The 72,089-nt window shown below is 41.3% G+C and overlaps 1 protein-coding gene and 1 non-coding gene across 7 annotated transcripts; both read left to right on the top strand.

Annotated features, from left to right (window-relative positions):
- The first annotated feature begins 26,046 nt into the window (after positions 1 to 26,046).
- SPTSSB (serine palmitoyltransferase small subunit B) lies at positions 26,047 to 58,510 on the top strand. 6 transcript variants are annotated; one of them, XM_053599731.1, is made up of 4 exons: positions 26,047 to 26,526; positions 27,601 to 27,768; positions 37,271 to 37,353; positions 56,996 to 57,033. In XM_053599731.1, the coding sequence occupies exons 1-4, from the start codon at positions 26,349 to 26,351 to the stop codon at positions 57,014 to 57,016; spliced, it is 450 nt and encodes a 149-aa protein (XP_053455706.1). In that variant the 5' UTR covers positions 26,047 to 26,348; the 3' UTR covers positions 57,017 to 57,033. The 6 variants fall into 6 exon arrangements, with proteins under 6 accessions (XP_053455706.1, XP_053455705.1, XP_053455703.1 ...); XM_053599730.1 differs by lacking the exon at positions 56,996 to 57,033 and adding an exon at positions 54,661 to 54,855; XM_053599728.1 differs by lacking the exon at positions 56,996 to 57,033 and adding an exon at positions 53,402 to 54,063.
- Positions 58,511 to 71,797: 13,287 nt separating this feature from the next.
- On the top strand, positions 71,798 to 71,934 carry LOC128592994 (U8 small nucleolar RNA). Its single transcript, XR_008382187.1, has one exon. It is a non-coding gene; the product is annotated as a U8 small nucleolar RNA (small nucleolar RNA).
- The last annotated feature ends 155 nt before the right edge of the window (positions 71,935 to 72,089 follow it).

Here is a 72,089-nt window from a genome sequence, read left to right as displayed (position 1 = left end):
AAGGAGGGGAGGTGGGGATAGAGATGAAACAAGATTGGCTGTGAGTTGGTCCCTGGTGGAGCTGGAACATGGGACGTTGGAGCTAATGACACTATTCTCTCTGGTTTTATATACACAGTGGAACCACCACCACCCTACACTGACCACCTCCTTAAGTTGACCCAATTTTCATAGACCAGGCAAACACTACCTGTACATATCAGTACGCTAGGCCTAGTTCCTTATGTTAACCACCTCCATCTGTTGACCAGTTCGTTTCGTCCCTTGGATGGTCAACTTACAGGGGATCTGCTGCATTTGGAAATTTCCACAATTAAAATTTTAAAAATAAATATTGACTGGGCACTTAGTATGTGCCAGGAATGGTCAAAAGATACTGTTTCTGTCCTCATGGGAATTTAGAGTGTCTGATAGATAATAGTCTGACAGAAATGCTCACTTTCAATTGTCCTTTCTTTAAGGGAGTAGTCCTGAGGTCTGAGTGTGCTCACAGGGCCACCCATCGGCCATGAGCCATTCGTGGGCACTGAGGGAAGGCCGGCGAAGCACAGGGACGAATCCGTTTCCCGCTCCATCTTTTCTAGCTGTGAAATGTTGGGCTGGTTAACCCAACAGTTCTAGGGTTCAGTTTCCTCCTTTGAAACTTGACAGTAAAATAGCATCTATCTTGTGAGTTGGCAGTGAGGATTCAATGAGGCAATATATATAAGGTGCTTAGCCCAGACGTAGTAATTGTTCAGTAAATATTAACTGCCATCCTCGTATTAGGGCAGGAAGAAAGGTCAAGTTTCCAAGAGGACTTCTCTGAGGAAATGGCTTTTCAACTAGGACATTTTTTTTAAAAGGGCAATTAGCTAAGCAAAGGTACAGAGAAGGGGGACAGAGGGCACGTGAGGAGAAAGCAGAACCTTTCCAGAAAGTGGGAAAAGCCCTTGTGAGAGTCGCTGAGTGGGCAGAGGGTCAGGAGGTGGGGGAGAGGCTGTTCCCCTCCACTCCAGGCCTTTCAAGGCCACAGCAATTACTCAAGATGCCACTGTATTTCCTCAATTCTGAGACACTGGGCGTCCCCCTCCCCTTTTCATCTTGAAAATCAGGATACATGCTGCAACCCAGGGTGTCCTGGCAGCATTTTATTTCCTAGTGGTCCATAAAATAATGTGTGTCTTTCCAAAGATAGAATGCTCAGTGCTATGCTCAGAACAATGGAAAGATAATGGTTGTAAGGGACAGAAAAGCAAATTTATGCTCCCAAAAGGTTGCTCTGGTTTTATTGTAAATGACAGATTGGAGGGGCTATGTCTTACTTGAATGCAATGTCAGGGGACAGTGGGTTACTCACGGAATTATTAGAAGAGTTGGAAAAGCAGTTTCAAGGCTGAAATTACAGGAAAAATACCCAAAACTATGCCACAGAACTAGTGATGAGGAAACTGCTGCCACCACCTGTCAAAGCTCCTTCCACACCAGGAGCCTGACTTTGCACCGACTGCCACCCCTGAGAACAGGGAGCCTCAGTCATGATCCTGGACGGCAAAGTGCCTTCTGAATCTAGCTGTCACGTGAGCAAGTATAAAGGAAACGGCAGAAAGTTTTCTGCATTCTGCCCTTGGGATGTGGAACACACAGCCTGGGAAGTTTCCAAATGCAGCAGGAAATGTGGTGACCTCCGGCAGTTGACAGGTGACAGGTTGGAGAAGGAAGCCATGGCGGGAGAGTTCTGCAGGGACTGACTGTGACCAGCCTTTTACAACCAAAGAAGCAGGATGGGAAGCATCCAGACCCCAAAGTAAAGAAGGAGAAGTGAGTTCAGCAGCTCTGTCCTGTTCTCAGTTAAGAGAACCCAGGAACAGGCACATTTTAACTACATCATTTCAACAACCAAAGATCCCACACATATTAAGAAACCACAAAGACAAAATTGCTTAAAAATCAAGTCAGAATCCAATAGAGAATGCACGGTAACCCCTCACATACATGACACTGAGTGAAAAGACGTTCCAATAATCACTAATCTGCTAACCTTATAAATCAGATAAACAACATTATCTCAGCCTCCCTCCCTCTTTTCCTTTCACCCTCCTTCCTTCTAGCCACGTTGGCACACTAGACTGGGGGAAAAAAGCAGAATCTGCTCATACAAACAAATGCAATGTCTATAGATACTGGAGCAACTTAATTTTTTGAGCCAAAAGTTTTTCACATGTTAAGTAGGGATGTTATTTACATCCAAATAGGTGTATATTAAGACAGTGTCTGAAGAAAAGCAACTCTGAATCCAGAATGAGCTTTAATTTAAACCTCCTCTTACCAGCTAGATGACCTTGAGCAAATCATTAACCCTTAGGGAACATCAGTCAAACTGTAATAAAGCCACGTTGGTTGGTTGGTTGGTTGGTTGGTTGTGAAGATCAGCAGGAACTTTTGAAAAGTGCCAGGAATGTGATGGGTTCTCAGTATGCAGAAGTTACAACAATTCATTATGGATACTAGTATTATTATTATTTCTATAAAGATTTAAATTTTTTGAACAAAAATAGATGATATAGTTCTTGATTTTTAAATTTTCACATTTTACCATTTTATTAAAGATTTTGTTGCATTAATATTTATGGCAAATTCCTTCTTTTGATCTCAGCAGCCATAGAAATAGCACACAGTTTAACATTCTGGTCTGATCATAACATTGCCTTTGACTATTAAATTTTACCTCATTCTGGGTGGCGCCTGTGGCTCAGTGAATAGGGCGCCAGCCCCATATACCGAGGGTGGCGGGTTCAAACCCAGCCCCGCCCAAACTGCAACAAAAAATAGCCGGGCGTTGTGGCAGGCGCCTGTAGTCCCAGCTGCTCGGGAGGCTGAGGCAGGAGAATCACAGAAGCCCAAGAGGTAGAGGTTGCTGTGAGTCCTATGACATCATGGCACTCTACTGAAGGCGGTAAAATGAGACTCTGTCTCTACAAAAAATAAATAAATAAATAAATTTTACCTCATTCTTCCACTTGCTTCTGAGTGAACATTTTCTATGTACATGCATATTTATTTACCTAGAAGAATAAACTTGTATCAGTTGTCATATACAAAGTTCGTCAGCTCTTGAGAATATAATAATATGAATGTAAGGAAGGGATATTTATCCTCCGCTCCACACATCCTGTCTTCTCTCCTGGGCAGATGGAAGAAGTGTTCCTGCTCCAGGGGGGCCTTCCCGCCCTCCCTGCAGGCTCTGCTCCCCTCCCCTCTTTGCCTCCTAAAGAACGACATTCCTGTGGCTCAAAGGAGTAGGGCACCGGCCCCATATGCCAGAGGTGGTGGGTTCAAACCCAGTCCCGGCTAAAAAAAAAACTGCAAAAAAATAAAAATAAAAAATAAATAAACAATGACATTCCAACCATTCCCCCCTCCCTCCTGTATCTTCAGTTCTTCCCTCCCAACTACATTATTCCCCCGAGCATAAAACATGTCTTAATATTGTCTATTTAAAAAACAAAACATAACCCTCCCTTGACCCTAGATCCCCCTTCAGCTTCTGCCCCTTCCGCAGCTCCCTTTTATGGTGAAACTCTAAAGCATTGACCAATACTCCCTTCCATTCTGTCTCCAACCCACCTTACCTCTCTCTCATCCCAACAGAGCTCATGAATCAACTTATCAAGTTTATTGCAGCCCAATTTACAATAGCCAAGTTCTGGAGGCAGCCTAAATGTCCATCGACCCATGAATGGATAAACAAATTGTGGTATATTTATACCACAGAATACTATGCAGCCATAAAAGGGGAGACTTTACGTCATTTATGTTTACCTGGATGGAACTGGAACATATTCTCCTTAGTAAAGTTTCTCAAGAATGGAAAAAAGTATCCAGTGTACTCAATACTATTATGAAATCACTATATAAACATTTACACATTCATACGAATGTTAAAACACAAAGGCAGTCCAGAAAGAAAGAGAGTAGAGGAGAGAGAGGCGGGATGGGGGGAGGGCAAGGAGAGGAAGGGCATTTGGCGGGATCTTACCCAATGTGCACAACGCGAGGATACATTACAAAACAGCTAAGAGTATATTACAAATGTCTTGCCACAAAAATAAGTAAGTGAGGCGATGGTTATGGTAATTAGTTTGATTTAAGCATTCTACGATGTATTTCAAATCATCATATTGTACCCCATAAATGTAATTATGATTTCATATGAATAAGTAAAAAAAAAGGGAGGGACCCCAGTGGCGCCTGCCCCCCGGCCCCAGCTTGGTCTCCATGTATGACCTCTCATTCCCGTCTTGACCCCATTGCTCACACTTCTCTCCCCAAATCCTTTCTGTTCTCTGAGCACTGTGACTCCTCACTGCTACTTGTCCATTTCCCTGCCCAGCTGCTAACTAGGGAAGCCCAGGACTACGTCTCCAGCCCTCTCAGCCTGCAGCCCGCCGCAGTGCTCACCTAGACCAGGATTGTCAATGTTAGCTATTCACTGATGACAGACATATTTTTATCTCCAGCCCTGATTCTCCCTGAGCTCTGGCCTCATAAATACAGATACTGAACCAGCACTCACATTTGGGTGTCAAAGTTAACACGTCCATAAAGGGGCTCCAAATTTCCCCTTAATAATCTCCTCTTGCTGATGTGCACAGGGAGGTGGGAAGGATCTAAGTGCAATAGTTTGGCCAAAGTCCCTTTGAAATGTTTAAGTTCTGTAGATCATCCAAAAGACGGTATGTTACAGACACCAAAGTGAGTGCTGGAGCCGTAGGAGACGTAACCTCCACCATCAGGAGGCTCCATAGAGAGCAAAGCTCTGACACCAGCTACTTACCAGTATCTCAAGTTGGCGACTTCTCGCCTTCAGTTTCCCTGTCTGCAACACAGGGTTGATAATAAAAATAATAATCTTACTTTTTTTATTTGTTTGTTATGAGAATCAAATAAAGATATATGATTCTGTATGATTTATGTATTAATCCCTGATGATTTCAGTACTTAGCACATAAACTACACGTTAACTTTTCAGTGTCTAAAACTGTCTGCTCTATTGTCATTTCTTTGTGTCTGGAAGGAGAGACAGACAGACAGTGTAAATAAATATAAAATCATGCAATACGCTTATGAGTATAAAATAAGTTATGGAAAAAAATGTTTAATTAACTGTACAAATCAAGCAATTGCCACGTAAATGCCAACTTCATAAGACAGCCTTTCCGTGACTCGGCCTTCACTTCTTTTAGCTCATTTCATCTCGGCCTGTTGTCATTTCTTTCCTCTGTAAAGTTCTTCATGAAGGGGGACCCCACATGTTCATTCTTCCTTCCTCAACGCACGAAGGATATTTTACATTAAAAAACTGAGCCAGCAGAGTTTAAACACCAATATAACCAAAAATGAAACACAGCATTTAGTTTCTTGCAAAAATACTTCTCAAACACTCTCATTTTCAGACTATTGGGGTTTTTTTTTTCCTCCAAGCATAACCATTGAGTCTTTAGAAGTACGTTCTTTTCTTGGGAAACATTAAAAGCAAGGGATACGAAGCAAGGCTGTTTTGTAAAGCAGCAAATTCTCCTTGAATCACTGGATAACAGTTTTTCTCAATCTTGGTTGGAAAAGCTCAGTGATGTGGGGAACTCTTTGAAATTTCCTTTAGAACAGCAGTTCTCAACCTGTGGGTTGTGAACCCTTTGTAACACTGAAAATACATCCTGCATATCAGATATTTACATTACAATTCATAACAGTAGCAAAATTACAGTTATGAAGTAGCAACGAAAATAATTTTATAGTTGGGGGTCACCACAACATGTATTAAAGGGTCTCGGCATTAGGAGGCATTAAGAAAGTTGAGAACCACTGCTTTAGAAGCTCTTACTAACCAAGCTAATCATATCCAACTCCAGCTTCTTCTAAGATTCCTCCTAGTTTTGCTATGTATAAATTACATAGTATACACATAAATACTATTTTAAAAAAAAACACACAAAATCTTTGCAACTGCATAAATTACTGGGAAAATGATCTCACCAAATTTTACATCAAATCTTGAGGTTTGTGACAAAGGATGCTGTAATATTTAGGGGTTACAGATGGAGAGATGAAGACCTGAAAACATTCCCAAATTCATAATAGGGCAGCAACGGGATGGTTGAAGCCTGGCTGTAAGACCTTATGTCCTTTTGCTTTTCCTACAGGCCTTATTCAACCAGACAGCCTGACCAGCAACCCAAGCGAGGCAGAGCCTCCTGAATATGTTGGCATCTGTCTTGAGAAGGAAAAGAGTGTCTTCAATGGACGTATTTGCCTGTATTCACTTTCCCAGCTGTTTTAAAGAAAATGAATCCCACTGTTCCCCTCCCTTGCTTTATTTTTATGAGAGCTTTACTGAAAAATTAGCATTTCTGTTTTTATTTCGATTCTATAAATAATGATATATTATCCTCAGAAATTAAAGGGGGGATTAGTACTTCTATGCCAGGGCAATCCCCTAGCAAGGTCAACATCCCATTGTAAAGTTCCCCTGAGCTCAACCTTGACAGAGCAGGGAAAAGGCAGCTTCTGTGTCAGGAACCTGCTCACCAAGCCCTGGGAGGGAAGCGTTTCACCACCTTCTATACAGATGGAGAAGCCCAGACTGCTCCCGTGTGGCAAAGTGGGAGCTGGCGCAGGCTCGTCCCATTCCACATCCATCCTGCTTCCCCTTTGTCACTAGGAAAGAAAAAGCTTCTCTCCTAGAGCCTCATCAGACATTCTGTGATCTAATCCAATGTCACCCAGACCCTCTGCTTGTTCACCCTTTGGGCCTTAGAAATCCACCCACCCCACCTGAGAAACCATGGGGTAGGCAGGGGTTACCCAGGGGAGGGCTGAATTCCTTTTGATGTTATGTTCTTTCCCCATCACAGAAGAGCCAGGCTCAGATCAAATTCTGATGTCAGACAGGCCAGAACTCCTGGCTGAGGCCAAAAGCAAACTGGCCTTGGAAAATGAGATGTAAGAAAAACAGAAGATGTGGACCCAGAAGACCAGATTCCCCTCTCAAGTTCCTCATTTACCAGCAGCGCGGCCTTAAGTTGTGTCACTTCTCTAAGCCCCAGGTTCCTAACCTGGAAAATGGAAATAGTAGAATCTTCTGAATATCCAACAACATTGCAATAACCATCAAAAGAAGTCGCAGAGATAGCCAAGATGTCTCTCAACAACGGAATATTACTCAGCAGCTACAAGTTACTGACACATACGACAGCCCAGGTGAATCTAAAGTGTTATGCCAGACGTAAGAGACTACAGGATTCCGACTATATGAATTTCTAAGGCAAGAAACATTACCCAGTGGTGACAGCGATAGAGAGGGGGGTTGTATGGGAAGGGGAAGGAATTGGCTGAGAAGAGACACAAGGACCCTCAGTGGGATGAGGGAAATAGCCTGTATCTTGATAGACGCATATGCATTTGTCAAGACTGATGGAAGACATGATTAACATCTACACATTTCACCACAGGAAACGGTACCTCAATAAAAAGATAATAAAAGTTTAAAGCTTTTGTAGGTAAAGAGCTCTGTACCCCTGTCAAAATCACAGTTGCTCACTGAGGTAATATTAGGCCTCTTTACATCATGGCTTGGTCAGATAACCTCCAACAAGTGACTTGTGGTGACTCCCCGAAAAACACTTACTAGGAGTTGCTTCCTGTTGTTGTCCACAGTTTACAGTCGGATCTGCCTATAGGGGGTTCTGAGAGAAGCAAAGAGCATACAAATAAAGCGATTCTAAGTTTAGAAACAATGACTCAGATTCTAATAGGAAAGTGGCATATGGGCCGCTCCACAGCATACACACACTTCCTCCAAATCAGACTCCCGAGATTTCCATAAAAAAAGGGAAGTTTCTATTTAAAAATTAAAGAAAAGCAAGTAGCAATAAAAAGAATAATAGCCATCTCTTATTTATTTATTTTTTTGTGAGACAGAGTCTCACTTTGTCACCCTCGGGAGAGTGCCCTGGCATCACAGCTCACAGCAACCTCAGACTCTTGGGCTTAAGCAATTCTCTTGCCTCAGCCTCCCCAGTAGCTGGACTACAGGCGCCCACCACAGTGCCTGGCTATTTTTTGTTGCAGTTGTCATTGCTGTTTTTTTTTTTAGCTGGGTTCAAACCCGCCACCCTTAAATGGGGCCGGCGCCCTACCCACTGAGCCACAGGCGCCGCCAATATAATAGCCATTTCTATGGACATGGCAGCCTCACCCAAATGTTCTCCCCTCCTCTTGCAGCAGCCCTTTTGAGACAGCCATCTCCCCATTTCAAAGATAAGAAAATGGAGGCTCAGGAACTGAGCTGAGTTATTTGTCACAAGATGCATGCCAAGAATTAAAACCTGTGTATGTCTGATTCCATAGTTTCTTTATTCCAGCTCAACGGAATTATATTTGATATGAAAACATATAGTACACAATAAAAGTGTGTTTTCCAATCTCACTGGTTTTGTCACAGTTACAGCAATGACACAACAGTCATTAATAGTGACATCTAACTCTCCAGGGTCAGACATTTAACATGTGTTAACTCACTAAATGCTTAAAACAAACCAAGAGGTAGTCACCGTCAGTAGCCCGACTTTACAAGTGAAGAAACTGAGAGAAGTAGAGGACCTTCCCCAAGGCGACACACGCAGTGCAGCAGGGACGGGATCTGTGCCGAGGCAGCCTGGACTCAACCCGTGACCGTTACAGCTGCTGCACCGCCTATTCTCAATGCCAGCAAATGGGTGGCTTGCCTCTGAGAAGCCCAGAATGTAAAGCTTTATACAACAGGACTACAAGCTTCATTTCAGGAAAGAGTAAAAAATTGCCAAATTTCCTAGGAAAGGCCCACAGCCAGACGCGAGCTCTAGATGGCACAGCAGAGCACACCTGCTCTTCGACAAACTCCCACGAGCAGCCAGCACTATACGTTTACCTCTAACAGATGTAAAGCCAACAGAGACACACAGACCTTTACTAACAAGGATTCTAGAAAGATCTGAAGGTCAGGACATGACTCCATTGAGGATGTACTGTCTCTTACAAATGTCACTCGTCTTACCCAGTGGTTCCCCCCAATGCCCTCAAAGGATGCGTCAGATTCCCAGAGTAACGGCTCACCACGCAGCAATGGGAGTGTGAGGAGGCCTGGAGAGGAGGGAAGGAAGGCTGGGTTTGAGAAAGGAGGAAAGCCCGGTGTTTCTGAAACCGCCCCCACCCATCCTGTCCTCCTTCCCGAGAATGAATGGTGGAAGGCAAGTACTCCCATCGCAGGGGTCTCAGACTCGACCTCAGGATCACCTTAGCAGGAGAATTTCTATCAAATTCCCAGGTGAGGCTCCTGCTTCTGACCTGGCATGTTGAAAACCACCGCCCTGTCATGGTAATCCCAACCCAACTCCTGCTTAATACCTCCAACCACCAGGGACACGGAAGCGAGGGAGTGAAATTAACAGTGCCCACTCAACAAAACAGGAAAGGACTATTTCATTTGCTGACAAGGAAGGAATGCTTCCAACTGTAAAATTAAAAAAAACACTTTTCGATAGTAAATTCTATACACATTTGTATCTGAAATAAAAGCAAAAGTAACACATTTCACTAAAAAATAAAAAGGTAGGCTCTATTTTTTTTTTTTTTTTTTTTTTTGTAGAGACAGGGTCTCAGTGTACCACCCTCGGGTAGAGAGCCGTGGCATCACACAGCTCACAGCAACCTCTAACTCTTGGGCTTACGCCATCCTCTTGCCTCAGCCTCCTGAGCAGCTGGGACTACAGGCGCCCGCCACAACGCCCGGCTATTTTTTTGTTGCAGTTTGGCCGGGGCTGGGTTTGAACCCGCCACCCTCGGCATATGGGGCCGGCGCCCTACTCACTGAGCCACAGGCGCTGCCCTCTATTTTTTTTTTTTAATAACCACCAGAAAGCCCAGTTCAAACCTGTCCGTGTACAATGTTTATGCCTCATGGGAAGAAAACCCCTGCAGACCCGAGAGCTTACGTGCAGGTTCTGCAAGGACGTTGACAGCCTTAGTGTCAGCTGAGCTCATTTAGCTTAACAAGTCTCTCGCTCCAGTTCACAGTCAGAGGGGAGGTCAATAAAAGCTCCGTAATGTTTTTCCATTGGTCTCCAGACTTTCTCTGCACAAACTGATAAAGGTTGAGCAAGGGTCCACAATGTGGTAGACCCTACCCACCCTGCCTGTTTATTAGAGCTCACTGCAGTTCCCAAGTCAGGCAGCACTTTTTAGGGGAGTTTCTGTGTTTGTCTGGGGTTGTTAAGAAGAGATTTCCCTTCTTGGTTTGTTGCCAATGCACTAAATCTTAGATGTGCAAGAGGCCTTTGAAATCTCTTGGTTTAACTTGCATCAGCCTACATTGTGAGTTACCCAAAGATTATGGTCAGATCTCAGCACGGGGAGTTTTCCTGCAGTGTTCTTGGGAAATGTAAATATGACCGTCTTCAAGACAGAGGTGCAGAAGGAGATTGCCCTGACTTCTCACTGTCAGAGGAACTTTACTTGGGTCTCTGGCCTATTCCTCTCGTGACTTGACTGTTATTTCTAATAAATTCTTCAAAATGATAGAATCTAAACAGTTTTGGGACAGAGTCAAAGACTGATTAACTAATTCATTACCACCACAAAAATAAAGGCTCCATGAAGGGAGGGAAGAAGTTTGTGTTTGTCACCTCCGTGTGCCAGAGCCGACACAGCTGGACCAAATGCTGTGAATGCCCCTGGGTAAATGAACCAGCGAATGAGACGACCACACACATTTGTAGCTGCCAGAGCATTTCTGTAACTTTCCAGAATTGCCCTATATGACGTGTTCTATCACTGAGCAGCCCACGAGACTGCAAAGACACAAGTTTTGACTTCAGACCATAAGGAACTGTGTTTCGTACTGAAAATACTTGCTGGTGATATCAAAGGAACATTTCAAAATCGTCAGAGGAAGCAAAGTATGTTAAGCCATAGATTCAAATATTAAATAAAACATTATTAATGGGGTGAAATTCTTTGAATTCTAATTTTATTTCGATCTTAGCAAAGCTCTCTGTCTAGATGAACACGAAATCCACTCCAATAAGGAACACTTTCCAATAAGGAAAATTGGAGCCTTCGTTAACTCATTTAATACTAGATAGTAATTTTACCACTTAAGAAAAAAAGCCTTTCATTATCGACTTCACTACTAAGGAAGTTCAAACTAATAACCCCCAACAGGTGCTCCATAGAAGGCAACAGGGAAGATTCTTTTACAAACATCCTTTCAGTCATCGCATTCAACAGATGTCACATCAAGGTCATCTAGATATCAGCAGTCAGCCAATTCGGCAACCTTTGAGTTAAATTTAAATTACATGATGCAACAGCTGTAAAGTAAAAGTAAAATTCTAAAACCTAGTACAAGCCTTTCTACATGTGCTAAACAGCTGGAACTGGAGGGAATAAACACTGACTTTAGTACTTAATGGTAGGAAATATATTTCCTAGGCTAGTCAGGAAGACTGTTTGACATAACTGGAGAAAAGGGATATTTATTTCAAGGGACATTGACTATTTCCTCACAGACAGAAAACAAACAAACAAAAGAAAACAACCATAAGATCTGCAAGTGACTTTTTAGAAGTTTCCAAGGAGAGTAAGGATGGTCATTCCATCCTTGACAGATGTCAGGTCTAAGAGCTCCCTGAGGTATAGAAGGGCTCGAATCAAAGTGCAATGTTTACAAGAATGGCTGAAAAGCAGACTGTCACCTGAGCACATTTGCCACTAAAGCCTCCCTGTCCCCTCCCCCTCTATCTCCTGTCCCCTCTCCTGTCCCTTTCATTCTGGAGGGGAAGGTCTGTTTCTGTGTCTCCCAGGCTTTTACTCACTTCTCTTTATACTCCCTCCATCCCTCTCTCTCCTCTGGGGACCATAACATACAATTGAAGTCCCCAATTTTATAGTCCTTGATTGGAAAATTTTATAGTCCTCCCTTAAGAATGCTTGGGTTTTTCTATATGTTTCCATCTTATTTTAAAATACTTTAGAGTTTCCTAATAAATAAAATTGTCTTGAAATAGACAAGATCCAGTCAGTCTTATTCTAGGCCTCCATGAATATCATGGTAAGAAGGACCACAAGCGTGATTTTCACAGACCTAGTGAAGGAATACACAATATAAAAGGCTAGGAATGCTTGGCTATTTAGAAACCCAGTCATGGAATTTTCTTTTTTAAAGACATTATAAAAGAAAAAAAATCCATGGCAGGCTCCTGTAGTCCCAGCTACTGGGGAGGCTGAGGCAAGAGAATCACCTAAGTCCAAGAGCTGGAGGTTTCTGTAAGCTGTGACGCCACAGCACTCTACTGAGGGTGACAAAGTGAGACTCTGTCATTAAAAAAAATAAAAAGAAAAGAAAAAAATCCAATGTAGAAAATATGGGGCAAATAAAGTGAACTGTCATGGAGATATAAAGTGACTCATTCCCAGGACTATTATTACATTGTTCCCATATATAGAATGAAAACCTGAAGCAGAAAAAGCATTTTAAAGGAAAAAAAAAAAAAAACATTTGTCTTAATATAGGACATTTTTCGAAGATAAAGAGAAATTCCATCTCAAGCTCTCATTTGGTTTCAACTATTGATTACCACTTAATTGCTCCTTCCTCTGTTGCTATTGATTTCAAAATCAAAAGGAGGGCTTACCATTTGTTTATCCCTCAAATGCCTGGGGGGAGGAGGGGCTTGGGAGAAGGGGAAAGGGTAGTATTTTCTTGCCTCTGCACCTTCTAGACACCACTTAGACATCCTCAGTGCCAAGTGCCTTAAAGGGGGGTGGGGGGGACACCAGTGTTGATATATGACTGAAACTACTTGCCCTGTTAAAAAAAAAAAAATCCGAGAACAGATGCTATGCTCTGAGCCTCCTTCAGGGCCACTGTCAAGTCCCACCATGGGTCAAAATGCACAATTTTGTTTTTTGATCCTCGGAATCATGTCCTTTAATGCTAAGTCCCATGAGGCTCCCCTGGCTCTGTTCTCCTGAAACTTGAATTCTTAGTCCTCAGAGGCCTTAACTTTGGTCTTCACTCTTACTGCCCTCAAAGACCTGGCAAAGAGACTTCCGAGTACGCCCTCTACTAAAGTTAATGCAGAAAATCACTCACACCCTTGAACACTGAAAGTTAGAACCTGGAATTGATCAGGTTCTTTCACCGACAGTTTGAGGAAAATACCGAGGTAAACTATTCCTCAAAATGGTATCTCAGCTTTCCTACACAACAACAGTCAACTGATCCTTTTCTTTTTAAGAAGCAATGACCCTCCTTGAAACTAAGATAAAAAATTAAACCCTTCCAATTTTATCTAATTTTCTCTTGAATTAAATTCGGATACCTATAACGTGAATGCAACCTTGTGACAAAGTCCTTCCCTGCTACACTTTGCCACCTCTAAGAAACTTCTAGATAGAAATGAGAATCCGCTCCATCTCCTCCAAATAAACTCAGTTACCAATGTTAACAGGAGGCAGAAGAAAGTAAAATAAAACTCAAGTAATTCATGTATTTTACTGTAAATGCTCATGCTACCCCCAAGTTAATCTTATCCGAATTTCTGGCAAATTAAAAACAAAAACAAAACAAATGAAAAGATTACCTCTTACCTTGTAGCTAGGCGACTTCCTAACTAAACAACTTGCTCATTCCAACCTCAAACTCAGAATTGAAGTTTGTCTCAGCAAAATAACAAATTTAATGGGTCTGTAGAAAGCTTCGAATATAGTGGAACCACCAGTGTTACATCCACGCATGCCAAAGATTTGAAGGCCTTTACCATTTAATGATGGAATCATTGGTTTGACTCTCCAACAATTAAGAAGATAGTAAGTCTGTGGCTAACAGCAGCTCAACTCACACCTTCATCTGCAGGTTCTTTTGTTTCACTCCCATTTTAGAAGTCACCTGTCCCTTCACCCAACACTTTTCTACAGGGAAGAAATTGCCACCGTGGTTAACCTGGCTTCCTTGGGAAATACTTCCTATGGTTTGAATTATTTCTCTTTTAAACATTTATAATCGAAAGTTTCTGTTTCTTGGGTCCAGGCAGCCATCATCATTCACCCGGTTCAGTCCTGAAAGGAATCAGCCAACCAGTGTTTCCCTCTCAGCCTCCGATACCCTTCCTAACAAGCATCTATCTTGTTACACTTTCTGTTTTCATCAAGGAATTCTCAGTAGGCTTTCTTTCCCCTCATAAATGAGAGTTGTGTAATCAGTTACATCTAGTCATTATAGTGCTCACCTCCTAAGCCTGAAGCAAAGAAAACATCCTAGGAGACGTTAACTAGTTAGCCATAAAAACACAGTAAAGCAGAGAGTCTAGAAAACTGTGCTACGGTCTTTAGCTTTCTCTCAAGGAGTTGGACCTTAACCTTCACTAAGTCATCAAGTGGAAAGTAAAGAGTGAAAGGTTTTGTTTTGTTTATAAAGACAGAGTCTCACTCCGTCGTTCTGTTGCTCAGGCTAGAGTGCAGCGGTGTGATCGTAGTTCACTGTATCTCCGAACTCCTGAGCTCAAGAAATCCTCCCACCTCAGCCTCCCGAAGTGCTGGGATTACAGGTGTGAGTGCCACAGTGCCGCGTAAGTGGAGTTTCTTGTTTCTTTACATCAATGTCATTGAAATGTGGCATAGAAATAACTCTCTACATCTCCTTTCCAACCACTTTGCTAATTTAGAAATTCCAGAAAGAAATAGCTCTCCTGAGTGAAACCCTTTTTTAGCCCTAAAGTAGCTAGATCATGTGACAATTTACATTTTCTATGTAATTCAATAAAAATCACTTAGTGCTAACCCCTTTTTCTCTTGATCTTTTCCGTGTCCTTGGGCTTAAAAGCTTTTAGGAGGAATATATCACTAAGGGAAAATGTTGAATTTTGCTCTAATTCTGTATTTTACATTGACCAAGAGTTGTTCGCTATATCAGTTAAATTTCTGGGTCTTAATATAGTATACAAAAGTTAACTTTCTTATCCAAAAGTAATGGTGTTAATACATGTCCTGTTTTCTTAATGAGATGCTAATAAAAAGGAAATAATACTGTGAACTTTCTATGGCTATGAAAGCTATTATATTTTTTCATTTCAATTTGACGAGCACAGAGATGGCCAACCACCATTCAAGACACTAACCCAGGAAAGAGAGGTGTAGAGTTGACCAAGACATAGTTCCTGGAATTTCTAAGCGTCATTTACATTTGGGGGTTTAAAAGAGCCTTTAAAATCAGAGACGTGCAAGTCTTGTACATGGAAAACTACAAAATACTATTAAAAAATAGTAAAGAATATGTAAATAAATGGAAAGGCCTTCCATGTTCATGGAACAGAACATCTAATATCAAGATGGCATACTCCCCAAATTATTCTATAGTTTTAATCTGTATTAAGGATAGCAATACCTGTCAAAATTCCAGCTGCCTTTTTCACAGAAATTGACAAGCTGATTCTAAAATTTATATGAAAATACAAGAAATCCAGAATAGGTAAAACAAAACCAGGCATGGGGAACATGCCCACCGTTCCAGCTACTTGGGAAGCTGAGGTGGGAGGATCACTTAAACCTAGGTGTTTGAATCCATCCAGGGTAGCTTAGAGAGACTTCTTATCTATAATAAATAAATAAATAAGAATAGCCAAAACATTTTTAGAAAAACAAAACTGGAAGACTGATACTTCCCAATTTCAAAACTTACTACAATAAAGGTATAGCAATCAAAATAGTGTGGTACTAGCAGATATGTCGATGGAATAGATTTGATTGTCCAGAAATAATCCCTTACATTTATAGCCAATTGATTTTGGGGGAAGGAACTAAGACAATTCAATGGGGAAAGACATCTTTTTAACAGATGGTGCTTGGACAATTTGATACCCATATGCAAAAGAATGAATTTGGATACCTACCTCACACCGTGCACAAAAATTAATGTGAAATAGATGATACCCCTAAATGTAAGAGCTAAGCTCTAAAATTGCCAGAAGGAAACATAGGGGTAAACCTTGTTGACTTTGGGTTAAGCAATGGCTCCTCACACATGACAACATCTAATTCACAAGAAACCAAAGTTATATGTTTAAGTTGGAAACCAACTTACATGTTTCAAAGGTCACCATAAAGAAAGTGAAATGATAGCCCACAAGATGGGAGAAAATCTTTGCAAATCCTATGTCTGACAAAGAGCTTGTATCCAGAATACAGACCAATGCCAGAGCCTCGTCCATCCTTCAAAGCAATTTTGGAATTCTTTCTCTGGAATGGCCATGATAGCTGTCATTGAATTACCCTTGATGTCCTGAATGTCCTTTCAATATTTCCTTTTCCTTCAGGTAAAGAAAAAAGTCACCAGGCCCATATCAGGTGAGTAGGAAGGGTGTTCCAATACAGGTATTTGTTTACTAGCTGAAAGTTCAATCACAGACAGTGCCACGTGAGCTGGTGCAGTGTCATGAGGCAAGAGCCATGAGTTGTTGGCCTAGATTTTCAGTTAAGATTTTCCAAACTGTTTCTCTATTGATGTTTACATGGTCTGCTATGCTTCTCACAGTCAGCCATCAATTTTGACACACAATTTGATAAATTTTCACTGTATTTTTGTCAGTTATGCTCATTCCTGGCTATCCTGATCTTTCTTTATCAAGAACACTTTCTTCCTTTTCAGAAAAATGTTTAATCTGTTTGTACACTCCTTTTTCTTCACAGCTTTATACCAACATACTTGGACTAAGACATCTCTGATTTCACTCCCACTCTTGCCAAGTTTAACAAGAAATTTAATGTTTGTTCACTGCTCTAATTCAAGCTCTGACATTCTCCCAATGGCACACAAAAACATGCAACAATACCGAATGCCATTCACCAAGATGGTGCCTCACATGGACATGAACACAAGGTTACAAAACCTCACCAAGTTGTTTGCGCAGTGCTGCTAACGTAAGTACACTATGACAAGTTCTCAGACTTAATTGTCAGATCTCATATAAAGAACTCTTATGCTCAACATAAAAAGACAAGTGACTCAATTTTAAAATAGGCAAACAATTTGAGTAGACATTGCCTGAAATGTATACAAATGACCAATAAACACATGAAAAAATATCATTATTCATTAGAGCAATGCAAATCAAAACCACAATGAGACACAGTTTCACACCCACCGGAATGGTTAAAATCACAAAGACAACAATAATAAGTGTTGACCAGGATGTGAAAACAATTAGAACCCTCATACATTACTGGTAGAAATGAAAAATGGTGCCACCATCTCGGAAAACAGTTTGGGAGCACCTCAAAAAGGTAAACAAAGTTATCATAGGACCCAGCCATTCCACTACCATTTGGTGTATACCTAGGAGAAATGGAAAAATTTGTCCACACACAAACGTAAACACAAATGTTCACGGCAGCATCAGTCATAATAGCCCCAACGTGAAAATAACCTAAATGCCTACCAACTGATGAAATAGATATATAAAATATAGTATAGCCACAAGATAGAATATTATTTAGAAATAAAAAGGAATGAAGAGCTGATACTGTAACATAAAGAAACTTTGAAAATGTTACGGTAAGTTTTTGAAAAGTCACAAAAGGCCATGTTACATGATCCCCTTTATATGAAATGTCCAGAAAAGATGAACCTATAGAGAGAGAAATAGGTTAATGGCTGCCTAGGATTGGCAGTGGGAGGTGGAGGGAGAAATGCTAAGGAGTGTGGGTTTTCTTTTTGGCGTCATGAAAACATTCTGGAATTAGATAGTGGTGATGCCTGCACAGCTCTGTGAATGCACTAAAAACCACTGAACTGTACCTTTAAAATGAATGAGTTGTATAATATGTGACTCATGCCCCAACGATGCCATTTTAGAAAAACATAGCAGATAATAGAGTGCGACAGACATTCATAAAATAAAACTTCAGAGATTAATATAAACTTCAGGTTGCGAGTTGTAGGATTTCTGCTTTAATTTGCATAGTGGATAACATGTTGTGATCTGCCTGGTTTTTTAAAGTCTAATCTTGCTGGGAAAAACTTTTTAGGTGATTATTATGTGGCTTGTGAGATGTCTCACAAAGTTTCCCAATGCCTCCCAGCAATCTCTCATATAAAATTAAAGTACAAGTCATTCAGCCAGACATCGAAGCCTGGGACAAAACTACCCAAGAATGACCATGGTTTTATTTCCAGTTCACGTGTTTCCATGAGGTTCTTTTAGTGCCATTGAATCTTGACATCTAAATTGTCTCGTTGCCTTATTTTCTTATTTCTTATTTTCACCCTGGGTAAGCACTGTTCATCCCTAAGAGTGACCCCGACCTGAAAGTTTCATTTGACAGGAACTAAAGTAACACCATTACGATGGATGCCAAATTCTTCATTTAAACATGTCACACGGCTAGAGCAGTTATGGGCTGTCATAACACCTGAAAATCAGATAGATATCTTGATGAAGATGAGTAATCGCTCAAACACGTTTCATGGGAATAGGAAATATTGGGGCTGGATTCATCCCCTTCTCGCTACGCAGCTATTCATTATAGCTGAAGATCCTTACTCCAACTGATTAAAGATAAGAAAACCAGTTAGAAAAGATGGTTGCTAAATCAAAAGCCTTCAAAGAGGCAAAAAAAAAAAAAAAAATCTCTCAGCAAAGGACAGGCAAAGTAAGTCTGTTCTGGGTGGAGATCTGGTTACATTTCAAAATCCAAAGTAAAATGTTTGGATCATTTGGATCAAAATTTCAGCCACTTTAGCCTCCATTTCAGATATTAAGAATTTTGTCACTATCATTATTCTCTTTCTCTCTCACACACACATAAATGGGAATTTTTTTCTCTCTTTAAGCTAATTTCTACTTTCAAAAGCCGAAGATTCGTATTTCCTTTTTATCAGCTACTGTTTTAGTAAAGCCTTATTGGCGGTAGTGGTTCAATAACTGAAGGTCATGTTCATCACTTTATAGCCTTATTCTTTCGAGCTTGACAGAGAGTTCCAAGACCCAAGCCACTATTGCTTTCCTGTTTTGTTTATCTTAACCTAACAGGATTAATGAAGAAAATAAAATACTATATGGATAGAGGGAATGAAAACAAAAACACTGATAATAGGCAGCGCCTGTGGCTCAAAGGAGTAGGGAGCCAGCCCCATATGCTGGAGGTGGCAGGTTCAAACCCAGCCTGGCAAAAATAAACAAACAAACAAACAAAAAAACCCAACAACACTGATAATAGTGAGAGGTGTCAGAAGCATCTTTGTAACAACATAGTAAGGAGGGGGGAAATATGTTCCATTTTACAGAGAAACAGAATCGCCTACTTATTCTGAGAAAACAAGGATAAATATATGATTACTAGTAGGAGTTATACTAGCCAGAAGGAATTGAGATTCATTCCTTTGGTGAGAAATGTATTCACTACCCTGGTTTAACCATGATACGGTCCATTTATGCAGCTCCCTGCAACAACATCTACCGCGGGTAATCAGTTCCCTCACTGACACACACCGAGCATTACGGTACATCACGTCCATCCACAGGTGAGTGGACAAGCAGAATGTGGTACAGATACAATGGAATAGTATTCAGCCTCAGAAGGAAGGAAATTCTGACGCACGCTACAACATGGATGAACGTCGAGAACATTCTGCTAAGTGGAAGAAGCCAGCCACAAAAAGACAAAGACTATATGATTACACTGAAATGAAGTGGTTAGTCAAAATCATACAGACAGAAAGCAGAGCGATGATTACCAGAGGTGGAGGGAGGGGCAGGGAGTTATTATTTAATGGGTTCAGAATTTCAGTTTTATCAGATAAAAAGAATTATAGAGGTGGATGGTGGGGATAGTTGTACCAAATAATGAATGCATTTAACACCGCTGAACTGTACATTTTAAAAAGGGTTAAGATGGCACATTTTATACGTATTTTGCCACAATAAAAAGTACCATCACACAAAAAATGCAACTTGAGAATGTGAATAATTAAAATAAGCATCGCCATCAAAGATATAAAAATTCGACAGTAATTTATTACAGCATAACTTGTAATAGAGAAAAAAGTAAAGATAATGCTTATATCTACAACTATATGGGAATGATTAAGCAAATTAAGGTAACACTTTGATAGGATATGATGTAACCATTAATGTAATATTGAAGTAAAAAGGTAAAATAAAAATGTCATGTAAATATGTTCTAAATTATATATAAATAGCTCATTTGATTATTAATACTGGTTATCTCTCTGGATAGTAAAGTTATAAGTGATTTTATTTTCTTTTTTATGTACTTGCTTTGTTCTCAAATTTGTTATGTTGCTTTAATAATTAGAAAAATATTTCACTAATTCCTCTTAAATTCTATTGACAATAAATTGATGGCATTATCTGTTCCAATTAAGAAAAATACACTTTAGGCTTACCACCTGTATCTCAGGCAGCTAGGGTGCCAGCCACATATATGGGAGCTGGCAGGTTCGAATCCAGTCCGGGCCTGCCAAACAATGACAACTACAACCAAAAAATAGCCAGGCGTGGCAGGTGCCTGCAGTCCCAGCTACTTGGGAGGCTGAGGCAAGAGAATTGCCTAAGCCCAGGAGTTTGGAGGTTGCTGTGAGCTGTGATGCCATGGCACTCTACCCAAGGCCATAGCTTGAGACTCTGTCTCAAAAAAAAAAGAAAGAAAGAAAGAAAGAAAGAAAGAAAGAAAGAAAGAAAGAAAGAAAGAAAGAAAGAAAGAAAGAAAGAAAGAAAGAAAGAAAGAAAGAAAGAAAGAAAGAAAGAAAAATACACTTTAAAAGGAAAACGCGTTTTAACAGTTGTATGGCCAAGATGGGTGTTTTACTCTGCTGCTGTTCACTATGTCAGAGCCAAGTATGAAATTCCTAATTAGTGGGAGAAAATTCTATGGCTTATTCCCAAGTGGGAACATTTCAAACGCAGATCCTTTCAAATTGCCTTTCAGGCAGGTCATCAGTTTTTATCACCTGAGTCTGTCTTCCTTACCTCGTTATTAATTCCAGTACTAATTCCAATATAAATCTTTCTGCTGATGACTGGGAATGATGACTCTTATCAGGCAAGCACGGAAGTGGGGTGTACTCCAAGCTGTGGGCTATCTAGTGAGTTCCACACCAGTGTATCACCCGCCCTGTTCTCTGATCCCTCACACACAGGTGCAAGTCCTCCCCACCAGGGAAATTGCGAGTCATGAGGCTGCACTGCTGGATGAGGGATGGAAAAGAGAGGAAACAAAATACAGCTTAGAGTGGGCTCCAAGGTAAACCATTCAGCACATAGATTTAAAAGAGAAACCAGGTTTCAGTAGGAAAATGCATGTTCTCCAGCAAAATGCTTTCACCAGGATACAGAAGCAGCCTTCTCAGGCTCAGAACGTTTTTGTAGGAACTTCCAGAGAATCTGAACCCTGTGGGGAGGTTCCCGCAGGGCGGTGCACCCAAGAAGGGGTCCCCTCCCCACCCTTTACCCTACATCTCTTCATCCATGTCCTCTGTAATAAACTGGGAAACCTCTCTGCCTTGTCTTGGCTGCTCCTGGCTCCACTAGATTTGGAGAGAAGAGAATAAAAAAGACACGGGCAGAGCAGCACTTCTGGACCGTCATGGGTTGGCAGCTGCCAGTTTGAGAAGACTTGGCAGTCGGCAGTCCTCCCCCGCTTACCATTTCTCATACCATTTAATAAGAAGGTGATCGTGATGATTCGGCTGATTTATATACAGCAGCTGGAAAGCAACGCCCATTTTGGAGGTGCCTGTGAGGTAGATGTGCATTGTGCTGAACACCAAGATGCAGGACAGAGGACACACAAGGACCCTGCCAGGGACTGTGGGAAGCACAGTGTCAGCAGCAATAAAAAGGAGAATGCAAAATAATTGACGTGAAGAGAAAAAGGCAGGGAGCCGTGGGGAGACACCATTAGATAGAAAACCAGGAAATGGACGCAGAGACGGTCCCAGGGAGGGAAATGGGTGTCTGGATAGGCAGACACCAGCTTTCTCCTGCCTCTATTTTCTCCCCACAGGCTGAGGTGGATCTGTTTGTGTGGCTTCCCACTGTCACATCTCTGTCTGGGCCACAGAGCTTGCCTCCTGCCCGCTCCAGGCCACCTCTGCCACTTGCTAGTTGACTCTGCTTTTTCTAGAGTCGAGTGACCTCTCCCTGAGAAGACCATCCCACAGGGCAGGAATCCAACAGCTGCTCCAACAACACCCCTGCGATGAATTGTCCCTCAGCATCCTTGAGTCCCCTGTAGAAAGGAAACTTCTGTGTTACCTGAGGGAAAAATGTTTCCGTATTCTCATTTTTTACCATAACAATTATGATAATCATTACACTCTACCAAAGTACCTAGCAACGTGCCTGCATAGATGATGTATCTAGAGTAAATGAACAAGTATTCCATAAAATAATTATAATTGTTCAATAGAAACATAATATTTTACAGCAGTCAAATATACAATACTTTGGGTTTTGGCTTCCAAATCACTTAACAAAATTGAGACCCCCAACAAGATGTGCTACATTTATTTGGTAATTTTGTTTGCTCCTTGATAGCATGTGTGGACTAGAGGCAATTTTAGATTGGCTGTGAGCACAACTGCCTACAGTATAAAGAATTTGTGGGTATGGGTATATAGGGGAAATCACAGAAGGTTTGAGCTATTGGATCTGATTACCATACAGCAAGAACATGGTGAAGTTAGCTGTCTGCACAGAGGCGCCTCACGGAGGCGCCTCACTTGTTGGTCACTCCGTGGAGACCAGCACATGCAGATGGCCTTAACATGGGGCAATCCTTTTCAATACCTTTAGAATTCTTTTTTTTTTTTTTTTTTGGCAAAGCCGGGTTGGAACCTGCCACCTCCAGTATATGGGGCCAGCGCCCTACTCCTGTGAGCCACCGGCGCTGCCCTACCTTTAGGATTCTACTGAGTGTTAGGAAGAGTTCCACTCTGGGAGAGGGGTAATCTTCATGCCATCATGAAAATAAAAGGTGCTGATACAACAAGGTTTGGAAGAAATATAGAAAGGTTAATTTGCATGTTGTGACAGCGAACCAGAAGGCAGTCAATAAAATTTGCCTGAAATTTCTGGTTTTACTTTGAAATATCCACACCCATGACTGTTCTCCTCCCCCCACCCCCATAATATCAATATAAGGTGATAAGAGCTGATAAGCAACGGTGCTGGGGGCAGATGAGGCTCATTCTTTTTTCTTCGCTCTGTTGACCTTCCACCTTTCATTGTCTTCCTTGCCTTGCCCAAAAGATGTAGCCACACCAAAACAGACCTTGCCTGTGAGCACAGCGTCAGTCTCCCTCACAAGAGACACTGCGGAAAATCTTTTGATAAGCTGGTCTTATGGCCGCGCCTGGCGTCTCCTTATTGCTGAGATGAGGGTAGGAACCTTTTAAGGGCAAAAGTTGTGTCCGTCGTCGTGTTAAACCTCTTCTGTTAATGATCAGCGGGTACATCCACGTTTGTCCTGTCACGGAACGCTGCTTTCCCAATTTTTAGAACAAACTGCTGACTCTCATTAATGATGATTATTAATATCATTTTTTTTCTAAGATTAAACTTTAGAATGCTTACAGCTTAGGCCCTTTCCCCAGTGAAAGATTTCAGCCCAAACATACATCTCTGTTAAATTGGAATTGGTGCCTAGGAGCAAAGTCACTTGTGCATAATTTTGTAGGAACTCAAAAACATGTTTGAGTAAACAAGGCAGGAAGGGGCAGGCCTGATTTTGCCATTTGCCACCTCACGAAAGAGAGGCTGTGTTACTTTTATGTATAGGGGGACCTTCCCAAACCATCCCAAGGGGACTCAATGATGATGCTTGGATTTCTCTGATTGCTTAAGAATCATGGGGCAGGTGGGTGAGTCACTTGGCAGGAACAGAAGGAGGAAAAAAATCTGCTCACATAATAGGAGAAATGAGAATGGACCGTAGAGACGTTTCTGAAAGGCAGAATGGGGAAGGGTGTACTGGGGCGGCTACACAATAAGCACTTTGTAAACAGCATTTCACTTAATCTTCCAAAGAACCCTATGAAGTCAATATTATTTTCATTTCATAATTGAGAAAAATAACGTTAGGGATAATAGGTCATTTGTCTCAGGCTATAGAGCTGGTTAGTAGAAAGAGCTGAGACTTGAGCCCAGAGGTGTTTTGCTTCAAAGTCCATATTCTTCCTACTTTGCCGCCATGGTCAGGTTTGGAAGCCCGAGGAAGACTCACATACGATGCTTGAAAATTGATCTTCTGGGAGTAAGATCATCCTCAACAGGTGCTGAGCAGACTGGGTGCCTGAGTGCGGATCATTTTAAGGGAATTTACATTTTCAGCCCCTTTCTCTTTCTTGGTATTCTGGACTTCCAGAAACTTTTCTGGGCCATACACAGATTCCTTTCCCTACAGTGTCTATCTCCAACATCCCAGATTACCTGAGGGAATATGCTCTCTAGTGATTACTGCTTTTAGTTTTCTGCTCCCGTAGTAAGTGTTCTTTAGTTATGCAAAGCTGCTTTCTGATACTGATGGTGAAAGGCCTAACCAAAATGTCCAGTTGACACACTATGATTGCTTCATACTCTTATACTATTCTAAACCATTTTACCCGGCTCTTGGAATCTTACCCTCTTCTGCATAAGCTGTGGTGTTAACCAATTGTCATTTTACAAGTTCTGGTAATAAGCACGGAAGGAAAATCCTCTTCATGCAGCAAAAAACATCAACGGAGGTTTTGCTGTTTTTTTTTTTTAAATCCTCCTTCTCGGGGGTGGTCCACTGTCTTTCTTTCCTAAGGTTTTTTTGTGTGTGTCTTCTCTGTTTCTTACTCTTTTCATGATTTGTTTCTTGATCTTTCCAGAGAATAGTTTTTTCTTTCATTGATCGAGTGTCTTGGTTTTGGTTTACTTCTCTATTAATGTCTGCTGTTATCTTTATTAGTTAATATAAATCTTTGGCATTTTTTCCTAAGTCTCTTGGTTTGTATGTCATTGTGTGATAAATACATTTCATGTACCCTGTTGGGGGTTGTTTGGTTTTTCTCCTAATTTTGTTATGTGTGATACTGTTTGGTTTTGGTTTTGGTTACTAAGAAGTTTGCAGTGTTCTCCTTTGTGCCTCTTTTTAATGCAGATTTAAAGCATCTTCAAATTTCCAATTTACTTCCATCAGGGGAGATTTTTGTTGTTAATTTTATCGTTACTGTATTTGGATGGGTGATATGCTCTGTATGATTTCTGCCTTTTCAACTGTGTTGACCTATATTTTGTGACCCAGTTAAGTTTTGAGAATATCCTGTGTTTGTATGAAAAACGTAGAACATTTAGTCCCGTCTGGGGGTGCACAGAATGCACGCAGATGTGCCTGTGCGGTTACATCACATACACGTTACTTCAGATCACTGGTAATGGTCTGAGTACCCCCACCAGCCCTATCGGCTTCTCCCAGCCTCCGCTTGGAATAGTTGCAAGCTCTCATAGCCCTTTCGCAGATGAAGTTTACTAAGTGTAGCGTATAAGGGTTTGAACACAATAATTAAGAAAATGCCATGAAGGCTATGTTAACCAGTTCGGTGTAAATATTTCAGACTGTATATGGAACCAGCACATTGTACCTCATGATTGCATTATTGTACACAGCTATGATTTAATAAAAAATAAATAAACTTTGGGAAGAATCTTCGTTTCTGTATTTCTACAAACGCTCAATGGGAGGGAGGGGGTTGTGACGATTTAGAAGCAAAGCTGAATAATGGATAATAAGACCTAAGAAGTAGTTTGGCGACCAGGCCAAGTCATTTCCTGGGGTTCTATTCCCTCATCTAAAACTCGAGGTGGTCATATCTGCTCTGCAAACACTGCAAGGTGTGTCCCAAGAAGTCGGGAGATAATGCGACCAACATAAAGTGATAAATTAAAAAAATATATTTTAGCAGTGGCTACTAATATGTAGACACATTCGTAGGAGGAAAAGATAACGAAGTGAAACGGCTAACACAGGCGCCAAGCAGGGCTCGGATTCTATTGGTTTCCTTTCCTGTCCCTTAGGGGACACCCTCTCTCCTGCCTGGAGACACCACCGCCCAATAACGTCAGTCTTCCTCCCCGGAGCCGCAGCCGGGAACCTGCCTGCCGAGCGGGCGCGGCGGGAGAGCGGGGACCTGCCGGCGGCTCAAACTCGTGCTCCTGCGCGGGCGCCCCGGGCGGAGCGTGCTCGCTGCCCGCGGCTGCAGCCGGGGCTGCCTGGCAAGCGCTGCCCCGATGCTCCCTAACCGAGAAGCTCTCTCCCCGAGCTCCCCGGTGCCCAGGGCGAAAGAGTCCTGGCCATGGCGCGAGCGAGCTGGGTCTTCAAGGTCCTCTGCGCGCTCAGCAGGCAGCCGCGGCGTCACATCTCAGTTCTGCCCTCGGCAGAGAAGAGAGCGCCGGGTTGCGGATGCAGGTTTGCTGAGAAGATGCTCTACCGCTCCCGCGCCTCCGGTGAGGGCCACCGAGCGCAGGCCTGGCCGCCCCGGGCCCGGAGCCCGCGCCGCGCGTCTCTGCGCCACCCGCCTCCCCGCGTCGTACCTCCCCAGTGCACCCTCCCGCCTCGGTCCAGGCCCAGGTTAATTCCCTGCCCCTGCCCCTGAGCACACCCACGTTCTCCAGCCACGACCCTTCCATCCGTCTCCCCGGAGTCCAGCTTTCCCAGGAGTAACCTCCCAGCCCCTAGGGCAAGGTGGCAGGATGGAGGGAGCGGGGCGAGGAGGGAGATTGTGCACGTTTCAAAGGCATCAAAATCAGCTGCCAAAGCTAAAAGGGTTTGCTTTCTTCGGTTTCTGACAAACAATGCAGTGGGATGCTGCCCGTGCCGCCGGGCCCCGGGCTCACTTTGTTCCTGGTGCAGAGTTCCGGACGCAGCCCTGCTCCGCTCACCCCGGCTCCTTCGCCCCCAAGCTGAAGTCCGCAGCCCGGTGGATGCTGCGCGCAGCCTCGCCTGGGAGGCTCAACGCCGGCTTAGGCTAAAGCTCCGCAACTCGCACCTCTGCTCCTCAGTTTATAGGGCTGCCCCGCCACCACCACCAAAAGACAAGCCCCTTCCGTAGTGCGGGGATCCCGGCCCGAGCGCGGGGGAGGGCGCCTCCCCATCCCCTCCTCCCCATCCCCGCCTCGGCTCGGGGTTTACTGCAGCAGCCGGAGGTGACAGCGACGCCTGAGCCGCCTCTGTTGCTCTGGGAGCCCAGGCGTCCCCCGCAGCCCGAAAGCGCCCCTGCTGAGAGTCTGGTCCCCGGGGAAGTGCGGAGGAGCTTCAGGAAACCAAATTGTAAAATGGGGGGGCCTGCGAGCTGCATCGCTCCCTGCACTAGCCCAGCCGCCCAGGACTAAGAGCGGCCGCGTACGAGAACTTGGGACCGTAGAGCCTGGGGGAGGGGAGTGGTGCAGCCCGCGTCCTGGTCTGGAATGAGTAGCTGGGAGCGTGCGGTTGCACACAAGTTTGCGTAGGAGTGTTTTCCTTTTGTCAATAATTAATCACCAGGATCGGTCTGCCAGAACTGGAGTTTTAGCAATAGTCCAGAGGGCGGAGCCGAACACCCTACTCCGGGCGGCCCGGCGGTGCCCCGCGCAGAGGGAAGCTGGCGGCCGCCGGGGAGGAGCCGCAGCGCCAGGGCTCACCTAAGCCACCAGGAGAGACGCCGACCAGGAGGTAAGCATCTTCCAGACCGTGCACTTGCTGCAAAGCAGCTTTAGTTGTTTAGAATTCCCATCTTTACCCGGGGGGGGGGGGGTGGTGGAATGCATACTGATTTCTAAATCATTCAAAAATGGATTATAATTTCAATTTGTGATTACATTTACTTTTTACTATGTTGGAAACTAAGATGTTTCCCCCATCAGAAGCCAGACTTTACCATTGAAACTTTCCAAGCCAAAAGAAGATAAACTTACTTGACTAGTTATTTTCAATAGTAAACCTTTGGGTAGTTCAGTATTAACCGTTCAGTGAAGTGCCACAGATGGGGGCTTGGTTTCCTTCTTAAATGTTCATCTTTATCTAGTGGCATCATGCTTTTGCCCATAAGCTAGTTTAGGCAAGGGTACACACACGAATCAATTTAAAAAAAAAAAAAGGAGAATTTCTACAAAGAAATACATTTTGACATTTTCTCCTGATTATTAAGCAGTGTGCATTTTCTCAAAGATGCTCAAGTAATCATTTATAAGTAAACAAACTTCTACACCTGAAGAGAAATGTATAGTTAACTTTGCCATGGGGGTGGAGAAGGTGGGGAGCCGACAGAGAGCTGTGTTTTAGATACCAAGTGAGATTTTACATGTGTTTAAGCTAAAGTGACAGTCAACTGGTTGTCAATTCATGCACAAGCCCAGATCATGATCAAATAAAGAATTTTAAGATGGCTCAGAGCCTGTAGCTGCCTGAGTAGGGTGCTGGCCACATACGCTGAGGCTGGCGGATCAAGCCCCACCTGGGCCTGCTAAACAATGATGTAGCAGGTGCTTGTAGTCCCAGCTACTCGGGAGGCTGAGGCAAGAGAATGGCTTAAGCTCAAGAGTTTGAGGTTGCTGTGAGCTGTGATGCCACACACTCTACTGAGGGCAACATAGTGAGACTTTGTCTCAAAAAAAAAAAAAAATTCAGAATTTTAAATTAAGTCTTAGACTGCGTGGTACAATAGTTATCTTGAATTAAACAAAAATAAGAAATACATGATGGTTTTTGCTAGTGAACCTTTAAAATGTAGGCATAAACCGGTTAATATTCTAAGACCTTAATTTCCGCATCTGAATTATTCCTATGCTTTAAGAACAGCCATCATTTTAATGTCTGTTTCAATGGCTATGATGGCTTTATAGATAACTAGACCAAAAACAACAAACTCTAGCAGGAAATATATGGTCACTTTCATTATTCAGGTATTTCTATACAACTCTTTAATGAAAATTAAGAATGTTTTGTCAAACCAAATGCATGGACGTTCTAGGGAATCTGGATATGAAGTTGAAAGCAACCAATCCTCCATCCTTATTGGTTTGCTTAATTTGTTGTTTGTAAATTTGCAATAACTTTTATAAAAATTGTCCTTCATAATTTGACCGCCAATTTTATATCCACTATGTCGGTATAAACTATTTCACCACCACATGTACAAGAAACAAAATGTTCATCAAAAATTGTCCAAATGGGGCTCAATTTCCAGAATGGCGATATGGAGAGAGCTTTGTGGACCCACTTGTTACTAAACAACAGTAGCTGGTAAAAATTACAAATAAACAATCATTTAAAGCCCCTGGAAATTGTCCTGAGGAAATTCAACAAATGAAGAAATATTCATTCAAAACATTCTTCTATATTGCAGTAAGAACTGTAAGAATTTATGATATCAAAGCCAAAACCCATTTCCCTACAGCTGGGTGCGGTAGTGTTTCACTCTGGCTGGTCAGTTCTCCACCTTGGGTAGAAGCCACCGAGAACGTAAAGCTCCCTCTCAACCTAGACCCCAGTCTAGAGTCGTATAGAAACCCTGGGACAAGTAGGCCATGGGCATTTCTCATCCCCCCTCCCCAGCTTTATTTATGTTGCAGAGGCTCTATTTCAGGCCAAAGCAACTGAGAGTTATGAAACTCTTTTTCTCCAACCTCTCCACCAAGCTTAAGGCAAAAGATGAACTCAACAACAAACACTCAAAGAATCCACTTTAAAGGGGGCAAAGATAGATATTTTTCCAAAGAGGATGCACAAATGCCAATTCCCACATGAAAAGTAGGTTAGTTGCATTAAGGAAATGAATCCAAACTATACCTTAATAGTATACCACTTCATACCCACTAAAATGTCTGTGACTATGAAAACAGATAATGGTGAGTATTAGAATACACTCATGGAAATTGGAACCATCATATATTGCTAGTGGGAATGTAAAATGGAAGAAATCCTCAACATGGAGTTGCTAAATAGCCAAGCAATTTCACTTGTAGGCATATATTCAAGAGAATTGGAAAGTGAACTTGAACACGAATGTTCACACCACACTATTACTCCTAATAGGCAAAAAGTAGAAACAACCCAAGTGCCCACTGAGCGATGAAGGGGCAAATAAAATGTGGTAGGGAATGGAACGATTAAGTATCACTCAGTAATAAAAACAGATGTAGGGATGTGTGCTATAATATAGATGGACATTGAAAAGACTGTGCTTAGCAAAAGAAGACCACATGGTCTCTGAGTCCACTCACATAACATGTCCACAGTAGGCAAATTTTGTATAGATTAGTTGTCACCTAGGGCTTGAGTAAAAGGTGAAGTTGCAGAGAATGGGGAATGACTGCTAATGGGCACACGGTGTATCTGGGGGGATGATGCAAATGGTCTAAAATTGACAATGATAATGTTTGCAAACATATGAATACATTAAAAACCACTCAATTCTGTACTTCAAGCAGGTGAATTGTATGGAATTTTATCTCAATAAAGCTGTTTTTAGCAAAAGTATTCAAAGTACTAAAAGAACAAATGGGTTGAAAACTAGGCCAATAGTTTTTTGTTTTTTTGTTTTTTTGGCCAGGGCTGGGTTTGAACCACCACCTCCGATCTATGGGGCTGGCGCCCTACTCCTTTGAGCCGCAAGCACCACCCAAGGCCAATAGTTTTTATGAGGCTTTTTTCTCAAGGGCCACACTGAAATACATGAAATAATTCAGAGTGGCACAAGGAACTCACAGCTAGCCCAGTGACTCACGTATGTTTACATACCTGCCCAAGTTTTGTTTTTCCATTTAGAAATAATTTAAATGTCATCAGTATAGTCCTTCAGTAAATTTTCTTGCAATACTGTATCTTCTGGGCTCCGTCCACTCAGCACATTACCAGGACTTGTGAGGCCTTGTTTCTCCTGCTTCTGCGTCAGTCTAGTCTTCTACAAGTTCCTCAGGCCAGTGGCTACACTTGTTGTGGCCCACACTGGGTGAGAGAGGGAGGTGCCTGAATCTCAGCCAAAAGTATCTCTGTCTTCTGCTCAGACGAGCCCCATTTAGCCAACACCAGATTGGCCCTAAAAGCCAGAATCTTGCTTTTAGGGAAAGGAACAGCCAGAACAGACACTGGGGTCCTCCCTGAACACTGCTGTGTCCTTATTGAAAGGCACCTGCTGTGTTCATGACAACCTCAAAGGCAGAGACACTCCCAAAAAATGAATGTGTTCCTCTGTTCATCTTTTGTTTGGAGTCCCCGTGAGCTACCTGATCTTGTACTAAGAACCATAAAACTGAATAATAACCCTTTGTCCAGAAATGGAAATATAAACTCAGAAGTCTTGGAGTTTCGTGGGTGTGGCAAGCAGCGTTTGACCTTGCTGCCACACAGTTCTGAGTACACCAAGCCAAACCATCCCCAAGGGGCTCAAGGCTGCCTGCATCAGGAAACCTCAAGGATTTTCATTCTCACCAGCGCAAGCTTATCCTTTGTCCTTCCATAGATATATTTTTGAAGCCTGCACCATGATGACTGAAGTGGGTCTCCTATGTGTTTTGACCATCAAAGCTTTTGTAAAGTTCCTCCAGTCATAGGTACATTTTGTACAATTAGAAGATTTCTGTAAAATAATTTTTAAAATTCAACCATTTATCTCTATGTTCAGTACATGTAAGAAAAACCTGATCTTCATTACTATTTTTTAATGTTGCTTTCTTTGGGATTAATAATTTATTTATTCAACAGATATTTATTGTACAGCTACACCATGCTGGGATACTTCTGACACATCCAGGCCCTGAATGAATAATAAACAAAACGGACAAAAATTCCAGGGATGTAAATGTTAATAATAATAATAAGTGAAGTCTGTAGTATATGAGAAGAAAGTGAGAAGAAAATAAAACAGAAAAAAGAATTTTAAATTGTGGGATCAGGGTAAGAAGTAAGATCAGATAATGAAAATATCACATACCAACCTGGTTACTGTGACTCTGAGACAGGCCACAAAGGTTATTTCAAGCTCCAAGTTAACTTCACTCCTGGGGCTTTGGTCTCCTCTTCCCAGTGGCTCTAACCACCAGCATTATTATACTGCCTGGATTTGCTGTCCTTTCATTAGGGAAGAAGTTATATTGGCACCCGCACATCCCAAGCAGGCATGAGAAAGACTGAACCCAACACGTGCTCTACAGAATTACAACCTAAATAAAACATGGCTCCGTAACAACAGAAATTATCAGGGAGGGAAATCGCTAGCTGAGGCTTTCTGTTTACTTTTGGCCTTTTCCTCTAGCTTTGCCCTGGATTCTTGTAGCTTCCAGGGGATCGTGGGGTAAATAATTGAGAACTGGTTCCCCCAAGTTAACATGTTTTAAAGAATGAAAGGTGGGGGAGAAGTCAAGGGAAGGAAAATCTCTAAGGCAGACAGGTAAGAGGAGAAGAAATCGCTCCCAACTCCAGAGAGTGAGCAGAACATCAAATCCCCCCTGGAAAGGAGGAGGAAAAAAGCAACGAGAGAGTTTCTTAGACTGTCAGATGGTCCCAGAATCTCCGCTCAGGGACCGAGGTTTAAAAGAGACCCAGGAGGAGGCCTTTTCCTAGTAAAATATAAAGGATAGAGGCAGCTTTCTTGGACTAGAGCTTTTAGATTATGACTGAAAAGGGAACATGGATTTGATTTTGTAAATCAAAAGGGAACATTTATTTCAAGCTTAGAGAAGTGTTAAAAACTGTTCAGAGTAAAGATAGAAATAATCAAAAGACCCTTCCTGTTCTAACGCTTTGGAATTCTCATTCATTTACTCAACTCATTTTAATAGTGAGCAACTATGTGTCAGGCCGTGGGGGAAGAAAACAAAAGGGGACCTTACTTCAAAGACCCTACTTTCTAGAAGTTACATTCTATGCCTTTTGCTACAAAGTTGCAGAGCAGGAATAGGACAAGTTTCTGACCTGCCACCCTGACACCACCTCCTGTCTGTCCCTCAGTACTCAGTTATTCTTCCCTGTCACAGGACCACACCGTGTCTGGGTGATTGCTCAATTGTCCCTCCTCCTCTCCAGAAAGTTGCCTGAGACCTGTCACCATGTCCATCTCACCGGCTCTTTATATCCCTCCTACAAGCTTGCTAAATACTTGATTGAGCGGCTTAGCTGGCTGGAAGGATGGATAAATGGATGATTTAAGTGATGATTGGAACTCTTTGCATGGAGAGGCGGCCTAAGAGAGTGATTAAGAGTGAGTGTTCTGTATTCACCATGAGACGTTGGTCCAGTTTTTAAATTTTCCAGGGTCCCAGCTTCCTCATTCATAAAACTGGTATAGAAAGAGTGCTGGTGCAGCTAGGTGAATGCATAAGGTGATGCATATCAAGTAATTAGCAAAGTTCTAAAACAAACCACTCAGGAGGTATCTGCTATGATTTCATCAGTGGAGAGTGGCAGCTTCTGGGTGACGATTTGCTATTCAGTATCGCATTCCTGCTCTTTCAGCTTCATTATGTGGTTAAAGAATATCAATTAGTAACTCCAAGCTATAGTCATCACTTTGAGTTCAAGACTTGTGAAAATATTAAAAAGAGAATTTTGGAATAAATATAAGTAGCCCCTTCAACAAGAAAATTAAAAGAACTAGAAAAAGAAAGAAAGAAAAAAGTACAAGACGACATGTCCAAAGCAACGTTTCTGGGAGAAAAATACCTTTATTTTTCACACCTACATCCCCTATTAGTTAGCCAAACTACCAGTTCACATTTATATTCTGGAACATACTTGATGTATCTCGTAGAATGCCACATCCAGTAACCATCAGGATTTACTGATGTAGCAAAACAACAACAACAGCAAGCTTATTTGAGTCTTATCTCAGTGTAAGCTGTTATATTATCCTTTTGCCTCCTTTGGATATCCTATCTTTTCTCTGTAAGCTTTTAATAAAAATTTTGGCAGTGAGAAGAAAACCCTGTGACCAACCTACGGAGCCCAGTAACTTTCACGCTTCCCTGTACTTCTATCAGAGAGAATAGACATTTTCTCCTCCCCAGCTAAGGGGTCTTTGTAGGAAATTTAAAGTATCACTCCAATTTTTTTTAATTACCCAGACTGGAGCCTCTGATGGCCATGCAATTTCTGAATTGTCAACCTGATGGCAAGCAAGTTAATATTCAGACTGGTGTCTGATGGACACACCCAGGCCCACTGTTCTGATCAGCTTTCTAGACAGAACCTTCCTTTCATCTCAAGGATTTTCCATCAGTATTCAGTAGGACCTGACTGCTATAATTCTGTTTGGAGAAAGAAATGAAAAAAAAAAAAAAAAAAAAAAAGATTTTTGAGTTGAATAGACTTAAGCCTGACAGAGTATCTTCATGAATAGATAAATATATTTCCTGCCTGCCTTAGCTGATAATCAGAAGCCAAATGAATAACTCAGGTACTTGATGCTGAGATAGTAAGAGCAGTGAATTAGAGAGTTCATAGATTTTTTTCTACATTCCCTCTATATATCCCTGCCATCTTCCCATAGAGGGATGAGGGCAGGGGTTTTGTCATGTGCTTAAAACAGTGCTAAGCTCCTAGTAGTGACCCAATAAATGTTTATGACATGAATTGAATAAATCACAAGATAACTTAAAATCTGTGCTAAGGCAATCATTAGAAAGATGATTAAAAGACTGTATAACAACATAGATAAAAAATTTTGTGTACTATTAAATAAAAAAAGTTAGGATACAGAATTAAATATATATTATTATTACAACTCAGTGAAAATCCAAAATGCTAACAGTATGTGTGTATGGGGTGGGGGTTAAATGTTAAAATTGTGGGCATTTATATTTTTCATAATATTTTATAATTTGTTTTTGTGATATTTCAGAGGAACATTTTATTTCTATAATAGCAGGAATGGTTGTCACAGTGGTTAAAACTATTAACAAAGAAAGAAATCATTTCTTTATGCTTAAAAACCAACGTCTAACAATATTTCTTTCAAAGTGTCAACAAAGTCTTCTGATTTAGCTGCTAGTTTTATTTCCTCTACCTTCACTAATATTGAATTTATTATACAAAAATCAGCATTTGCCACTCAAATATCCAAGAAGATCTCATTAACTTATTACCATGCTATTTCTAGAAACAAATTTCTAAGTATTTTTACTATTGAGGGAAAAGTACTGTAATGTGGAACTATATCTCCTTGGTGATTTTAAAAGTTAAAGAAATGTTCTTCCTACAAATTTTGCTCTTTTCTAAAAGCTTTTGAGTCAAACATATTACTTACCAATGTAATGAAAACAAAATTTAGAAATAAATAAAAAGCCTTCTGATCTAGTACTTACCAAGTGTAAACTCTAAGGAACACAACTATCTAAAAATAGTAACATAAATGAATTTAATGCTACTTTTAAATTTAAAATATACATAGCATATACACATTATGTATAGTGGTGCATATATGCATATATGTGTTTTTAACTAATGCCAAGAGGTATACACTTATGAATATTATTATTAGTATCATACGGTGCAAAGCTGCAAGAGAAAAATTCAACAACTTCCTATAAATATGGCCCAAGCTCTACATTTATAATCAAACATAATATCACTACGAGTCACTAATTTAGGAGCTGTGGGAAGTGCTTACTTCAATTTTCATGGCCTTTGTAAATAACACATGTTAAACAGCCCTAGTTTCTTTTATAATGCTTAAAGAAGTTATTTCACAGTCTGGTCAAGCACCCTATTGATCTAGTTATCTGTAATCATAAACAAGGAAACTCTTTACAAGCTATGACTTGATCCTCCCCACTGTAGCACTGATTGATTCTGATTAGCTGTAGATTCTAATTTGTTTCTTGCTTATAAAATTTTTTTAAATCAATTCTGATATGTGTGGGTTCTCGGGAAGAATCTTAGAAGTGTTAAGGCTGTGGCATGCAAATCTTTTTAAGGAAAAAAACATAAAAATCGTTAAGGAACAGAGAGAAAAACATGTAAAATCTAATGGGAACTCTATTTACGGAAGGAAGGGTTGTCATGGGAGGTGGGGCGGGGAAGTACGTTTGCTGGCTTACTTATTCAGCACAGGTGAGCTGGAAAAGTCCCACTTAGTATTTGGCAGCGTGCTTGAGAGAATATGATCTCATGTGCTTGATCTTCTAAGAATAGTAAACAGCTTCTCCTTTATTAACTCATCCATTGAAGAGAAATTCTTAAGTACAATTGACTTAGGTTCTCTTTATTGGTAGAAAAATTAGGCACAGAAGAAACACTTAACTACATGTACTGTTTCAGTTACCAGCCCTTGTTACTGCTCACGACTGCAAATACCATGTTGACTCCACAACAGGGAGCTTGGGCCTTAAAATTTTAATAGTGTGTGTTATTGCCTAAGACTTTAAACAAAGAAAAATAATCCATCAGCTTGGCCTAGTTCTGGTTTTGATGGGCAGGGAAATCAGGCATAATTTAGAACAAAAGAAAAAGTTGTTCCACAGGTTTCCTCTAATTAGGAGGAAGCAAATGTCACTGCAAACATGAAATAGGTGATAGGGCTCCCCTGTAACCTACTAACTTCCTTCCGGGTGAATTCTTTCTCCAAGACTCCTGGGAATCAGCCTTTTATCCATTTATATCATGTGGCAACTGAAAGGGTTTGATACAGTTGCCTGTAATGAATCTCTTAGAGAAGAGGAAATAAAGAACATGCAAAGAATAGGAGAAAGAAATAATTGTGTTAAGAGTTTACTCTGTCTGTAGCATGAGATCCTTCACCAATGTTGTGTTGTTTAATCACCACAACAACTCAGAAATAATTAATGATCTCCATGTTACTGATGGCAGGAATAATGTTCAGAGAGGATGAACAACACCCCGAATATCCAGTTTGCCAATTTTAAGTCCACACTTTTTTACTATGGCAAAACTCCCAGGCTCTCCCTATCCCACTCGGGGCTCCCCCAATCTGGCACCTGTGGCGTCTTACAGTTGTCAGAGTACAGCTGGGAAAATCACTAGCCAGTGGTGTGTCCTCAAACTGTGGCCTTCTCTAAAAATAATTCTTAAAATAAGGCTACCTTGACCTACCTTGTTTGATAATAATTTTTGTGGGAAATAATTAGTCTAAGTGGTTTAATGACCTTTTTACATGGGACAAGATTGTTTTGAAGTTTGAGGATATAGTTGGGTTCATTTAATTCAAATATTTATCTCGCAGATGAAGAAACAGCAACCAAGGGAGGAGAAGTAACCTGCAAGGCCCCTTTTGTGAAGGAGCAAGACCTGCACCCTCCAGGGCAGGTAAATCCTTTTGATAATATCATGGAGACTTGATTGCAAAACTCTAACCCCCTTGATTGCAAGATCACATCTTTAACAAGGTGAAGCTTCTAGTTCTTTCGTAAGGAAATGCCTAATATTTATACTGGATACTATGTTGACTAAGATGATACTAAGAAGTAAAATGTGGCAATTAGCTTTAGTAATTAGGCCTTGAAATAGTGGTCTTAGCTCTCAGCCTCCCTTGAAATGGGTGCAGAAATTCCCTACATTGCAAGGGGCTCATAGCTGCCACCCTCCCCCGCAGGTCCTTGACCTCCAGGTTAAGAACCACTGGCGTGGAAGAAGGTGATCCCAGTACCAGTGCCAGTGTGAGACTTGCGAAGCACCAACTACTGCCTTATTTATGGTCTGCCAGTTAAAGGCTGCTTCTGTTTCAACATCCTTCATCTTTTATTTAAATGGAACAGCATCTTATCCTGGAGACCTTGGGTACAAGAGAAGGATTTATACATATTTTAATAAGCATTTCATTAACTAGGTTGGACAAATTAAAAGAAAGTATGGTAAAATGAAAACATGGCTTCCAAAAAATGGTAATAATGAAAGTAAGAATGATCAGTGTTCAAAAAGGAGCATTAATTTTTTTTTTTGTTTGTTACTCGTATTTTCAAGAAAGAAAGAAAAGGAAATAGAATTAAAAAAAAAATAAAATCCCTGGATACCACTGGCTCCCTGCTCCTTTTTGCTCAATCTGTTCTAATAGTTTCAGTGACCAATCAGCCAGTGGAAAAAAAGAGTGCAGACGCAAGAAGTAAATTTGTCTCGTGAATGGTTGTTTCCTAACCCTTCTCTTTTTTTGCTGCAATGCTTTAGGAGATTTAAGGCTCTGAAATGATTGGCAACCATTTCTTCACTTCATAATATTTTAGGAAGCTCAATATTACCTTAAAGTTATCGATAAAGAGGCTTGATGTTACTAATTCAGAAAATACCTGTTGGATGCCTAGCGTTTGTAAAACACTGTTTAGGAAGCGGTGTGGTGGGAATGACAGCATCCTAGGGTTGAATCCAAGTTTGATTCTTCCTGGGCTTCTGAAAATATGCAAGATATGAAGCTTACTGAGCCTTGCTTTCCACATCTTTGAAATGAAGTAATATATTTAAAGGGCTTATTGTAGTTTTGTTTTGTTTGTTTTGTTTTGTTGTTTGAGGCAGGGCCTGTCTCTGTTGCACAGGCTGGAGTACAGTGATATCATTATAGCTCATTGCAACCTGAAATACATGGGCTCAAGTGATCCTCCCTCCTTGGCCTCCCAGACTGCTAGGGTTACAGGTGTGAGCCAGCCCATACAGTTCTGAACATGTGTAAGATACTCAGCAAAAAGCAATTATTACCAAGATTGCTGAGGCCTTTTTTGTCTCATTTGTGATAGCCACATCAGTATTGAATAAGTTCTGAAGAATAATCTCTGTAAAACTGGTTTCTAATTTAATATGGGCCACCTGCTCTGCTTTAAAAAGATCCCATTCCCTTTTATTCTTGGGCATTCATGATCTGTCAATAGTATATTAGTATAGTGTGGTAGTAATCATAGTAGCTAACATTCATTTAGCCCTTCCTAGATACTATTCTGAATATTTTATACTTCCTAATCTTCCCAGTTGTATGAAGTTCTGTTACCATTCCTATTTCGTAGTTGGGGAAATTGAAGGTCAGAATGGTTGAGTAACTTAGCCAGGGTCACAGAATGAGTAAGGACAGACCCAGACAGGACCCAGAGCCCAGCCTGTAGCTGCTCAACCACACCACCTCTCTGCCGAATCTTGCCCAGCTCCCCATATGGTCATAATGAGACCTAGGCCCTCAGTTTCTTCATCCTTGAAATGGGATAATTTATGTTAAGCACCTAACTATTGGCAGCCACACTAATACAAAAAAAAAAATGCTATTTCTATTCCTTGAAGAAAGTTGTACATCTTAAAATGCTAGTGTTTTAATGGAAGCTATCTGTATTTGCTTCCTTGAACTGCTATAACAAATCACCATGGATGTTGTGACTTAAAGCAACAGAACTTTATTCACTAATAGTCCTGAAGGCTGGAAGTCTGAATGGAGGTGTTGGCAGGGCTCGGTCCCTCTAAGACTCCGGGAAGGTCCTTTCTCACTCACTTCTTCCAGCTGCCAGTGGCTCCAGGCGGTTCTTGGCTGGTGGCTCTGACTCCAGCCTCTGCCCCTGTCTTCACACAACTTTCTCCTGTGTTTCCCTTCTAAGGACAGTCGCCACTGGATTTAAGGCTTACCTGGGTAATCTAGAATGCTGTCTCATCAAAATCCTCAACATTATTTCATCTACAAAGACCTTTATTCCAAAAAAAGGTCATAGTCACTAGTTCCAAGAAACAGACAAATCTTTTGGAATGCTACCTCCAACCTTCTTCAAGATCTTAAACCACATATTTTTACGTCTTGGGAGATTCCTGTGGCATTTCCTCCCAACAACGGGACTATATTTATTCAAAAGAGAGAATATAGAACATTTCATCTCACCTGTGGTTACCAAATCTGTTGGTTGAAAAAAATTTTTTTAATATACCATTAGCCTTTTCCACATTCATCTGAGAATAAGCCAAGTTCTTAGGAAACAAATAATTGTTACCTATTTAAAAGAAGAACAAAATTGTAGAAGAGCATTCATCCCCTTTGCACTGGAAGCCTGTGGACGGCTGTACGCCTGGGAGCAGGTGAAGGAGAATGAAACCAGCAGTCACATGTCCCCTTGTTCTCCCCAGGAGAATCAGAAATCCACTTGGCTGAAATGTCAATGAGGCTTTTTTTTTCTTTTAGTATATCATTTTGGTAACTCACTTCGAACCCAAAATTATAAAATCTACTTAGAGTAATTTAGACACCTACAAGCAGCATATTTTGACTAAATTGTGTGAACTCCTGCCTTCCCTTTTGCTGTCCCCCCAATCCTTTCTTTATCCCTGAAACCACCTGACCTGGAAGAGGTCACCAATGGAACACAGAATATCCCTGGATCTGGGGACTGTCAGAGAGAGCACTCAGCACCACTGCGTCTGTCTTCATAGCCCTTAGAGCAGCGGTTCTCAACCTGTGGGTCGCGACCCCTTTGTAACACTGAAAATACATCCTGCATCTCAGATATTTACATTACGATTCATAATAGCAGCAAAATTACAGTTATGAAGTAGCAACAAAAATAATTTTATGGTTGGGGGTCACTGCAACATGAGGAACTTTATTAAAGGGTCACGGCATTGGGAAGGTTGAGAACCCTCACCTTAGAGACAATCTAGCTCTCTGCTCATTTTTTGAAGCAATAATAACTGAAATTCAGAAACAGGTCAGCTAAGGGCAGTGAAAGGACGTGAGTCTGGATGACTAGTGTCACAAAATCATAAAGTTCAATGTTGCTGGTCAGCAAAATGAGAAAAACATGAGAAGCTTTCCAGACAGTGTAATGAGAAAAAAGAATAAGCAGAAGGAAGGAAAGGGCAAATAAATATATAAAAACCAGAAAAGTTTTATAAGCACATCTGTTCATTATTACCAAAAAAAGTGCAAAGAAAACAGGCAATTAGTATTAGACCAGAAAGGTCTTGGTGGACCAGCGGCCTGCACCAGCAGAGTTCCTTTGGCAGAACTCTGGGGACCAGCGCTCAGCAGATGTGCTTCCAACCAATCAAGGCTGCAGTAACTCACCTTCTTCACCCTCAAACTCGTCCTGGGATAAAAGAATTCAGTTTCTGAAAACTCATCAAATATAATAATGATGGACAGGGTTGAGGTAAAGGCTTCATTTTTCAAGGTCAACCTTCTAGCTCTTAAGAGGAACAGAGTACTTGGAAACAAATGGCAAACAAGTCGTCTGGGGCTTTGGGAGGTTGTTTTTGTTTTTGTTTTGTTTTCCTTAGCATAACTGTGGGTCTGATGGCTGGGAAAGATCCAGAAAAGAGAAGAAAAAGGCAAACTGTCCTGAAGAGCAAAGGGCATAGTCTCCAGGAAAGGGGTTTATAATAGGAAAGTACTTCAGTCAAATCCTTCCCTGCCTCTCACACGTACTTTGTTTTAAGTGCTCTAGTTCTCAGGGTCTTATGAGCTCCTTATTTCAGTTTTTCCAAAAACAGATGAGCATATCATAAAATTTATAATTCCCACAAGAATGAGAAGAGGTTAAGCTACCAGGACTTCACTAATACCAAGAATAAGCTTAAACATGTCAACTCTCCCCTTGGAGGTTCTTTGGAGTTTGACAGTTCCAAGTTTTCCTCTTACAGCTGGAAAGCCAAAAAGAAGGGAGCCCCAACTAGGACCTCACAATTCTTATTTTAAAACTTTTGGAGTTATTTGTTTATTCTGCTTTGAATGGTAAACCATGCAATTTTGCTAGATTATAATGCCCTAGTCCAATGTGAGACTCTAAATAACATTTAATAACTTAAAATATATATATTTATATATACACATTTATATACCCATATATCTATTTATAGATATAGATATATATACACACATTTTTATATATATACACATTTTTTTTGAGACATTGTCTCACACTGTTATCAAGGCTAGACTGTCATGCATCAGCCTAGCTAACCACAACCTCAGACTTTTGGGTTCAAGCAATCCTCCTGCCTCAGCCTCCCAAGTAGCTGGGACTATGGGCACCCATCTACAACACACAGCTAATGTTTTTTTCTTTTTGTAGTATAGATGGGGTTTGGCTCTTGGTCAGACTGATCTTAAACTCCTAAGCTCAAAGGATCCTCCTGCCCACCCAGAGTACTGGGATTACAGGCATAAGCCACCAGGCCCAGCCTTAAAAAATATTATTCAGAGTATTTTAAAGTTAATTTTAAAATTTTGGTCCTTAGTAATTTTTAGGCATGTTCATCAAATTGTTTCAAAACATTTAATTATGGTAAAATGTATATCACATAAAATTTAACATCTTAACTATTTTTAAGTGTATAGTTCAGTAGAACTAAGTATTTTTACATTGTTGCACAACCAATCTCTAGAACTTTCTCATATTGCAAAATTGAAACTCTGTACCCATTAAACAACAACTCTTCATTCCATCCCCCAACTTAGACCCTGGTAACGTTCTATTTTCTGTTTCTATTGGTTTGACTGCTCTAGGTACGTCAGGTAGATGAAATAACATCATATTTGTCTTTTTTTTTTTTTTTTTTTTTGTAGAGACAGAGTCTCACTGTACCGCCCTCGGATAGAGTGCCGTGGCGACACACGGCTCACAGCAACCTCTTAACTCTTGGGCTTACGCGATTCTCTTGCCTCAGCCTCCCGAGCAGCATATTTGTCTTTTTGTGCCTGGCTTATTTCGCTTTAATAATAAGGTTCATCTGTGTTGTAACACATGCTAGAATTTCCTTCCTTTCAAAGGCTGAATCATGTTCTATTGAGTGTAAATGCCGCATTTATTTACCCATTCATTTGCCCATAGACAATTGGATGCCTCCACCTTTTGACTATTATGAATAATGCTTCTGTAAACATGGGTGTGCATTTAATTACTTTTAAAAGTAACTTTTAATGACTTTAAGGCCATTGCTAATTTTGTGCTCTATTCACTTTGTTCTTCTAAAAATAACTTATTGGCAACTCTTGGCAAGATGTCTTCAGTAGGAAATAGCCAGCAGCTATGGTGTCCTATTTCCTTCTTTATAGGATAACAAGGTTTCTTTTTAGTCTTTTAAACAAAATAGTAGTAAAGAAGCTCCTCCTAAGGAATGACAGTGTAGCTAAATCTTGGCCCAGAAGCCCCCTCTCCACTCCAGTACCTCTCCATATGTGGCCTGTTTCTATGTTGGTAAATGAGAGGGCTTGAGGAACAAGCAAGATACAGTATCCTCCTGTTACAAATTTGCCTTTCCATTCATAAGCTCTACTCAGCATTAACATTCTTGCCACTCTGTTTAGTTTCAAAATTTATATCTTCATTTTGATAGCCACGCAATATTGAGATTGATCCTAATCTGACTTTGGTATTCTCTCTATTATGAAATTTTTTATTAAAGTCAAATTCTAAATTTTCTTTCCCAGCCAGAAGTTCTCCATTCATAAACCCCTCTGTTGTCTGCCAGATTATGCTGAGAAACAAGGATGCTTGAAATTACAGTCACTCCATGCGTGCCACGTTGCACAATGGTGTCAGTTGATAATTGGACTGGAAATACACATTTCCTATCAGTCTACTTTTGTTAGTGTTAATAAAAATGGAAGCAATAAGATTGGTTCCGATGGCCAGAGAACATTCTGCTCTTGTCTATAGCGTGAAACAGCACTGCACCAACAAGAGCTTGGCTAAATGGTTGGCGAGACTTTTCCCTTTAGTATATTATTTTAGTAACTCACTTCTGAGTACAAGATTAGGAGATTTAACTAGAGTAATTTAATTGCCTAAAAGCAGTAGCATGCTTGGACTTACAATTGTTTCTTACTATCTGGGAGTCCATAGAATTAGTCACCTAATTCATGAATGTGTAGAGAAAGTTCCTGAATTGTTGTATGATTTTTCTCCCTTGGCTTTGATTCATCACAAGCTGGTTTTTTAAGCTCCCATGAAGGAGCTGGACTCCATAGCCTCACTTCTTGTCTGGCATCTAATATTCACTTTGCTGTCACCATGAGGAACTGGTTGCCAAAGGAAGGCTAAGAAGTGTTCTAAGATAGGAAGGAAATTTAAAAACAGGTGTTAAGCAAGGATAGGATTTCTGTTTTCTCCAAGAAAACATTGGAGTCGCCCATTGAAGACCTGGCTGGGAGGTGGGAAGCTGATAAACTGTTGTGGCTATCCTTACATAGCCACAATGTGAGGCTGTGCCATTAACCACACCAATGTAAACCACACTCATGTCTCTGACACAGTAAGAAATGATGTGTCTTGTGTCTATGAATCAAACTGTGCTCGTATGAACAGGAGCTGTGGCTAGGCCCCCGAGTCAAGACGCATCGCATGAGACTGTGCAGTGCGCAGACCACACAATGGTATGTGGTGGCCCTGCCCAGGACATGCTTGAAACTTTGTTTAAAGATTGCAGTTCCTTTCAGTAGTGGTTTGTGATAATGGCTACATACACATATCGATTTATTCTTTGTTTTTATGTGCTAGGCACTTCAATTAGCAAACATAAATATTTCCTATAAAATATACAAACCACGGTGGCGCCTATGGCTCAAGGAGTAGGGCGCCGGTCCCATATGCCGGAGGTGGTGGGTTCAAACCCCGCCCCAGCCAAAAACCACACACACAAAAATATATATATATATATATATATACAAACCACTCTATTGTGGATATTCCACAAAGACTCTTTGAGTCTATAATTAATAAAATCGTGCTCATGGTTCACAGTTACACCAACCCACAAGTAAAACAACAGACACTGTAATAACTTTGGCTGTCACTCCTAAAGAGCCAAAACCCATCCCCATACTTCTTACTGTATCAGTGAGATGGTGAGACGGCCTCAGCGACAATTATCAACAATCTTCATTTATACATGGAGAGAGAAACTGTGACAGAACGAGTTTGGAACTTTCCCAAAGACACAAAGTAAGATAAATAAATAGAAGGAAAGAGGGAACAGAGCTTACACAAAGTTCAGGTTTTCAAGTGCCAAGTTGTTCCCAGACTGGAATTTTTTCCTTTAGAACTGCTTTTTTACCTACCAGTCTTAAATTATTACTCACCTAGAGTAAGCCCTTGTAAAAGCCAATTTAATGGGATTTAAAATCTCTTCACAAGTATTTTTTTATCCCCCACAGAGTCCATGAACTTTTAACATTATGAGAAGAGAAAAAGCATTTGTTACATATTTTTAAAAACTTTAGCACCAGCTCCCTTCCATCCTTCAAGAAGACAGATTGTACTCAATTTGCAGGAAACAATCTGTCTGAAACTCATTGCCTGAAAGCAGACAATGAGAATTCATAAGCACCTTCTATGGGCCCCACATTGTGCTGTGGAAATGCTAAATCACTCCAAGTGTGGCTCCAGCCTTGCAGTTCAGTCAGTCAGCCACTGACCAGCTCAGCAGCCAGGCCCTGGTGACAAGGAGGTGGGTACTGCGCGTTCCTGGTATTCAAAGGTCTCATAGTCTTGTGGGAAAATAGATTGTGCATGGCTAAAAATGTTGTTACAATGGTCAAACATTTTTTAAAAAGCAATATATTTTCCTCTTCGGGGATGGGGGGTATCTCCTGAGAATGTTTCATGGAGGAGAGGATATAGGAGCTAGGTCTTAAAAACAAATAGGGTTTTACCTGACAGAGAAAGGGCACAAGAAAATTTCTACAAAAGAAAAGAGCATATGGCTCGGCACCCGTAGCACAGTGGTTATGGTGCCAGCCACATACCCCGAGGGTGGCAGTTTCAAACCTGGCCTGAGCCTGCTAAACAATGATGACAACTGCAACAAAAAATAGCTGGGTATTGGGGCAGATGCCTGTAGTCCCAGCTACTCGGGAGGCTGAGGCAAGAGAATCACTTGAGCTCAAGAGTTTGAGGTTGCTGTGAGCTATGACACACGGCACTCTATAGAAGGTGACATAGTAAGATTCTGTCTCAAAAAAAAAAGAGAAAGAAAGAAAGGAAAGAAAGAAAGAAAGAAAGAAAGAAAGAAAGAAAGAAAGAAAGAAAGAAAGAAAGAAAGAAAGAAAGAAAGAAAGAAAGAAAGAAAGAAAGAAAGAAAGAAAGAAAGAAAGAAAAGAGCATAAACTAGGCTTGGCACCCACAGCACAATGATTAAGGCCACATACACCAAGGCTGGTAGGATCAAATCCAGCCCCAGCCAGCTAAACAATGACAACTGCAACAAAAAATAGCCAGGTGTTGTGACAGGCACCTGTAGTCCCAGCTACTTGTGAGGCTGAGGCAAAAGAATCACTTCAGCCCAAGAGTTCGAGGTTGCTGTGAGCTGTGATGTCACAGCACTCTACCGAGGGTGACATAGTGAGACACTGTCCCAAAAAAGAAAAAAAAGAAAGAAAGAAAAGAGCATAAACTAAAACAGGGAAGTTTTAGAATTAATGGCATTTAGTAGGGGCGTTGAGAGTTGAAGCTGTGGAGGGAGAGGAATCAAACCAGCAGGGACTTATAGGAAGGCTTCATTTCACAGGGGAAGGAGAGCCTTTGGAGATTTTCAAGTAGAGAAATGAATCTGTAAATGTAAACAGTCCGTTCTAGAAGCAGTGTGGAAGATTGTAAGGTGAAAAGGAGACAACATGGTAGACCAGTTCAAGCAAGCCAGGGAGAGAGTCAGTTCTGTCCGCTGACATTTTCTGTAACGACAATATTCTGTCAATGTATCCAACATGGTACCCACCAACCACGTAGGGTTATTGAACACTACAAGTTTAAATTTCCACATGTCACTAGTGGCTGCCACACTGGACAGCACAGAGATGTTTATGAAGTAGGATAATTAAGTTCACCAACTCATCCTAGAAAAAGTAAATGTCCCCATAGTCTCCAGATGGCCAAGGGAAGTACTTCAAAGGTGATTGTAATGATATTCACCAATGAGGTATGTAGCACTTTCTCTAGGATGAGTTCACGAACTTAATTGTCAGTCTCTTAGGGAAGCTAGCATTTTTTTTTTTTATTAAATCATAACTGTATACAATGATATGATTATGGGGCATCATACACTCACTTCATGGAAGCTAGCATTTTAAAGTAAGGTTTCTCCAACTGCAGTTTCCAATGACATATTAAGAAATCATCATATTGGGCGGCGCCTGTGGCTCAAGGAGTAGGGTGCTGGTCCCATATGCCGGAGGTGGCGTGTTCAAACCCAGCCCCGGCCAAAAAATCACAAAAAAAAAAAAAAAGAAATCATCATATTAACAGTCGTTCACAATTGGGATGTTTTTAAATGGAAGATGAGAATAACATAGAATAGGGTAGATTTGACTAGAATAGACTAAAATAAATATTATGAAACACAATAGAATAGAAAATGTCAGTGTGGACTGCAAATTATTATTTTGAAATATGATTGTTTCAAGCATATTACCCTGTACGTGTGTGTGTACACTGGATCACTATGTCAAATATATTTTCACCTCTCTATCGTGTTTTAAAATGTTTAAAAGCCAATCTCTCGTACAAGAGTATTATTTGTGTGCAGAGTTATTGGGAAAAGCTTTCCAGATGGGAAGAAGAGCATAAGCAAAGTTCACCAGAGTTTAGAGTAGGGCCAACTCTGAACTTTTCTTTCTTTTTTTGTTTTTTTATTGTTGGGGATTCATTGAGGGTACAATAAGCCAGGTTACACTGATTGCATTTGTTAGGTAAAGTCCCTCTTGCAATCATGTCTTGCCCCCAGAACAACTCTGAACTTTTCAAGAGTTTCCTAAAGATCCTTTTTTTCTTTCTTTTGAAATGTTTAAATAAACTATTATTTAGAACAGTTTTAGATTCACTGAAAAATCAGGAAGATAGTACAGAGAGTTCCCGTATACCCTGCACCATTTCCCCTTTCAAAAGCTTACCTGAGTATTAGGCATTTGTTACAATTAATGAGCCTGTATTGAAATGCTATTATTAGCTGAATTCCTTACTTTACTCAGATTTCCTTAGTTTTTACCTAATGTCCTCTTTCTGTTCCAAGATTCCATCTGGGATACCACATCACAATTAGTCATCCTGTTTCATTAGGCTCCTCCTGGCTGTGACTATTTTTTTCCCCACACTTTATTTTTAATGACCTTGAGAGTTTGTGAGGGGGTGGGGGTGAAGCTCTGGTATCTTGTAGGATACCCCACTGTTGGCATTTGTCTAATGGGCTCTCATGATGAGACCGTGGCTATTGGTTATTGATAATGTGGCCGCTTACTATCAACATGATGAATTGCAGTGTTAACATTAACCTTCATCAACGGGCTGAGGTAGTGACGATCGGTCTTCTTCACTGTAAAGTTAGTCTCTTTTTTAGTCCCCCTTACCATACTGTATTCTTTGGAAGGAAATCACTCTCATTATGTTCTTAATTTTTTAAATAAATGTATTACTTAATTAAGGAAGGCCTGTACTTAAGTAAGCCATATGCAGCTCTTTCCAAAGAAAGCCACTGTGAGGATGGAGCGGCCCTTTGTAGACACCACATCTCTTTCTACAACAAGCAGGGCACTTGTGTCACTCCGCAGGTTTTCAGGTTCCAAATAGGCAGCCTAAAGAAAGCTGCGTGATTGATGTAGAATTCCAAAATGAGTTGAGAAGGAGTTCTCCCCAAATCGACTGCAGGTCATTCTGACTTTTCAAACCCTGATGTTCTGGAACTAAATTTAACTCAAAATTTGTTAAGTTCTTTCTCCCCAGGAGGATAGCTACTTTTCAGAAAGGTAAATGCCTTACTGAGAAAATCTAGTGATTTGGCCAGTAATTGGAATGTTTTCTTTTAGGCAGGTGGGGGGCTGCAGGGTCACATCTTCTGCAATATTCTCAAGGCAAGGGCCACCAGGCCAAATCACCTGCTACTCATCTTTCATTACAGTTACCCAACTTCCTACCACTCCCATTCCCAAGGACAAAACGCAACCACAGAAAGTGAGCAGGACCAGTCACTACCTTCCTGCAAGCTCCCCCAACAGTGTTCTCATTTTGTGACTCACACACATGGGTTTGTGTTAACACCTGTGTTTTTTTAATTTCTGTATTTATTCACTTTCTTCTCCACTCAGGCCAGAACAGAGTCCTGTCCCTGAGTCACTTGGGTCATAAGTCCCAGGTCTTCTCTCTCTCAGTCTGGGAGAGAAGGTGAAACTTCATCTCCTTCCCTACTGTGCGCACACCTAGGGAGAGAAAAATCATGGCCCACAGATAAAGGGCTGTGACCTTCGGAAATTAGAAATAATCACCCCATTCACTCATGAACCTTGATGTCTTAGAGGACATCCCTAATGTGTCCCACGGTCCCAGGGTCCCTATTGATTCACTAGATTTCCGTTAGGATTCAATCTCTGCCTCTGGGTCCCAAGATGCTCGGAATCCTCCCCCTCCTCCTCCCACAACTCAGCAAACCTCAGCTGTGGGTCTTCCATTTATGCTAATATCTACATTATTAATAAGAGCTTTAGCTTTTGCCAGTTCCCACTAACATTTGTAATAAATAAGCATTCAAAACTTCAGATGCTGGATGAAAAATGAACTGAAGAATTATAGGGAAAAATCTTGAATAAGGACGTGGTAGGTCTGAGTTCCCCCCAGTAGCTTCACACACAGCTCTGCAGCAATCGCTAGCTTAGCCTTTGAAGTCCACGGAAAATCTCTGCTGGGAATTTCACTTCTTCATCTAGTGTCACTTTACAGGGTAGTCCTCACCTAGACTGGTTTCTCCAACTTGCCTTGACAGACCAGTTTAATCTCAATTGAATGTTACCCCACAGGCTTGGTCCTTTTCTGTAAGATGAGTGATTTGTTTTAGAAAATTTCTATGGTCCGTCCAGTCACAAGCATTCTGGGACTTCACTTTTCCTATTTAATACATGTGGTAAATATTGCTTTGTAGACATATTGATGGAAAGTAAGTAGCTGGATTATGAACCTTGCAGGGAATGGTCATGACCGCCATGGTCACCGTGGAATCCAATTTTGAGTGCAATTTCCAATGAGGAAGAAAGGAAAGATTTTCTCCAGTGAGAGTCTACCCTCTTGTCTAAACACCTCCAAGTCTCTGGAATTTGAGCTTTACTTACACTCCTGCTATTTCTCACAGCAACCCTAAGCAGTGGGGATTATTATGTCCATTTTACAGATGAGGAAACAGAGGAGAAGGGTGATTCAGTCACTGTCCCAAGGTTACACACATCTAGTAAGTGAAGGAGTCAGGGTTGGAACCCAGGTCTTATGCTAAAAATCCATCCTCTGCATCCTGGAAGTGCAACAGAAGCACTTTCCAAACTATAAATAATCCACTTTCTAAACTATAAATATAATTGGTTTCGTTATTATTGCTAGAGAAACTCCAATAAACCAAATGCATCAGGCATGTTTGAATGTGCTAATTATTGTACCAGTGCTACAGGACACTTGATCATGTTTTTAAAAGACCGGCTCAGAGAGAGTTTTTCTCAGTCTTGATGATCCATTCCTGCAGGTAACAGCGTTGACCTTGGCCATGTCCCCAGCTCTTACAAGGAATTTCTACTGCTTTAGGTTCCACGGGGACCTCCCGAAAAGCACGATCACCAGGCTGATGGGCTCCTTTGAAAGCTCATAGTTCTCCCCCTGTACCAGAGGGTATTGTCTTAAGTCAGGCTGCTCTAAAGGAATACCTCCAACAGCATGGCTTATAACCAACAGAAATTTATTTCTCACACATCTAGAGGCTGAGAAGTCCAAGACTAAGACAGTGGCGGTTCAGTGTCTAATGAGGGCCCAATTCCTGGTTCATACACAGCCATCTTCTTGCTGTGACCCCACACGGCAGGAGAGACAGGGGAGCTTTCGATGGCCTCATTTACAATGACACTGACCCCATGCCTCTGGTCACCTGCCAGAAGCCCATCCTCCTAATGCCATTACCTTAGGGGTGAGGATGTCAAGATGTGAAACGTGGGAGACATAAGCATTCGGTCTAAAGCAAATACACAGTTTCAGCACGTTTAGGTTGAAGTGCGCCCAGGCCGCTGTGGCCCTGGAGACTCACACCATCTGCGTAGGCTCCGCTGCCTCTGGATACACCACCTCGCTAAAAGATCTTAGAAGGTTTAAAAGGCATCGAGTTGAGCAGAAAATAAAATTTGTTTTAAAGAACTACTCTGCAATAAACATTCTGGTACAAATATCTTTGTTATGTTGTGATTTTTGGTCTTCTGGGTATATGCCCAGCAGAGGAATTACAGGATTGAATGGCAGATCTATTTTTAGATCTCTGAGTGTTCTCCATATATCCCTCCAAAAGGAATGTATTAATTTGCATTCCCACCAGCAGTGCAGAAGTGTTCCCTTTTCTCCGCATCCACGCCAACATCTCTGGTCTTGAGATTTTGTGATATAGGCTAGTCTCATTGGAGTTAGATGATATCTCAAAGTAGTTTTGATTTGCATTTCTCTGATGATTAAAGATGATGAGCATTTTTTCATATGTCTGAAGGCCGTGCGCCTGTCTTCTTCAGAGAAGTTTCTCTTCAAATCCCTTGCCCAGCCTGCGATGGGATCCCTTGTTTTTTTCTTGCTAAGTCATGGAAAAAGCCGAAGTGCCCATCGATCCACGAATGGATTAATAAATTGTGGTATATGTATACCATGGAATACTATGCAGCCTTAAAGAAAGATGGAGACTTTACCTCTTTCATGTTTACATGGATGGAGCTGGAACATATTCTTCTTAGTAAAGTATCCCAAGAATGGAAGAAAAAATACCCAATGTACACAGCCCTACTATGAAACTAATTTGGGACTCTCACATGAAAGCTATAACCCAGCTACAACTTAACAATAGGGGGAAGTGGGAAAGGGGGGGTGGGTAGAGGGAGGGGAATCGGTGGGATCACACCTGTGGTGCATATTACAGGGGTATTTGCGAAACTTGGTAAATGTAGAATATAAATGTTTTGGCACAGTAACTGAGATAACGCCGGAAAGGCTATGTTAACCACTGGGATAAAAATGTGTCAAATGGTTTATGAAGTGAGTGTATGATGCCCCATAATCATATCATTGTATACACTTATGATTTAATAAAAAAAAAAAAAAAAGAACTACTCTGTCTCTTTTCTATATGTGAGAAATCATTTTTTAAAAAGCACATAGCTAAAAACAGGAGAGTCACGGTGTGCTGGAATAAAGTAAACCCTCGAAGTTCTTTGTTTAGCTTTGCTGAGACTTAGCGTCATTGGGTCTTCGGGGTAGCAAGTAAACGGATTTAACGTTTTGTTGTGAAAATTTCAGACTTTAAGATGTTTGCTGTCATCTAGTTCTAGGATACCTGTGGATAATTAATTTTATGGCTTTTCTGCCATCTTATTTCCCCAAATTCAGCCTCTTTTTCTAACTTCCTTCTTAGCCCTTTCCTACAGTCTTTCCCCCCATTTCATGCTCATTCTTGGCTCCCAAATCACTGCATGTTCGTTTTGTGGGCCACTCCATTGCTGCCGACAAGAGCAGCCTCCGCCTGCAATGGAAAGAGTCCTTCCTGACACTTTCCTGTTCAGAAGGAGTCACGTAAATACACCGGTTCAGTGAATGAATGAATTCTCCTATCCTCATTGCTCATCAAATTGCCTAAAGTGTTTTGTTTCGTTTTTTTAAATCTTGCACGTCGTCTCATAGGAGATAAGAAAAAGGACTGACAAGGAGGTAGAAACGTATTACCAGAGCAAATCTAGAACCTAAAAATAGTACATATTCTAATGATAGACGATAGCAGATGGTTCACCAGTGATAAGCAGCTCGCTCTTTCCTCACTTTTTCATAATAAGAAATGACGAATAGACCATCTTTAAAATTGCCTGTCATGAATAAAGGGGAAAATGCAGCAGCAAAGGCCAGTCACTGTGTTTTCTGAACTGACTCAGACTTCATGAGACTGAAGTGAGATGTGATGACAGAGACACTTTTCATATGTCAGAGCTGGCGGTGTAAAGGGCTGGGATGGTGGGAATAGGCAAGAAAAAATTTTATTAGAAATCTCTACTGCCTAAGTTGTCAGCAGTGTAAAAGTATATCCGAAATGTCCAGCTTCCCTGTCATTGCAGATTTGGGGTATTTGGGACTTCAGTCTTCCCACGGGCCTCCTTCGGTGCAGCTCATGTTGGTGTGTTTGTTAACTATTATATCCTTGATCGAATTGACGTATCCTTGACGTTTAGCAGATCAACAATAAACATTGATGATCTTGAAGCTTCTATGGCTCAGGAATCTGGACACAGCTTAACTGGGTTCCTTTGGACCAGGACCTCTCCCAGGCTACAATCAAGGTGTTGGGCTAGGTTTGCCCAAGCAAGAAATTTAATTTTAAAAGAGAAAGCAATGGTCATGAGATTAATTAGTGCTTTTTTTTTTTTTTTTAGAGATGGGGTCTCACTATGTTGCCCAGGCTGGACTTGCCATCCTAGGCTCAAGGAATCCATACACCTCAGCCTCCCTGGCAGCTGGGATTCCAGATGTGCCCCCACACCGGGTTTAATTAGTACATTTTTAATAGTGAAAATATAGAGAGGAAAAGTCCATGATATTTCTAAATGAGCAACAGAAAAAGTGAAAAGAATTTTAAGAATATTTTAAATAGGATCACACCCACCCATGGGAAGAGTAAAGGCAGAGATTTTTCTGGAATGATTGGTGTCCAAAATCATTTCAACATGGTTTTAGAATGCAATGTGACTATATGAACTTAAACCCTTCTCCTCTCCAACACACCACAGCATCCTCTGTTAATCTCTGCAGTTCCCTCTGACTCACAGCTCAAAGACAAAGCCCTTAGCCTTCCCAGCTTGGCCCTTCCGCTCCTGGCCTCACTCTGGCCATCTCCACCTCTCCAGCTTTACCACACTCTCTGTCCCTTGTCCCTCAGTCCATGGCCCTTTGACCACCCACCATGCTTCTTCCTACCTCCAGCCTTTCCACAGGTGGTTCCCTCTGTCTCAGCCATTCACTCCACCTCATTAGCCATTGTATCTGTTTGACTCATAATCATCTCTTGGACTTTATCCCAAATATGTCTTCCTCAGAGCTGTGCGCAGGCTGAACCAGATTCCTCCCAGCCCCTTTGATGCTGTACTTTTCTTTTTAAGGCACTGAAGTCTCTTGTAAAGGAGGCTTCACACAGCATCTGCCCCTTTTGCCCTTCATCCCTCTGCTACATGCGGACACAGCATTCAAGGTGCCACCCTAGAAGCAGAGATGGGGCCCTCACCAGCCACCAAACTTGCCAGCACCTTGACCTTGAAGTTCCCAGCCTCCAGAACTGTGACATATTTACTTATAATAATATAAAAGTTTATGTTATTTACAAATTACTCAGTCCCAGGTATTTTGTTATAATGGTATGACTGGACTAAGAGACACTTCTCTGTCACACATATCCCCCAAGACCTGGTCCTCCTTGTCTTTTTTCTTTCTCTGCAACCAGAGTTGGGAGAGAAAAAAAAAACGGTGAAGGTAACCTCTCATTGAAGTCCATCTACAAGGACCAGACATTTAAATCCAATTATTTAGTTTTTACTCTGGTTTTAGGAAAGATGAGAGACTCACTTTTCTTTTCATAAGACAATAAAAATGCTTCTGTTTTATATGTATCTACTTTTCTGAATTATTCTTTTTATTACAGATCATTGTAACCTGCTCACACGTGAACCATTCATTTTAAGTTTATGTGCAAATGAGTCTGGGTGACTTAGCAAGACTCCATCTCTATTAAAAAAAAAAAAAAAAGAAGAAGAAGAAGAAAAATTAGCTGGGCATGGTGGCCATACACCTATAGTCCCTGTTACTCAGGAGGGTAAGGCAGGAGAATTGCTTGAGCCCAAGAGTTAGAGGCTAGATTAAGCTCTGATGATGCTACTACACTTAGCCTGGGTAGCACAGCAAGATCACATATTAAAAAAACAAAAAGGATTCTGGGAATATGAGCTTTGTTAGGTGAGTTACTTATTAAAACCAACCTCTATGAAAAATCAATACTAGCTAACTCTGTCCTTCTTAATATTGGGACTATGCATGCCCTAGAACTATTTTTTAAGTTGATTACTTATCATTCACTCATCCACTCAGCAGATATTTACTGATGACCATCTTTGTGGATCAATGAGGGTCTCCCTGTAGCCTAGGCAGTCCACAGTCTTCTAAAGCAAAAGGCTTTTACTTATACTCAAAAGAGGATTTAAGGAAAAAGGAGACAATTTCAGGTCGGAAGATAGACATGACCTTCAATAAATTTTAACTGTGATTGGAATAGTAAAAGTTATCAAAAAAGACTCTGCATGACACCATCGTATTCTTAGGAGTGGGCAGAGCCACAAAATGAGTCTTATTTCTGTAGACGCCCACCACTATGCCTGTGGACATCTGCAAGATCTTCCCAGGAGTCTTCCTAAGAGATGGAAGCTACTCTTCTTTCTGGGAAGTTTTACACGTGATCATAACTGTGGTCCTTTCTGAAGGCCAACAAAACTCGCACATGGTTTCCACGGGTTCTGGAAACCTAAAGGTACATTTTGAGTTCCCCATTTGTTTTGTGAGTTCCTGAGACCCACATGTCCAGTGATTTACTAGAAGGACCCAATATATATTCATCCTCACAGCTAAGGTAAATTATAGTGAAAAGTATATGACAAAATCAACAAGGAAAAAAGACATAGGCAGAATCTGGAGAGACCCACATGCAGGCTTCCAATGCTCCCATTAAGTAGACACACGAGGTTGGCCTTACTCTCCCAGCAAAAAGTGCAGTAACGTACGTGCCGTATTTCTGCCTAGAGAGACCCATTGGAGACTCAGCACCCAATGTTTATAGCAGAGCTGTTCACATGGGCACCCTTTAGCCAACACCAAAGTTCCAGACTATGAGAATATAGTAGGTATATCCTATATATAAGCATCATTATAGATTACATTGCTTGTACAGCCTAGGCACAGTGAATCACCCTTACCTGTTCAAGAATGGAGAGAACATTCCAAAAGCCAAGCTTTCAAATGATAGTCAAGGGCCAAACTTGCCAACAGGCCCTTCTGAGTCTGAGCAGCCTCGGACTTGCTATGTTATTGTTGCTGGAATTTCTCTGCCAGGTCTTTGGTCTTGGGAAATCGAAGTATGAATTGATGGACCTCTACGAGTAAGTGGCAGGACAGATGTTGTTATAGATAAGAGAAGATTATAGATAACCAAAAGATGGGAGTAAGCCCCCTGGCACAGCGGAGGGGGTCCCTGGTGGGTGGCCCATTTGGCTGTCTGTCTAGGGGTTTATATGCAACTTCTCTTTCCCTGCAGGCAGGGGGGTTAGGGAGATGGAAAATATGTCACAACCATTGATGCCAGATGCCTACGGGCAGAAGTTAATTCTAAAACCTCCATGGTATAGAAATGTGGTCTTATTTAGGACATTCTGCCCCTAAGGGGAGAATGGGGCAGAATGGGAGTGACAGCTTAAATGGAACATTGATCCAACGTGCTTATGAGCCTGCTTGGGCCCAGAAAACGGGGTCTGCGCTCAGCCCTAGGTGGAGGGGACCTGCATCATTATCTCTTTCCTGAACGCACTTTTTAAGTCTTCTGTGAGAATACATGCTGTAGGAAATAGAAAAATTCACACTTATCTCTCTTGGTATACAAGGAAAATATTAGCTAGCCTCGATTTCTAGGTACTGCTATCGCTGGAATTATTTCTAGCAATTATGTTGAAATAAATATTGTTCCTAATATATGATTGCTGCCAATTTTAGTACTAATTAATAGTAGGAACAATATTATTAGTTTCTATAATTATTCATTTCTATAATTAACGTGCTATATATTATTTCTACCTGATATTCATATTAATAATGTGCACGATAATCCTTAACGTTCTTTGAAAGATTTTAACATGCCGAGATCATGAGACTTTATAGAGATGCTGTGTTTGGTTCCTTATTTTGTTTTTCTTCTAATCTGTTACGTTCTTTAACAGGGTAAAGTTTCTGCAGCTTAAAGGCACCAACCATGGACTTCAGGCGCGTGAAGGAATACTTCTCCTGGCTCTACTATCAATACCAAATCATTAGCTGCTGCTCCGTCCTGGAGCCCTGGGAGCGATCCATGTTCAACACCATCTTACTAACCATTTTTGCTATGGTCGTCTACACTGCCTATGTCTTTATCCCAATCCACATTCGGCTGGCTTGGGAATTTTTTTCAAAAATATGCGGATATCACAGTGCACTGACTAATTGATCTTGCCAGCGTACTGTGGAATGGCGCCATGTATTTGTATGTGTTGCTCACAAGCTCACTGATTTAGATGAGTACTGTCTTCTTCCACTAATCTGACCTGAAAATCCCTCTCTTTCTCCGCACTATCCTATCCTGCCTGCAGTTTGAAATACAAGCTGTGTATGTTTCTTTTGTACCCGCTTCTTTGCACATCAGGCCATGGAAAATGCAATGACTTCACCTCACATATCATATTCACTCCACACAAATCTAAAGCTTTAGTTTTTTTAATCAGGACAATTTCATGTAACAGTTTTTTGGGGAATAAGCTCATAAGAGACCCACCAGATCATATTTAAAATGTGATAGGCTGCAGTCAGAGGTATCCTATCTTTGTTTACGGTGTTCAACAAGATGTGAATGTGTGGACCCTTAAAGTCTTATTGTCTAGTAAACTGCAAATACCTAAAATTCTTTTACTTTAAATGCAAAAGAATAAGCTGGAGGCAATTATTTCCTTTCATTCACAGGGTTTTCTAATTGTTTTAAATGCCTCAGTAAAGTCTGACTTTATAACAGTTTAAAATCAACCATGTTGATTTTAGATAAAGGAGTAGGTATGATAATACAAAATAATTTTAAGTGTGAGAAACAAAAATATAATCAAAGTAAATTCAGATGTTGTGACTTGTGATGTTTCCTGGCCTTGCATGATGGGAGTAAAAGAGGAAAGGAATTGGTTTTTTTCTTCTGTGTTTTCATTCAGTGGAGAAAAAAAAAAAAAATGCATATATTGGGCTGCAGGAAGAAAAGCTAATAAATAGGCTGGAAGTAATACTCTCCCGGCAGGATCTCAGCAGCTCTAGTTAAATGCTTTGATATAGTGGCTCCTTTGCAAAACAGAAACAAGATTTATTAAAGTTCCTTCAAAGTGTTTGTCATAAAAAAAAAACTGTTAAGTTTTTAATTATACTGCTGAATCAAATGTGAATGCCAAAGACCAAGCCTTGCAGTTTTGCTTTTCCTCCCAATAAATATTAATGTTAGTAATTCAGGAGAGTAAACATGTAAATAGGTTTTGGGCAATATTTGCAACCTTCTTTGTGTTATGGGAAAAAAAATATTCCAAGGAGAGCTGGAGAGATGTTTGCAATGCCAAATTAACTTGCATGTTTGTTAATAAAAACAAACAAGCATATGTTTTGAAGATAAGCCAGGTCTGAACATGTATTTGTTGATTTTTGCAAAATAAAATTGAATTTTATAAGTAAAATATCCTTTTCCAGATTTACCTTTTTCCTCATATCGTGTGAAATATCTAGGTGGGATGTCATATTTCTCCCCAAATTTATCATTTCTTGCCAACCCAATGTGGCAATTGATCTAAAAATAGGAGGGTAAAATTGACATTTATAAGGGACTTCTCTGTGCTGGACACATTCACACGCTGCAGGAGGTATTAAAGCCTCCACTTACAGGTCAAGAGCCTGGAACTTGGAAGAGTTACATTTCTTGTTCAAGGTCAGTTAGCTACTACAAGGCAGCATGGATGCCAATTCAGGTCTGGACAATACTAGGTCTTGAAAATATTTGGCCATGAAAACCCAGGAGAGGTCAACAAGAGCCAGTGAAAGTTGATGAGTTGGGCATCGTCAACATGCTAGAAAGCAGAACCCCATCAAACAAAAGGGGTAAAGGTGAAAGAAGAGAGAGAGTCAAGTTTGGAGGGACAATAAGCCCAGGTCCCAGCTGCGACGTTTGCTGTGGGCCTGAAACGCCGTGTTCCCCCATTTCTATGCTTTCTAGGCCCACATGCTTATTTTGAAAAATTGCTTTCCCTTTTAAATATTTAACAGAGGATTCTCCATTAAGCATGAACTTGGATGCATTCTCAATTCACGATGATTCAACACCCTTATACACATGGACCCCTGCTAAGTGCTCTTGGAATTCAATCACTGCATTGACCTTCTCAAAATCCTCCTTCTAAAAATAGGACAGTGAAAGTGTCTTATTTGAAACATGAATAGACACTGCAAAGCTTAATAAAGGATTATTGCACAGCATGGCCCCAGGACGTCACTTCAAAGATGTTGCCTCTGAGCAATCAAAATAATATACACGGGGTCCAAAAAAATCATCAAACATCGTTTTGGAGGGAAACCCTATCAGTTGCAAAGGGGAAGAAGAGGAAGCTCTCTCTGCCGTGGTGCTCTGTTGATCTTCTAGACTTGGCAGAGATATTTTTATCTTGACCACAGTTAACTTCGGTTAGAAAGACTTTGTGCTTTTCTTTTGCTACCATTGCTTGGATGTGTCAATGGTATGTACAGAACTCTAAAAACAAGGAAAGCCAAAGTTTCCATGGTTCCAATGGGCTTGAATTTGTCCCTCACTGAACTAGGGATCAGAAAATATTCTTTCCCTGGTGTTGGCCAAGTCCACAATTGCGTTTATCTATTTGTACAATAAAAATAGAAGATATCAAGAAATCAATCATTTTCTTTTTTTTTTTTAATTTTTTTATTAAATCATAACTGTATACAATGATATGATTATGGGGCATCATACACTCACTTCATAAACCATTTGACACATTTTTATCACAGTGGTTAACATAGCCTTTCCGGCGTTATCTCAGTTACTGTGCCAAAACATTTACATTCTACATTTACCAAGTTTCGCAAATACCCCTATAAGATGCACCACAGGTGTGATCCCACCGATCCCCCTCCCACTACCCACCCCCCCCTTCCCACTTCCCCCTATTGTTAAGTTGTAGCTGGGTTATAGCTTTCATGTGAGAGTCCCAAATTAGTTTCATAGTAGGGCTGTGTACATTGGGTATTTTTTCTTCCATTCTTGGGATACTTTACTAAGAAGAATATGTTCCAGCTCCATCCATGTAAACATGAAAGAGGTAAAGTCTCCATCTTTCTTTAAGGCTGCATAGTATTCCATGGTATACATATACCACAATTTATTAATCCATTCGTGGATCGATGGGCACTTGGGCTTTTTCCATGACTTAGCTATTATGAATTGGGCTGCAATAAACATTCTGGTACAAATATCTTTGTTATGTTCATCATTTTCAATGTCAATGAAACACTAACCAATATTTACTGGAGATAAAGAAAATTCGTCTTTATTTTGGAATCCCCACTACCTAGTTCTGCGCCCGGTGCAGGGCTTAGCAGATAGATCCCCGGGAGTATGTTACTCAGTTCCCCAGACTCTGTGTCCACACAAACACTAGGAAGGTCAGTGTCCAAGTTTAGGCCAACCTCAGAATAGACAGCTTCAGGCTGTGGACTAAAGAAGTAGAACCCTTTCATTCATTCAACAGATTTAATCAAAGTTCTCCGTGTATCTGGCTCGACGCCTATAGCTCAGCAGCTAGGGCGCCAGCCACATACACCGGAGCTGGTGGTGTTTGAACCCAGCCTGGGCCTGCCAAACAGCAATGATGACTACAACCAAAAAATAGCCAGGTGTTGTGGTGGGCACCTATAGTCCAGCTACTTGGGAGGCTGAGGCAATAGAATGGCTTAAGCCCAAGAGTTTGAGGTTGCTGTGAGCTGTGATGCCACAGCACTCTACTGAGGGCAACATAGTGAAACTCTGTCTCAAAAAAAAAAAAGTTATCCGTGTATTGATGAATAGACAGAAGAATGGAGAGATGAATAAACATGAAGAAAATATAATAAAAACCAGGCGATAGGTATTTAGGCATGCATCATAAAATTCTCTTTATTGTACGTTTGAAAATGTTATTTAAAAAATGGTAAGGGAGAAAAGCTTGCCATGTGATAGTCAAAGGTCTTGATACCAGAAAACAAAGATGAAAGAGACCGAAAAAGAAACATCCCTAAATGTATTAATCATACAATCTGGGAAGAAAGATGACAAAAGAAAAAAAAAAAAGAAAGAAAGGGAGAAAGAAAGAAGACCCAAGCAAAATATTTATAGTATTTATGAATTGTGATAAGGTATTTAAAAGGAACAGCAGAGTACTGGAGAGACATTGACAGGTGGCTAGGGATGGTGGGGTCCTTGGGGGAAGAGAACACATTTCTTCCAGCTACAGAAGAGTAGGACCAAACTTCTCTCATTGCAGGACTCTGAGTAGGGGGTGATGTGGGAGGGATGGGAGGTCATTTTTACACTGTAAAAAAATGAGCCTGACTGTGGTTTGAGAGCAGAAGGGACCAGGGCATCAGTCAAGGCAGGAAGACCCAACACAGCTTATGCAGAGCTGGACTCTGAGGTGGTGGCCTCAGAGTCAGGGAGAGGCAGACAGTATCATCTGACACACATTTTGGAGTGAGAAAATCGACAGGTGTTGCTGATGACTTGGTACAAGGGGCAATTCCATCAGCTACACAATTTTTTTTTTAACATCTAATCCACTTAAAGGAAATTCCTCCTTACTCTGGGAAAGTTATTTTCAGAGCTGACTCAGCTGCCTTCCAGAACCTTTTTCAGAGGTGGAACGAAAACAAATTTCATACATTTTTACTATTTTTCCACTTTTTAAAACTTCACCATATCTCACTGAGAGTCCTATATCTGATTGGAAGAAAGGACTTGGATTTTCTACTTTGAAGCAGAAAGTGATTCTCTGGGCACTTTGCATCATCAAAACTGACTAACCAAAAATCAACAGCATGGTTCTTCCTAGGGAGTAAATTATTCAAACTTTAATTCTGGAGCATGAAAAGGCTGAGAGCAAATATCAGAATTTAGGTTCTCTTTGATTCACCCCTGAATTAATATGACAACAATAACAGAAGTAATAACATTGCAGAGACTGTAATGATGGAGCTGAGAAGGCAAAGCTAACCAATTCTTAAGTCATTTGCTTAGAAATTATAAGACAGGTAGAAGGAGTGCTAAAATAAAATTGCAGTTGCCTTTACTAGAACGACAAAGCTCATTTTTCTGTAGCTTTTGTGTGAGCTTTTGTAAGCACTTAGTCTGTGTTGCATTGACACTGTTCACACTTCTAATCACTTCCCTGTGTGCTGCTCATTTTTTATCATTGTACTTTCATTCGTCTTGATGGAGAGAAAGTGCTAATGGAGGTGGCGCTTAACCCAGATGTTTGATTGAGGGGAAGGGAGGGATCTCTGCAGACTGTAAAATGGAGGGGAGCGTCTCACCACCCAGCCTCTGCCTGGAACACCCACACCCACCATAGGGCAGAGAAATTTTCTAGATGTCCCCACCCAAATGGTCAGGTGTTCTAGTTTGGATACTTGACCCTCAAGACCTTGTGTTAAAATTCGATTCCCAATATTGGATGTGGTGCCTAACGGGGGTGTCTGGGTCATGGAGGCAGATCCCTCATGAAAAGCTGGGTGCCATCCCAGAAATAAAGAGGGAATTCTCACTCTATTAGTTTCTGTGAGATATGAATGTCAAAGAGAGCCTGGAACCTGCACCCCAACACCAGCTCCCTTCTCACTGTGTGATCTTTGCCTTCTGCCATAGCAGAAGCAGCCTGAAGCCCTCACCAGAATCAGAGGGTGGCACCAGGCCTCTTGCACAACTTGCAAAGCCATAAGGCAAATGAACCTCTTTTATTTATAAGTCACCTAGCCTCAGGTATTCCCTTACAACAACAAATGCACAATTAAAACATTAGGGAGACAACAACCAGTCCAAACCCTATGTCACTGAGCTCCAGTGATATTTTAATGCTTGGATTTCCAGAGAAAGGTACAAAAGAGTAGCAGGTAATATCAGCCAAAGGGAAGGAGGCTGGAGGAGGGGATACAAGAGAGAAAAGGAAAGGGGAAGAAACATTTTCCTTTTGTCTTCTAAGGAAGATCTTCTTTATAAGTGCGGAAAAATGAACTGACAACAGATTTAGTTTAAAGATCAAATTGGCTTTTATTAGCAATTCCAGAATCAGGCAACATCTCGTTTTATAAAATAGAATGGTTGTTCCAATGTGCTGAGCAGAAGAGGTGGGCTTTACAGGCAGAGAAGGGCTGAAGAACTCAAAAATAAGGATGAAAAGTGAATCAGTCATTTGAAAGTTACACTCCTTGAAGAGTTGAGACACAGGGGACTTCTTATCACGCCAGCTCGGGTAAACCGGGCCCCGCTGATTGGTTGCTGTAAATCTCTTTTTCTTGGGAAAACCAGCCCATTTCAAAATTCAGTTTGACTATGTGGCGAGAAGCACGATAACTCCATTCCAATCTGGTCTGGTCTGTTGTGGCTCAGGCCAAAACAATGGCCTCCCGTTAATTCTAACACAAGTAAATCACAATTCTTCTCTGTACCCCGTTCCTCAATTTCTTTGATCTCACACATTTTTCCTAACACAAGCCATCTCTAAATGTCTAACATCCTCATTCATATTAATGTTTCAGTTTCCTTTGTTGAAATAATTCACTTTTGCCCAAGGTTAAAATACATCTTCTGGCTCACCAGGCAGCTGATCCTCCACCCTCCCACAGGCCTGCATCTCGCCTCCCTTTACAGCTGGATTTTAGGTTTCCCTCTGCCTCGCCCCATCCCCACCCCCTCCATCTGGAGACTCAATACCCCATCTGAAGTTAAAGCTCTCGCAGTGGTTCTCAACCTTCCTAATGCTGCAATGTATTTTCATTGTTACGAAGAGGTCGCAACACACAGGTTGAGAACCGCTGCTTCTGGGGTTCTTCCAATTTAAAAAATCTCTATTTTGTGAAATTCTAATGATTTCCATCACTTTAGCTTCTTCAGCTCCTCCTGGTTATGGATAGGAGCCTGACCCTTCTCTGAAATTCTGCGGAATTTGAAGCTCTAGCTAAATCTTTATTGGTGGGAAAAGGTAAAGTGTCATAAAGAAAACAAGCAGAGAAACGGTGAAATCCCAAAGACCAATCACCAGGCCTTGATTCGAGATTCAGGTGAGAAGATCTAGCACATTCCAAGGATGGTGGATTTGTGGGAGAGGCCTCCCCAAGGGACTCAGCTTGCACTTGGGCAGCCACCGACCCCTCCTTCCTCCCAGGCCCTCCGTCCCTTTACTGTCCTCATACCTCTCTCCTCTAGTCCAGCCTACTCCATTATGCAGCCCCAATGAGGGTTCCTGCCTTTCCCTGTGAAGGAAGCCAGAATATGTCGCCCCCAAATATACTTCTTTAGTTATGCAGGGAGCCTGCAAACAGAATTAGTTCTGTCAAGCCACCTCTCCTGGGGGGAGATTTGGGTCTGTAGAGTCAGCAGTGACTCAGCCAGGCTTTTCTGAGCCCTGCCTCTTGTCTAGATCCAGGAAAAACTGAAAGTCTGACACCACTAAAGGTCTGAAACACACTTTCCCACCTCTTCTCTTGGGGGATGCTAACTGTTAAGTCTTCACCTTCATAACAAGACCATCTTTGCCATCCAGGCCTCCTCTCCTCCTCCTCCCCAAACCTGTCTCACCCCTACAACCTGATTTACCAAGACAATCCGGTTTGGGCCATGTTCCAGCCCACGTTCTTTCTGTAACCTCAGGAGGGTACGCCAGCTTCTCTACCTCCTTGGGTGGGGTGGGGGGAGTGGAATCACTCTATAGTTCTTCCCTGTGTGTGTTAATAAATTCACGTCACTCACACCTTATTACACAAAAGCAATACCTTCCTTCTGGTCTGGAGTAACACTTACCTGAGCCAGAAAACACTTACCTGGCTCCAAAGAGGAAGAGAGAAAATAGAGTGCATCACCCACATATGCATATTCTTTTTATTATTATTAAATCATAGCTGTGTACATTAATGCAATCATGGGGTACAAGGTGCTAGTTTTATATACAATTTGAAATATTTTCATCAAACTGGTTAACATAGCCTTCATGCATTTTCTTAGTTATTACATTAAGACATTTATATTCCACATTTAGTAAATTTCACATGTACCCTTGTAAGATACACCATAGGTGTGGTCCCACCAATCACCCTCCCTCCACCCATCCTCCACGCTCCCCTCCCCTCCCCTCCCTTTCTCCTTTCCCCAGATTCTTGGGCTATAATTGGGTTATGGCTTTCATATGAACCATGAAAGAGGTAAAGTCTCCATCTTTCTTTAAGGCTGCATAATATTCCATGGTGTACATATACCACAATTTATTAATCCATTCATGGGTTGAGGGGCACTTGGGCTTCTTCCATGACTTGGCAATTATGAATTGGGCTGCAGTAAACATTCTGGTACAAATATCATTGTTGTGTGATTTTTGGTCTTCTGGATATATACCTAGTAGAGGAATTGTAGGATCAAATGGCAGGTCTATTTTTAGATCCTTAAGTGTTCTCCAAATATCTTGCCAAAAGGAACATATTAGTTTGTATGCCCACCAGCAGTGTAGAAGGGACTTGAAGAGAAACTTCTCTGAAGAAGACAGGCATACGGCCTATAGACATACGGAAAAATGCTCATCATCCTTAATCATCAGAGAAATGCAAATCAAAACTACTTTGAGACATCATCTAACTCCCATAAGATTAGCCCACATCACAAAATCGCAAAACCAGAGATGTTGGTGTGGATGTGGAGAAAAAGGAACATATGTGTATTCTGTACCTCACACTCACAGGGATGCCAGGCTGGGAGCAGAGAGCACACACCGTGGGTTTTGGAGGGTTTTTTTGCACCATATATTCTTGTAAAAGCTCATTAAATGAATAAACTGATGAAGTAAGTAAGCTCTTTTACAATTCTGGATTAAAACAAATTAAAACATAGTCCAGACAGGATTTGTCACTAGAGTTTCCATTGAGCAACCCATATATAAAGTGAGTTGTTTTTTTTTTTTGTAGAGACAGAGTCTCACTTTATGGCCCTCGGTAGAGTGCCGTGGCCTCACACAGCTCACAGCAACCTCCAACTCCTGGGCTTAAGCGATTCTCTTGCCTCAGCCTCTCGAGTAGCTGGGACTACAGGCGCCCGCCACAATGCCTGGCTATTTTTTGGTTGCAGTTTGGCCGGGGCCAGGTTTGAACCCACCACCCTCAGTATATGGGGCCGGCGCCCTACCGACTGAGCCACAGGCACCGCCCATAAAGTAAGTTTTTAAACATCTGGTGCGGGTTTTGAGAGGTGGCTGCCCCCACCCCCACTTGTTTCTTCTCCTGTGTGTTCCATCTCTCCTGTTGTTACATTTACTCTCACAGCAATCCCAGCGCAGGATTTAAAAGGAAGGGAATCCCCAAAAGGGCTGGCTGATGCATGTGTGAAGATTTGCAACCATTTTCCTCCTTGAGTACTGGGCCGCTGGTTCTCAGCTCTGGCTGTACATTGGAATCATTTGGGAGCTTTAAATGTTGCCAAAGCCCAGCCCTGCCCAGAATTAAATAGCAACCCTGGATGTGGGTACCCAGCCTGACATTTTAAAAAGCTCCCCAAGAGATTCTAATTCTTGGCCAAATCTGAGAACCTCTTTACCAGGCTTTCAGCGAGTGCTGATTAAGTCTCCAAAATCCAGTGTCAAGCTGGTACTCCACTTCCTTGCTCATGTCTGTGATATGATCAAGGCATCTCTGCTTCTCTAGATACAGTCTTTCTTTTTAATTTCAAATTAATATGAGGATACAAATGGTTAGGTTACAATGTTTGCATTGGTTAAGTAAAGTCTCTGCTGTAGTTGTGTCCTGCACCCAGAAGGGGTGCCATATGCCCTCACATTGTACCCATCAGGGGAGGACACACCAATTCCTCCCCCTTCCTCCCAACATGTATTGAATTGAGTTTTTGTCTTGTGTGGGCATGTATTAGTTCATCTACTGGCTTCATAGTAGTATTGGTACATTGGATACTTGCTTTTTCATTCTTGCAATACTTTACTAAGAAGAATGTGTTTCAACTCCATCCAGGATAATACAAAAGATACATATAAAGTCTCTATCTTTTTATGGCTGAATAGTATTCCATGGTGTATGTATACCACAGTTTGTTTAATCCATTCCTGGGTTGATGGGCATTTAAGTTTCTTTTTGTTGTTGTTGTTTTTGTTTTGTTTTGTTTGAGACAGAGTCTCACTCTGCTGCCTGGACTAAAGTGCCATGGCCTCAGCCTACCTCACAGCAACCTCAAACTCCAGGGCTCAAGCAATCCTCCTGCCTCAGCCTTCTGAGTAGCTAAGACTACAGGCACCCACCATGATGCCAGGCTAATTTTTCTCTGTTTTTTTCTTTTTTTTTTTTTTCCTTTTTTATTTTTAGTAGAGATGAGGTCTTGCTCTTGCTTGGGCTGGTCTCAAATTCCTGAGCTCAAGTGATCCTTCCACCTCAGCCGAGACACAGTCTTAATCATAACAAACACCACTTCCCTACTGTTCTTCAGTAAAGTACTTAACACTGTCGTGCGAGTTTTGAAGTGCTAAAGCAGTGAGCATCCCACTCCTTGATGTGCCGTGTTCCGCGTAATGATGTTTGCAATCATTTCATCATGCATCATTTCAGAGCAATAAAATATCACAATTTGTGCTTACAGGCATGAAGCTCTAAAGTACGCTCAGCCTGCTGCTGTTGAGCTCAGTGGAGTGTTTTCATTTTCAGCCTGAGTATGAGATCATGTCACAGTAATTAGATTAAGCCAAATGCATGGTGCCATCAGCGAGACTGCGGAGCACACAAAGCTTGATGTGTTTCCCAGGAAAGTCACAGGCACCTTGGGATGAATGCTGGTGCCTTGCTTCCTGTTGTTTTTAATTACTTGCAGTGAAATGTACTTAATGTAACACACACACACACATATTATAATGTAATATACACACATATATATACACACACATTTTCTTCCCATCTAAGGCTACACCCGTGTAACTGGTGACAGAAACATGCTAATTAGAAACTGAGATAACCAAGTGATACAGATGACAGAAAGATAATCCTACATCAGAGAGTGGGGTGGCCCAAGTTCCTCTCGCCCTGGCTGGCCCTGTGAGGCTTTGAACAAGTCCCCTGGCTTCTGCAGGCTCTGGCTGTAAAAGGAAGGACTCACCTGTGAATGTCACATGTGTTTTCTCTTATTATTTCTTCGGATCCCTGGTAGGGATCCACTCCCTAGAAGGTCATAGTGTGAAGAATTTGGAGGTTGCATCTGCTCCCAGGAAAGAATATCATTATCCACATACAGATGTCTACGGTGAGACCAGGCATCAGGGAGTGGAGTTGAACTTCCATTAGATCAAAGACCAGGGCAGTTGATGAAGATCAGAAGAAATAAAATGAAAACACCTTTTTTCAACATCTTTACTACTCACCTTTATAGCCATAAAATAGAGGCATAAATAAAAAATAAAGACATGTACACAGTACAAATATTCCTCAAAGAAATAGAAGTAGACCTATTAGCAATCCAGCAGTCTCACTCAAAGGAAAGGAAGCACTTTTATCAAGAAGATACCAGCACCCGAATGTTTTTATCACAGAACAATTCACAACGGCAAAGATATGAAATGAACCTACGTGCCCATTATTGCATGAGTGAGTTAAGAAAACGTGATACAGACACACACCATGGAATTCTACTCAGTCATAAAAAAAAGAATGAAATAATATCTTTGGTGGCAACTTGGATGGAGGTGGAGAACATTGTTCAAAGGAAGTATCTCAGGAATAATAAACACCACGTGTACTCCGTAATAACTGAGAGCTACACAGAGGGCACACACAGGCACAAAGAGATGTGAGGGCCACTGAAAATCAAGAAGGGGAGAGGTTGGGAGGGGCAAAGGGCACCCGCTGGCTACCATGAACGTTACTCTGGTGTGGACACATCGAAAGCTCTGACCTAAGCATTATACAAGGTACTCGTGTAAACAAAAACATTTCTACCCACCTTAATATCTTGAAATAATAAATAAATAAATTTAAAATAAAAAACAAAGATGTTCTGATTCCACTTACATACTCTGTGACCTAGTTTGGGGTTGGTTAGGCCAAAAGTGATCACTGATAGAATGAAAAGAGACCATACTGGAATACTATTTTAACTTGGTTTTATTTTAGTAATCTTGCCCTTCATTTAATATTTAATACACAAATACTGGCAACCTGTCTCTTTATACCCAGTCACATGTACCCTTCACCTCTAGTTTAAATCCTGCCTCTTCTATTAGGCCAGCCACCTGCCGTAACAACAAATAGCTAATATTTATACGCCATGTCCTGTGTGTCAGGCCCTCTTCTAAGCATTGTGCACATGTAATTTATTTACCCACACCACATCCTGTTAAGAACTATCATTATTCACATTCTACTGATAGGGAAAGACGAGGCACAGATTAAGTGTCGTGCATTAAGTTACATGAGCGCTGGGGGTTGAGCTGAGGCAGTCTGCTGCAGAAGCAGCGCGTTTAAGCATTGGGCAAAATGATATCTTCTTCTGAACGTCCATATCAACCGTCTGTCTTCCTAACACCCTCTGTGCTTTGCTTTCTATCTCTCACTGATGCCGTGTGATTTTAGGAGATCACCGCGGTATTCATCTGGAGATTTAGACAGAACATTAGGAACAGTGAGCATTCCTCCTGGCTTGCTCAGGAGGTGGGTGAGAAACTCAGAAGCTTCCTACGTGAAGTGATGCCGGAGTTACGCCTTAAAGGATGAATAGCAATTCGCCATATTAACATCAGCGATTAAAATCATTTTGTTCTCTAATATAAACGTACCCCATTCCTCATTGGTTATATTATATACTTGGACCTCAAACACACCCTTTTGTAAGTGGAGCTGACCATCTCCCCTCCAAAACTCAAAGAAAAGCTTAAATTACCTGCAACAATAAAGTTCAGCCCTATTGCAATTGGAACAACTTATTTTTCATTTGGAAGTCTTCAAATGTCACTCCAGGTGATGTTCTTGGGTTATTAGAAAAGGCAAGAAAGATTTCATGAAATTCTTGACTAGAAAAGGAGAAAATATTTAGGGCCAAAGAAGAGTGAGAGGAATAGTTCTTACAGTCAAGAGCATCAGACTCTCCAATAAATCAGAAGTATAATGAGCCAGTAACTCCTTGAAGATGCGAGGGAAAGGACTCTACGTCTTGGCAAGTTCAGACAAATGAAAACTGATTCCACTTACATACTCTGTGACCTAGTTTGGGGTTGGTTAGGCCAAAAGTGATCACTGATAGAATTAAAAGAGACCATACTGGAATACTATTTTAACTTGGTTTTATTTTAGTAATCTTGCCTTTCATTTAATAGTCGCATTTTTCAAATTTATTATAATGATGAATAATTTTTTTACCCTGACCAGGATGGCAACATTATTCCACAGACATGCATAATACAAGCATTGTAAGACACATCTACCTCTGAGACCTGAAAGCACCAAAAAGTTCAGAGAACAAATGTCAGGAGGACAGGACCACCGCTCACGTCTTCAAAGGTGCCCCAGGATGAGTCTGAGTTAACTGCTGCAATAAGACACTAAAACCAAGGCCAAAAGTCAGTCTGCTCTAGAGACAATCGTACACCTAAAAATTAGAAGTTACCTGCCTCCCACACAGGGGCAGGACAAAAGGTGATGAAAGCTTTGCTTTTCTAAGAAACCAACTTAGAAACAAGAAGAAACCATCAGAAGTGATTTCAATTTATCAGGTAGAGTTAAAAACAGAGGGCAGTGGGCACCAACCCTATATACGGAGGGTGGTGGGTTCGAACCCAGCCCTGGCCAAACTGTAACCACAACAACAAAAGAAAAGCAGAGGGCAGAGTCTGGGGAAAAAGGAAAATAATTAGGGGCACCTGAGGACAGAAATACGGTGTCAAAACCAAGCGAGAAACCTCAGGGCTGGAATGAATGCTGCCTGGAAACTTCATTCCAAATTCTAGGTTGCCTTGGGCAGATAAAGTGAAGGGGACTTTTGGGCAGCCAGCCTAAGCTGGTTTCCCAGGTTCAGTGTTAAACACCAGCTCCACCATGTTGAGAGCACAAGCCTAGAATCATTCTGGACTTGGAAAAGGTACCTTTCTGAGTTAAAAGACTCCAGAGAAAAGCAGAACAAGTTTCCATGTGAAGCCAAGTGAAGTCAGCACCCATAATCAGAAAGGCCCTGAGAGTCACAGCAAACCCAGCATGCCCATTTGCACATTTCTCTGGAGACGGAAATGTTTTGCATAAAGATGTCATGACCTTTCCTCTATTAATTTGTTTAGCAAACCATTTTTTTTTTAAGTACAAAGGTGAAACTTGAACACAACCCCATTTGAAAACTTAGTAAATGTAGAATGTAAGTGTCTTAGCCCAATAACTGAAAAACGCCAGGAAGGCTATGTCAACCAGTGTGATGAAAATGTGTCAAACGGTTTATGAAGCTAGTGTGTGATGCCCCATGATCATATCAATGTACACAGCTATGATTTAATAAAAAAAAAAGAAAGAAAATCCTGTAACAGTACCCTTTCTACCTTCCGCAGTTTGTCATGATGTGTGTGTGACACGATTTGCTTAATGTTAACAAGTACCAAGAGGGCAGGGCCTGTTTTTGTCCCCTCCTGTATGCTCATCACCCTGTCTGATATCACATAAGTGCCCGGAAAATGTTTGCAGGAGAGATAATACCCACCAAACAGCTGTGAGAGTGGGAGAATCCCCGCCTGCTCCTGCTCTGGAAGGGCAGGTTGGAACATGACGATTGGAATTCACAGGGAATGGGATTAATGTCTCTGCATAATCAGGATTCGCAGTACCCTGATTGCTCCTATCTGATTCTTCCTGAAAAAATACGTTGTGAGGACTGAGAAAATATGAGTGAGGTACACCCCCCACCCCTCAGGGCCCTGCCACTGAGGTCACTATTTGTTGGATCGAGGGAGGGAGTAGAGACAGCTCTGCTTCCCTCATTCCTGGAGTCCCTACCGGTTG

Source organism: Nycticebus coucang, chromosome 8, assembly GCF_027406575.1.
Source record: "Nycticebus coucang isolate mNycCou1 chromosome 8, mNycCou1.pri, whole genome shotgun sequence".
Classification (NCBI taxonomy): domain Eukaryota; kingdom Metazoa; phylum Chordata; class Mammalia; order Primates; family Lorisidae; genus Nycticebus; species Nycticebus coucang.
The sequence above is the reverse complement of the archived record's forward strand: the minus strand, read 5'-3'. Positions and strand labels throughout refer to the sequence as shown.

Bases quoted from the DNA above. Each gene is read 5' to 3' on its own strand.
- SPTSSB (XM_053599728.1), top strand. From the start codon at position 26,349: ATGCTCCCTAACCGAGAAGCTCTCTCCCCGAGCTCCCCGGTGCCCAGG. The intron at 27,769-37,270 runs GTAAGCATCTTC...TTTATCTCGCAG, and splicing joins GGAGAGACGCCGACCAGGAG to ATGAAGAAACAGCAACCAAG. The intron at 37,354-53,401 runs GTAAATCCTTTT...TTTTTTTTTTAG, and splicing joins ACCTGCACCCTCCAGGGCAG to AGATGGGGTCTCACTATGTT.